Raw genomic sequence first — 71,680 nt, forward strand, 5'->3', positions numbered from 1 at the left:
TGTCTATCTCTCTCCAAAGTTATCATCATGTATGGGCTATGCAAAAAGAAGAAATAAAAGATGCATACCCAAAGAAGGTATGCCACATGCCCACAAGGCATATAAAAAAAAGATGCATACCCAACGAAGGTATGCCACATGCCCATAAGGCATGTCAAAAAAAAGAAAGAAAAAGAAAATATAGCCCATACCAATATATATATATAGACACACACACACAAGGGAGAGAGAATTCATATAAAGGAGTTTCATCCACCATCCACCAAAAATATCCACGCACTTGCACATCTTGATCAAGGCTTATGACTTGTTTCTCCTTTGGATCCGGTCTTTGACTTAGCGAAATATGAGAAGCAAGTTTGCCTTGACATCCTCCATACCTACAGATCCACCAAAAAGAGCCATTTGAAGTAGGATGGAAAAGAAAGGCACATAAAAAGGCCTTGGTGAGGAATGAGACACATTTGAGCGATCCGAGAGATCACCCGAGGAACTTACAAAATCTCTTTTCAAAAATTATATAAAAACTTCGGATTGACGGTTGAACAAAGGAGTGGTAAGTGGTACTCTACAAGCCGTTCTGACCCTCAACCGCCAAAGATGAGGATGATGCTATAAGCTCCACAGGAGTAAGGTAAAAGATGCGAACAAGGCCAACTTATTCAGAATAAAGGTAAGAACACTCAGTTGTGCCTTGGGCATAAGTCAGGAATGCGACATTGTAGAAACTCCTAATCAATAACCTAAGTCTAAAACTTTGCTCGGGACGAGCAAAGGGCTTGCTTGGGGGAGTTGTTGACGGTGCTTAAGTGCCATTTTCACCCATCAACTATACTCAATAATAAAGGAAAACTACATGCCTTACTCACATATTTGTATCGCTAACCTCGCTCCACAGTTGTTTTCGAGTTTTGTACATTTTAGATGAGCAAGAGCAGAATAAGACGAAAACACGCAGTAGACGCCATACAACTACGCAGAATATCGCATCCAGCGTCACCCACTTACAAAGAGGGCCCATCTGGCAGAGCAAACGGGCGCACCACGCATAATGCATACAAGGAAAGATATCAGGGCCCACATGTCAGCCTGCCAGCGAAGGATAAGGACGAGAGGCGGCCAGGTGGAGTCGGCCGAACCTGGCTGGCCTCCCGTCCAGGTGCATTTCGAGGAGGAGTCGCCCCCAAGTTTCCTGATCACCTTCCATACGTGCATTTGGCGTTAACTGACCTCTACTAGTATAAATAGGGCCCCCTCTCACCCTTCTCAACACACACACACACACACACACACACACACACACACACACACTTCATTCCATTCCCTCCAAGAAGGCTCTCCTCTCTCTTGCTCTCTTACCTAGGTAGTGGAGCTAGGCTAGTTCTCTTTAGCGAGCAAGTTGTCCTTGGGGTCGTTGAGCAATCCTCGGCTCCTGGTATGGCTTTGTATCCGACTTGTCAGACTTCTATTCATAATATAGAGTTTTGCCATGGTTGCTTTACTATCTTGATAGTTTATCAATCGATGCTTAGTTCGTTCATAAGTTATGCTACGGTCTTGGTTAGGCCAGATGATCCGGGTACGGATAGAGGTTCGTTGTGATTTCGGGCTTGCTCTAGTGTTTTACTCGTCCATCTGAAGGGTGGGAGACCTGGGGGCGCTAGAGTAGTGACTTCATACACGAGCGTGGTGCTCGGGTATGCGGGATCCTTCGGATATGACCATGCTCCACGGTGTGATTGGGGTAGATGGCAGGTGGTGACAGCCCTGTCCGTCCGGCGTAACAACTGTGTTGCGTTTAGCGTACTCCTCGACGTTCGGGTTTGGTGTAGGAGCTCATGCAAAGAGGTAACGGAACTGTACATTCTCCAGTGCGGGACCTTCTCCGCGCTATCCCATTTTCCTGGCACCTGCAGTCCTAACCATGATCTAACATGACCCCAGCTTTGGATAGAAGCACTAGGACACCTAACCTAGCCTAAGCTCCAGCTGACTTAATCACTACTACAGAAGAGGCCTTTGTTCCAGGCCATTTGTCCTGGCAACCTTTGGGCCCGGGATAATAGCTGGCTTTTGTGCCGGGTCCAACGGCTAGCCGGGCCAGGGGGGGGGGGACAGGGGCCTTTTGTCCCAGTTGGAGACACCAACCGGGACAAAAGGGTGGCCTTTTATCTCGGTTGGTGGCTCCAACAGGAACAAAAGGCCCGCGCAGCCTTTTGTCCCAGTTGGAGCCACGCGCAGCCTTTTGTCCCGGTTGGAGCCACCAACCGGGATAAAAGACCCCCCTTTTGCCCCGGTTGGTGTCTCCAACCGGGACAAAACTCCTTGGCCCTCTTATCCCCTTCCCTCTCCCCCCGCCCGAGCCATTCAGCTCATTTGTTCTTGCTGTTCTTGGCTCGGGAGAGGGGAGTTCTTGCTCATTTCTTCACCATATTTGTGAAGATCTTTGATTCCCCCGTTCATCCATCGGCGCTAAAGGTTTGGGGCTTCTTTTTCTCTTCTTTCTTGGCTTGTATAGCTCATTTCATACTTTATAAATAGAGAAAATGTGTAGCTAGCTCATTTCTTGGACATTTAGATTGCATATATAGGCGTGATTTTTTTTAGATTTAGATGAGTATGTGGATAGTAAAAATTTTTAGAATGAGTGTAGACACTTCATGTGATGTACTTGTATATATAACCATATTGTGGATAGTTGATTTTTGTATTCATGAATGAATTAATGAAATGAGTATATTAGAATTTTTTGTATTATGAATGGATTATTTTGACACTCTAGTGATGTATTCGTTCATGCTCACACTGAAACCATCTAGAAGCTTAAAAAATCTTTATTTCCAAATAAGTATACGTCGTTAATCATTAGTATTTTTTATATGATTTCATTGTTATTTGCAAGAGTTATTAATCTGATCATTGTAATTGTAATAGTAAATAATATTTGCATTGTAATGGTAAGAATTTATAATTTTGTGAAAATAAAGGTATTTTCCAGTAAAATATGGCTTCAGCAGCTGGAGGGAGTGGCGCCGGTGGGGGTGATTGTTGTCCTTCTGGAGAGAAGGGCACAACTGGAGTAGGTCGTCGGTCCAAGAAACGTAGTGCTTTTCATAGGACAGCGCTCCATTATTTGGAATAAAGGTATTATATATTCATGTAAATATCTGATAATTTCTTCTCTCTTAAAGTGTATGAGGCAAGAACAAGGCACTAATTTATGCGCATGCTATGTATGCGAGAACATCTATGGTCTGGTAGGTCCTCCAAGGGCCTGAACAGATTGGGAGGAGGAAGTAAATAAAAAACTTGTTAATGTTTGAACTCGTATTTTAATTAGTCAAAATTAATTATCCCCTTTTTCCATAGGTCGAGGAGATGCACGATAAAATCATACCAGAGGAAAAGATTATGGCGATTCAAGAACAATTGTCCAGATTTATTGTTGAGCAAATCCTCGATCCAAAAGGCGAATTCTACTATGATGGACAATCTAACATTGACAATCACAGCAAATATGATAATATACGCGTATATATGTAATTAAGAACAAATATACCTATGTAAATATATATGTGTGTGTATGTATTATATTTCTATTTATGAGTATGTATGTATTATATATATAAGCACTATAATATATATATATATATATGTGTGTGTGTATATATATTTATATAATATTGGTCCTAGACATTTTCATATGTAAAGGAAATATGTGTATACATATATATATATATATATAAGTGAATTAATTTATATATGAAAACTATCTATGACAAATATTATATAAGTAACTATATATATGTATATATTAGCGGAGATCATGCACACTGAATTCCAATACATAAGTTTAATTGAAATGCAAAAGTATAATTGAAATAGAAAAAGAATTGAGAAAAAGAAAATAGGAAAAAAAAGGGACGGGACAAAAAGGGTGCGCCAGCCACGTGGCGCTGGCATCACCTTTTGTCCCGGTTGCCAGACCCGGTTGGGAAACTGGGACAACAAGGGTTTCCCAACCGTGACAAATTAGCGTTTCTGTAGTAGTGAATGTAGGATAGAGTAGACCTTGTTTTGTCGTTTCTCTCTTTTATTCCTTCCTCTTGGAGTGTGGATATGTGCTGTGTCGCATTACCCTTGCTTATTCTTTATCTGGACTTACCCCTGTTAGAGTATTGCCTATTGCTTGAGGCACAATGTCATGGTTAATGTTGAGTACAATACCTTTGCCGCTGCCGTCCTTTGGGACACAAATAAATGACGATGCCCTTACTCTCCGGATGAAATGTTACAATGGTATATCCGTGCGCTTGCGGATCCATCTGTAATCGTATTGATTATACCACGAGAGTGGCACCCCTTGGGTGCAGTTGCTAGGATGGGTTCGGTGCCCTCATTTCTAGTGATTGCACTAAGGACCGCCAACAGGCATTTCTGGCGCTATCGCTAAGGATTAACCATTCCTAGTGATTGCGCTAAGAAATACCAACAGAGTGCATGCGAGACATAGAACTCTCCGCCTGCAGCACCACAGCAGCTTCAATAAGAGCTTGCGCTTCGTGGCGCAGATTGCGACCCTCGGGCATAGAGGGTTCGGGCATCGCTCGGAGTAGATAAGCCGCAGCGGCGAGCTTTTGGCTGGGCCTATTCAGGTCCAGCGGGTTGTCAATGTTGTCGTCGGCCAGGATCTGCTCCCGGGTGACACATCTCGGCGCTCAAGCATCCGCACCGCGCCCGGTGCGTTCTTGCTCGAGAGCGACGCGTAGCCTCTGAGTCTGCCGACATTCCTCCTCGAGCTTGGCCTCAAGCTCTTGGAGTCGCGCCAACTACGCCTACCTCACCACCGAGCTCGCCGAGGCGGCTGGCCTGGGTGCTACAGGTACCTCCGCTGGGTTTGCCAGTGGGTTTGCCGCGTCGTTGTTGTCGTCGCTCGGCTCGTCATCGATCTGACCATCTGCTAGCTCGACGATGAAGCACTCCCGAGTAGGATCGTAATCCCCCTCGCTGGAGTCGTCGGAGCAGGTGAGGCAGTAGTCCGCCGCCGCCTGAAACGACAAGAAAGCGTCGAGGTTGCGGACTCCGAAGTAGTCCCACTCCGAGGCCGCACAATTTTCCACGAAGAAGTACGCCTTGTCCGCAGTGTCGGGGTAGGCGTCATCAGGTGATGATGCGATGAGGTTGCGGATCGAGATGAGGTGGTGACCCGGCAGATCCTCGTACGCGCTCAGTTTGGTGCTGACCGACGAAGCGTAGACCGCAGCGGAAGTGCGCAGCTCGAAGGGAAAGGGTGACGGCGTAGCCGCACCCTCCTTGGGAGGCACTGTTGCTGCAGGTGGTTGTGAAACGGTGACGTCCTCCACCACGACGCCAGGCTGCGACACGCCTACCTCGACCCGTATGGGGGAGCTGAGGCGAGCCGCCCTGCGCCGCTCCATGCGTGCTGGCCCGAACGCATCCTGAGCTGGGGCAGTGGAGTCGGAGTGTCGGCGTTAGCCCCGGGTGGGAGGAGGTCCATGTCGTAACCGTTGCCGGTCGTGACGATCTCAAGGCTCCCAAACCGGAGCACCGTGCCTGCCGGGAGCAGACGTGGCCCGTCTGCCATCTAGGAAATGAGAGGGAATGAAAGACAAATGTCACGTAGCGATCCCCTACCTGACGCGCCAACTGTCGGTGTCCAGACCTCGCGGCCTGGTGCCAACTAGTAATCGATGCTGCGTGTCTCTAACCCTAGATGGTTGATGCAAGAGGTAACACAGTAACACAAGGGTTTATCTTGGTTCCGGCCACAGGGCAGTACGTCCAGGAAGGGTGTGCGAGTGCACTGTATTATCTTGCACCGGAGTGCTTGTAGTAGGGGGTACAAGCGAGGCGAGAGAGGGAGGGAAGCTCCCAGGTCTCTGCTAGACGATTGAGGCAAGTGCCAATATTGAGCTCCGGAGAGCGTGTGTGTGTGTTGCGAGTTGAGTGGCGATGAGAGAGCCGATCCCTTGGGAAGGAGCCCGCCTCCTCCTTTTATAGACATAAGGAGGGGCGGAGTACATGCACGGAAAATCTCTGGAGTCGTCGTCTTGTCTCCGAATTGTGGGAGAACAGTGTCCGGTTGCTGTAGAAAGTACACTGTGGAGCACTAGAGGGTATGGCGCTGGGCGTGGCAGTCGTCATGGGAGCCCTTTAGCATTGCGGGGATCGCGCCAGTGTCCTGCGGCTCCAATGGATGGAGTGGTGGTCGCTGTAGAGAGTACCGTCCTCCGCGCTTCACCTGGCGGAGCGCCGAGGGTTCTGCTGACGGTGGTCTTGCGCTGGTCACGATTCGTACACCATCAAAGGGTTGCGCCCATACTCGCCGAGGGTCCTGCGGTGGAGGAAGGTACGGGGAGTTGGCAGCATAGTGGCGGGAACAACATCAGGCATGTCTGCACAGGGTGTCGCAGGTTCCCACAGGGTCGGAATAGCGCCGGGGATGGCGGCACAGTGACCGGAGTTGGCGGATAGGACTCCGGTCACACGCGCTGTGTGGCATGGCAGCCAGACGCCGCCTGGCTCCCGCGCTTTGCGGTGGAGCAGTTGGCATTAAATGCATCTGTCAGTCGGGTGGGTGAGCAGATGGGTTGCTAGTTCCATCTGCCAAGGGGTGGCCTCGAGCGAGGCGGAGCTTTCCCTGAGCCGGGGCCTCGCGGAGGGCTCGGCCGAGGGGGTCTCGAGCGAGGCGGAGTTTGCCTGCTCTCCGAGGGTAGGTCCGCAACCCTCGAGCGAGGTGAAAATGTAGTGCTCCGCTGGAGACCTCGGCGGGGAGGCCTCGAGCGAGGCGGAGATCATCCCACGGGTTCTAGGGGACCTCAGTTGGGCCGTACCGTGGAACAGGGCTGTGAGCCAAGCATGTATTGGGCCTCTGGGAGGATCCGGGTGCTGTAGGAGATCTGCAGATGCCCCATGGCATCCGGGTGCAGAGCGACGACGGAGTTGTCATCATTATTGGCTTCTTCCTTTCCAGTATCGCCGTCGAGTAGTCTTTCTTCCCCTTCAGATCGGTGAAGGACTATTAGCCTTGGTTCGGTGTGACTGTAGAGTCTGACAAGGTGGTAGGCATTGTGGGCCCGATTGCCTGATTGTATTTTGCGTTTTTTAGGGCGGTTTAGCCTCTAGATTAGGGTGCCCTTAATTATGGTACCCGACACCGAGGCCTCAACGCCAGCCCATTGATGGACCGGTGGTTGGCCCCGGCCACCCCCGTGTCGGGATCCTCGAACATCGAGGGGTCTGCGCCGTCGGACAAAGAGTCGTTGTCTGGCTCCGGCGTGGACTCGAGCGAGGGTAGCGGCGAGAGGCCCTCCCTCTCCCGCGTCCTATTCGTGTTCTCGTGCTCCTCCTTCCTCCTCCTCTTCCTCTCGCGGCTCTGCTTTTCTGCGTCCATCTGTGTCTTCTGCGCCGCTGTGTGCTGGCGGTTCGCGGCGCGGGTCTCGGGGAGCGGGGGGTTCGAGACGTACCCGCTCCGGGTCAGCCCCTGCGAGCGCGACTAAGATTAGTGTTGGCGCTCCTTAAGTATCCATATTATCCCCTGTTTAACTTTGATAATGGCATTAATTTAATATCAAAATCACTAACCATCCTAACCTCGGCCCAATTATTGGTCGTTTTCACATTTGCACATATATTTTGGAGGTACTTCATTTTTGCAGGTTTTTGACCAATTTTGGAGCATGAAATGGCGAGGCCCACGATCACGCGATGACACGAAGAAAGACGAAGGCCAAAGCCCGAACAAAGGATCGAAGGCCATGATGATTAGAGGCCCGTTCATGCACATCCACCCTCCAATGAAGCCCAAAGGACAAAGCCCACAAGATAAGATCAAGATACTTCGGGGCTAAGCAAAGCAAAGAGATATTTAAGGAAAGATTTTCCATCCTATCCTTTTCCTCGAAGAAATCTCGAAGATAACGACGTCTAATGTGGTGCAATCGTGAAAGACATAAACTCTAGAAGATTCCAGGAGACTTGGGGAGAAAGATGAACACGAGACGGCGAAGGAAAGAGCCAGGCCGGCTGGCCTAGGCCCATTGGGCCGGCCGGCCCAGACCTTTTTTAGGTCGGTTCGACCTCCCCTTTGACCGAGGGTTTCCTGAGGCTATTTAAAGACCCCTCCCCAAGGTTCACGCGGAGATCAATTCGGGAGACGACGCCAAGGAGCAGAGAAGATAGAGGGACACCTCTCGGAGAGCCGAGGGTCGTGCTAGTTGTCTAGGGTTCGCCCTAGCCGACGTGGGAACCTTGCAAGGAAGACCACGTCGGAGTTCTGGAGCTAGGATCATCAAGATCAAGGTAGGGCCCCGGTTGTGATCTTGTGATGTACAATCATTCATGGTGAAGTTATTTGTGATTCCGAATGTTTAGCGATCATGTTCTCTCTTTCAATTTCGTTCTTTTCTTTGGGTTTGCTTCATCCTAGATCTATTATCGAGATAGATCGCTTAGCATGATCTTGTAGTCATGGTGGCTAGAGGTTCATGGCGGAACTACCAAAGGGGGTTCGACTTGCTTCAGGGTATCTCATTGAAAGGGGTGGCGTCGTGACAGGCCGTTGCCACTTAGTAGGTTGGGTATCGAGGGATCGGATTAGATATTTTGGGTTTAAAGAGGCTTTTCATTGAGATTCACATCTATCTTACTTCACATTATCTAGCTGGAACTACAACATATGCATGATCTAGGTGATCTAGATTGGTTATCTCTAACTTTCTCTTGCTACCTCCGGTGTTTGTCGTGTTTTTAGTAGATTAGATTCGTTTTCACCATCTCAACACAAAGGAATCTCTATGCTAGTAGATTGTTTCTTGTCTCTTTGGTTCCGTGGATTGATAAACCTTGGGGGAATACTCTAAGGGAAAAGCTACACGAAACCGTGCGCTTGCGGTATATAAATCGGGGGCGTTAAGAAGCGTCAACAATTAGAAAGGGAAAAGGGGGCGACGCAAACCGTCGATAATCGAAACAATCCTTACCAGCTGGACGTACCCCGCCTCGGGGCACATCTTGATCGACCAGAGGTCTGCGGGGTTGGATGGGAACGCCGCCACCGTGCGCTTCGCCCTCTGGGTGGTGACATCGTGGGAGAGAAGCTCCTCCATCATCCGTGAACCCTCGAATGCGGCCTGGGGCGTCAGCTGGTAGATGGGGAGCCTCCTCTCCATGAGGGGGAGCACCCTCTATCGGTGGAAGTTGGCGATGACGGTGGCCGCCGTCAGCCCCTTGCCCGCCATGCGCTGCAGCGCCTTGGTGAACACCTTGAGCTTGGCCTGGCGCTCGGCGGGCGACACCCCGTACGACCAGAAATCCGGCTTCTCCACCAGGATCTTGCCGGTGTATACCGGGAGCCATCCGTCGTCGTTGCGCAGATAGAACCACGCCTTGTCCCAGTCACGATTGTTCGTCGTCATCATGCTGGAGATGTACATGTCCTTCCTCTTCTCCATCATGTGGAGCGTGAAGCCGCCGGCGCGAACGGACCTCCTCAGCCCTCGCTGGACGGAGTCGGTGTGGAGCTCCCCCCGGAACATGTGTCACCACAAGTCCCAGTGCAAGTTCACCCCCAGGTAGCCTTCACAGACGGCGACGAAGACCGCCGCCTGCGAGATGGCGTTGGGGGAGAAGTTGTGCAGCTCCACCCCGTAGTGGTGGCAGAGCGCGCGAAAGAACCTGCCAGCGGGGACGCCGAATCCCTGCTCGTGCAGCCGTGCCAGGCTAACGATGTAGCCGCTCGGGGGCTTCGGCTCCATCTCTGCCGATGCCAGAGCAATCCACACCGGGCGCGCCGAGTCAGTGTTCGGCGGCAGAACCCTGGTGGCTACCAGCGACTCCAGGAGCGCCTTGTCGGCGGTGGACTTGCCACACGGCACGGGATCGGCCAGCTGCGCCATCACGTCGACGAAAAGGAGGATGGGGAAGGGGATCGAACGAAGGGCAAGGTGCGCTCGTTTCTTCTTCCTCTTCTCACTTCTCAGCTCTGAGCTCTGATGCAGGGCGGCGACAAAGGAGGCGGAGGAGGCAAAGGCAAAGGCAAGGTAATCCAGACGGGCACCCCCCACGCCTCACTTTATAACCACTGCGCCGGGCGGATTCGCCGCAGCCACGGCGAATCGATCGCATTAAATGCGGTAGATTTCGCAGTCGTTGACAGCTGAGTCCCACACCCGTGGAAGCCCGCGCGCACGCGCAGTACCTACCACAGTGTGGTAACCGAATCGGTAAGGGGCACTGTAGCGCCGTCCCATCAACCGGCTGCCGCCCACGCCGCTCCGTCTCCCCGAGACTGTCGCCTGACCGGCGGACGACCCTCGCACGACCTACGACTCTGCCCCGCGCGCAGACTGTGATGGAATATTCCCTCCGGGGGTTCCTTACTAACAAAGGAACGTTATTCTGAGGCCCTACTGATCAAGGGTTCGAAGGCTGGCCCGCCGAGGGTTCGACAGATGCCCCAGATCAACAGAGTCAGGGACAGCATGGACGTGCATATACAAGCCTAGCCTCGAACGTGAGTTTGGGACGTCCTACGCTGTGTTCTAGGCCATCCGAGGGTGCCTTGCAAGAGGGATCCCATCGAGGGAGAGCATCGAGCCCTCGGACCCCTTCTAATGGGTCCGAGCCCTGCCAAACGAACCTTTGCGAGCGCTTTATGAGACGTGTCCCCGGACCACGAGCCAACCCTTATCGAACGGGGCACAAACGTCCACTTGAACCACCCACTAACAGCTCACCGAAGCATCCACGACTCGCGGCCCGGGCAAGGGTAGCGTGGCTTGCTTCACCCCTCCTCCCTACGAAAGGGCGACGAGGGTCGTAACGCTAAGCCGAGTGTACTCCCTGATCGCCTTCACATGGGCTAGGGCTCGGGGGCTCCTCGCACATCACGGCGAAGGCCACATTCTCGAATAAAATTGGCTACCACCTGATTGTGAAATCCCCCGTGTCAAACAAGCCTCCCTGCTCGCTCAATGAGCCATTCGATTTGGTCCAAAGAGGGCAAGGGCCGCCATACCAGCTGAAAGGAATGCCGAAACTGGCTGAAACGAATGCTAAATGGCTGTGTCGCCCAATCGACCACACAAACGCGACACTCATAGCCCTTGGACGAGTGCTTGCACTCCTCCAAGGCCTCAGGGGCTACACCCGCGGGTGAGCTGACGCGCCCCCACAGAGGATACTTCACACATTAAAGGGACTAAATCCCAACAGTCAGAATCCGAGTCACTACTTCGAGGGATCAAGCCTCTGCAGGACTGATACTCACTCCCACAAAGGCGCGGGGGCTACTGTCGGTTACAACAATATGGGGCACCCTAACTTAGGGGTAAAAACACCCTCAAAAGCGCAAAACGCAATTCAGCAACCAGCGATCCTGGAGAGGAAGAAGTCGCTGAGCCGGCTGATGATCGACAAAGTCAAGGCGAGCTGTCTTCCACCGATCCGAAGGGGAAGAAGTATTACTCGATGCCTAAATCCCCTCAAGGTTCCAAAGAGGCCCAATACACACTCAGCCCACGGCCCAACTCCAAAGTGCGGCCCATCCAAGGTCCCCTCGCAACCCGCAGAGTAATCTCCACCTCGTCCGAAGCCTCCCCGCCGAGGCCTCCGGCAACGCGCTACATCTCCGCCTCGTTCGAGACCCCCCACAGCCGAGCCCTCCGCGGGGCCTTGACGATGGGGGAAACTCTGCCTCGGCGAGGCTACCCCTCGACAGACGGAGACTGCACCCACCCGCTCGACGGACAGGCGCATTTATTGCCAACTACTCCACCGCATGGCGCGGGAGTCAGACGGTGTCAGCTGCAACTTCGCAAGCGGACATGACCGGAGTCCTGTCCGCTAACTCCGGCCACTGTGCCACCATTCCGGGCACTGTGCGGACCTGCGGCGTGCTGTGCGGACATGCCTGACGCTGCTCCCGCCACTGTGCTGCCAACTCCTTGCACTTCCTCTTCTGCAGGACCCTCGGCGAGCATGGGAACAACCCTCGGACACTGTACGGCCCTTGACCAGAGCAAGACTGCCGTCAGCAGGATCCTCTGCGCTCCACCGGGGACGGACGCGGAGGACAGCACGCTCTACAAAAGTCTCCACGCCGCCCACTGGCGCCACAGGACGCCGGCGCATTCGCCGCTGTGACATCCCAGAGTTTTAAAATGCTAAATAAGAAATATTAAATGTGATATTATGAATAATCAACTAAGAAGATGGAATCGAATACATTTATGTGTGCATGCATGTGTATGTATGTAGATGCATAGGTCAGAAACCGTAAATAATTTTTAAACTAATGTAAGTATACATATGAAAACGAATAGGCGTCTCTCTAAAATCATGTTAAATCAAAGTCTAGTTGAAGTCAAAGAGAGAAAATAAAATTTTGAACATAAAATGACAGGTCCTTTGAACCGTAGTGTTCAAAGATTTAATTTATCTGTAAAATTTCAAACTAATCTGCTTTGAAAATACTTTCTAAAATATAGCTCAAATGAATTTTTGTCCAAAACCAAAGTTGTAGGTTTTCAAAATACGAACAACTTTCGTGTTCAAAGTTTTTCGAGTTGCTACACAAAAGTGGGAGAAAAATTTGAATTTCAAAGTATATTGGATATTTTCAAATGCACTCAAGTTTCAATTTTTATCTTTCAAACGAAGTCTCAAATGAAAAAGTGACTAAAACGAAAGTTGTAGATCTCGAAATTTTAAGCAAGTTTGGTATTCAAAAGTTTTTCATTTGAAGCCATGAAGAAGGAGAAAAGCTGAGTTTACGAACTGGACTTTGGAACTTCGCGTTATTTACAGAACTGCCCTCGCCATCATCTCCTTCCCTGTCGCAACGCCGTCGCCTCGCCGTCTCGTCGCCGGCACCACCACGCGTCGCCTCGTCGAACCATATCGTCGCCGCTTAACCATCCAACGAAGCCAAGTTCGTTTTCTCCTCTCCGTTTCGCCTCTTCCAGAGCCGAGCCCATCCTTCCCTTGCTCAGGCTCGTCGCCGCCACCGCGAGCCATGGCCGCCGTCGCCCTGCTCCCGTGGAGCCTCCTCCTGCGCCCCTTCTTCCCCAAAACCGACCCTCTAGCGAGCTTCGTTGGCCCTCACTGGTCCTCCCAAGCCCGCTCACCGCCGCCCAGGGCCTCCGGAACGCCGCCGCCGCCGCCATCAGCGCCGCCGCCCCCTAGCTCACCGTGGAGCTCACCCCTCCACCCTTTCCCGCGCCAAACGGACCCCGTAGCAAGCTCCCTTGACCTCTGCTGGTGCTCCCCGACCTGCTCGCCGCCGCCCAGGCCCGCCGGGAACGCCGCCGCCGCGGACCAGTCCACCGCCGGCCGCCCCTCTCCGCGGCGAGGCCACCACAGGCCACCATCTCGAGCCCCAAGCCCCTCCAAAGGTAGCTCTTGTGCCCCTCTCGCTTTTCCCCAGTGGGGCCCCCACCGCCGGAGCCTCTCCTCGCCGGGAAAAGCTGCGTCCTACCTCCTCTGTTCCTTCCCCGTCCAAGGACCCGCGCTGAGAAGAAACAGAAGTCCAAGGGGCCAAGCGCAAAAACGCCATGAACTCAAAACAGCGAACTTTGAAAATACCTAGAAAATCGTAGAAAAATCAGAAAAATACAAATCCAAATGTTTTGGAATCCTTGCAACAAGACCTACAACTTTTGTTACATCCAGTTTTGCATTTGACCAATAATTTTATCTCTATATTAAATATTAGTTTTATACACCTTTGTATGTATCTCAAGTTCTACTCACTATATTTAGATGATTTTTGGACAGTGTGCTACACCCTAGATGGATAGTTTACTGTAAAAATTTGAGGACATTTTGACAACTCTAGCTATAGGTTTCATTAGATCTTGGTTTATGCCTAGTTTAAATAGTTTTATTGCTCCAAGTTGTTCTACTGTGTTTCATGAGTTGAAACTTTTATAGTACCTTTGTGTTGGTTCCTTATTACTATAGAAAAAGTTTGAGAATTTTTAGTTAAGCTCAACTTGACCAAATAAGTTTTGGTAAGGAGAAATACATTAAATCATGAAAAATAGTCTCTGTAACTGGAAAAAAAATCTGATATTTCTTTTACTGGAGCTTTTAGTTGGGTACATATTCATTCAAGTAAATAATGAACCTCTAAAACATACTAGAACTAGCTGTACAAATTAATCTTGTTCCCTGCAGTTATATTTTGTTGTTTTTTTTTCCATGTCTTGTGTACTTATGGTCTGGGTCTAGAAATTTTGCAGTAAGCTCATTCTAAGATACATAACGCTCGGTTAAAGTTTAATTACCAGTGCTTGCATGTTTTGACATGTAAAATTTATCCCTGTTCGACTAGTGTTTGTTGAGACACTTGTATTGCACGACTTAGCAAGATTTTGAAAGTCACCCCTAGTTCCTTTATGAACTAAATGGTATTAAATTACTACTCTATAAATGATTGCCCAGTATTTGTTAATTAAGAAGTATCGCGTCCAAACTCACTTTAGGTGGACTACAACTTTATCGTGAAGGAAAAAAAATAATAACATCTATATTGTTGAGCAACTCGGGGCTTTGCATTCATACATATGAATTGCCGCATTTCTTTTAGGTACGATAAAAGAACCGCGTGAATGACGTGATATTGGAGCCGAGCCAGAAGACGGTGAATGGTGGATACGTCTAGAAGATGGACGGATGGATCCCGATACACAAGACCGAAGGAAGCGGCTCACTGAGAAGTTATTCTCTAACTAACACTGACCTAGTGTTAATCCCAGGCAAACCCCGGAGCATGTCCTACTATTGTAAACTTATGCAACTTATTATTGTTTCTATCTATTTGTGCATCTAAGTTACAGGAGATGATTGGAACATTAGTTGCATGATCCTAGGTACCTATGCTTGAACACTAGTATGTGAAGGTCGCTAGTTGGCTATGCTAAGTGTTCGTTAGAAGTCGAGTGATTTCCTGTCACTCGCGAGAATTATAGGAGTTGGTTGTTTAATACCTGCTGCAACTATAAGGCTTACGGGCGGGGCTGTGGTACTTGTGATGCCCCGTCTGTTTAGTGAAATTTTGATAAGGCCGCAGTGTGTGGTAGTGGTGGTTAAGCGTTTGAACGTACTAGACACATGCCGAGAATATGGTAATCGGTAAGCTTAAGTACCTGATTGGACCGGCAAGTGGACTTTACTTTCACCTTCTTTGAACGTCGTTTCTCATGCGCGCACATGCGGGTGCAGAGTCGTCGTACTCTGTAGTCGAGGACGGTGACCCTGATCCACAATCCGGAAAGAAAGGGGAAATGTTGCACGTGTGACTCTGTGAGTAACCACGTGACGTGTGTTTAGGTCTGCCTTGCAAGGTTAACAAATTCGATTCGAATCGTCCGCTTCTCACGGTTTGGGACTGCTTAACCCTTCTGCTACATAGAGTAAGAAGTGAAAGATGATGATGATGAATATGGTTGGTTGAATGTTGAAAGATAATTGTTTCCCACCATGTATGCTATTGGATAGATGCTCACCTAGAATGGTTAATTGAACTAGAACCTGAAAGCTAAAATATAAAATTAAGGATCTACTCTTTACTGCTTTTCGGCAAACAAACCCTCAAGCCAAAAGCCTTGCATGTCTAGATAAAGGGCTAAGTATACCCTTAGTCGGGTAAGCCTTGCTGAGTATTAGTATACTCAGCCTTGCTTGTGGCTTTGTTTTTCAGGTGGTACATCTGAGGATGTGGCTGACGTCATGTACGGGCTTCATCATGACGTCTTGTTTCGTCGCTAGACTATCGTTCGTTTTCCGTCAAACTTAAACTCTGTTATACTTTTATGAATTCAAACTTGGTTTGTAATAATAATTCAATTTCATACTCTATGCTGTAAAATTTGTGGAATGTTGCATTCTCTGGACTACTTTGTCGATCCTGTTCAAGTGGTTTAATCGGGATTTTACCCGACAGCACTGCCGGATTACTCCGTTTTAAGTGCGTGTTAACCCTGATTGTTGTTTTGATGATGGTTAGCGCGCTTAAGCCGGATTAATTTGGGCGGGGCTGCCACAGCTGGTATCAGAGCCGAACAAAGCGTGCACAGAGTTAGTGACGAGTTTTTGAAGGATTTTATTAAAATCTTGACCGTAACAATTGCGTTTGCAAAATACGTTGGTTCGTTAAGGATGGTGCTTAGTTCGTAAAGCCCTAGTGAAACTATGGGAAGTTACTAGGTTGCTATCTAACTTATGTCATTATATATCTGACTTCCAGCACTTTACTTTCCGTCAGACCTTACTTTTGTGCACAATCAACCCTTAAATTCTGTAATGACGCACCTACGCTCAGGTAAGAAGGTAAGGATCCTCAGTCAGCTGAGAGAGTCTGACCTTCCTGTCGGTGATGCGAGCCGAACGCTGTCCTCAAGCAGTGGCTTACTTGAGGTACTGCCAATATACCAACTATCAGTTGACTATATTGGGAGTAAAGTATACTCAGTCAGCTGAGGGAGTCTGACCTTCCCGTCGGTGATGCGAACCGAACGCTGTGCTCAAGCAGTGGCCTACTTGAGCTGCTGCCAATATACCGACCATCAGTCGATTATATTGGGAGTAAAGGAACTCGTGAATACGCCATCTCGGTGGCGTATGTTAACGTTGGCCATACGGCAGAAATTGTATGGCTGCCGTTTCTATAGTGAACGGTAATGTATGGGTGAATATGTGGGCAACTGCATATGCGTTACCCATGTGGCGTAGGACACATGGGGGCCGTTCGTGAGTGCTGACACGAAGGGTCCAGTCGTGAATATTTATATATACCTATTTATGCTGTTCATTTCCTGCAGGTACGCTAACCCCGATTTCGATAGGTTAAGAACGAATAGAATTCGGTTAAATATATATAGGGAGAGACGTAATTTGTGCCAAGCCACCGGTGCTAACCCCGTAAGTCCAAAGCTATTTGGCAGTTGTTTTATTTTGTGAGGACGTATAGAGCATGCATGCATCATGGCATATCATGGTTTGGTTGATTGCCTTTCTTGTTTTGTTGTTTTATTAAAATATGTTGCTCTTACCTGAATGTCTCCTTAGGTTTTCTGTTATAGTAATGCGACCGACGTAATATGCTAGTTCAATTTTGAGTTGAGAAGGTCCTTTTGTAAGCTAGTAGCTTCAGGTCTTGCGTGAACCTTACCGTTGATCTTAACCTGTCAATCGATCCAACCCTTGATCAATGCTTTGAATCTATTCCTATCAAAACCATTATTCCTTTTTCCTTCATGGTTCCCTGGCTAAGCCATGATGTTTGTTAACAAAACCCCATCAATAATCATTCTATTCCTCTTGGTGTTATGCCTGATCTTGTTGGCTACCTTGATTCCAACATTAAAAAAAAAACTGTACCTTCATTCTTGCTCAGTTAATTTTTGGATAAATTAAAAAGATTCATGATAATAATAACTTTTGGAAATACAGTTCTTGATGCAACAATCATACATCACATCATTTCATGTCAATGGTCAATGCACGGTATTGCATCGTCATCGGGAATCCGTAGATTGCTTAACAAGAATGCATCCGAGTATAACATCGTGGGTTGTCTTTAGTTCCCTCTAACCTATCTTGCCGTTGCTGGCACTATTGGGTTGCTGCTCTTGATTTCTCGTGTGGTGATGTTTAGTCACGTGACCTTGATGCCGCGACGGAACCTAGACTCTCGTGTGCTCTGCTGCCACATGATTGAGCTACTAGGAGCGCGCTGGTGTCTAGGTATGTGTGACGTAACTCACTGCAATTCCATTCTATGCAACCTCACTAGTGTCCTAACTTCTGATCTTTACTCAAGCGTACAGAGCTAACGAGTTTTAGTAGAGGGAAAATGGGTACGGTACGCGCATTGCACTGTCTGCATCATTGGTCCAGCATCATGGCCAATGCATCATGAGTTTGAACATTTGCATAGTGACATTTTATGGGCATAAAAATCATATTTTGTGACTAGCTAAATCTTGAGCAAGGATGTTCCAAACAATCCTCTAGACCAATCTTCAGTATTATCCTTCCTTGATATCCATAAATCTTGTAATAACTCTCATCGACATTTGCAAATGATCCACGCCGACGGATATTCTTATCTCGGCCCAGCGAGAGCTTGACCACCTTGCCTCATCGTCGCTGATTGTCCTTTCACACTTTCCTTCTGAACTTGAAAATCTTGTATGGCGAGTTTGTACCAATTAGTTGAAGGGCCGTGCAAGAGTCCAAAATGGATGTCTTCTTGAAAACGTCGTCGTCATGAAGAGGTGGTAGACTTGTTGAAAATGCCGTGATGATCAAAGCTACCTATGTCATTGCTGTTAGAACGAGAGGGTATACAATACCTGAAGTCAGACCTGTTACCATTTGGACAACAATCAAGAAAGATGTGTATTTCTCAATCAGCCACCCTATTTTCTTAATCCTTCGTGAAGCGTTCAACTCTTATCTGCATGGGAACATACCGTTAAGATTAACCTTCTCTAGTGTAACCTATCCCTTCTGACTTTGATGGGTATTAGGTTTCTCTTCCCTTGAAAGTCTTTCGTTCGGAATCTCGGGACGAGATTCTTTTTAAGGGGGTAGGCTGTGACATCCCAGAGTTTTAAAATGCTAAATAAGAAATATTAAATGTGATATTATGAATAATCAACTAAGAAGATGGAATCGAATACATTTATGTGTGCATGCATGTGTATGTATGTAGATGCATAGGTCAGAAACCGTAAATAATTTTTAAACTAATGTAAGTATACATATGAAAACGAATAGGCGTCTCTCTAAAATCATGTTAAATCAAAGTCTAGTTGAAGTCAAAGAGAGAAAATAAAATTTTGAACATAAAATGACAGGTCCTTTGAACCGTAGTGTTCAAAGATTTAATTTATCTGTAAAATTTCAAACTAATCTGCTTTGAAAATACTTTCTAAAATATAGCTCAAATGAATTTTTGTCCAAAACCAAAGTTGTAGGTTTTCAAAATACGAACAACTTTCGTGTTCAAAGTTTTTCGAGTTGCTACACAAAAGTGGGAGAAAAATTTGAATTTCAAAGTATATTGGATATTTTCAAATGCACTCAAGTTTCAATTTTTATCTTTCAAACGAAGTCTCAAATGAAAAAGTGACTAAAACGAAAGTTGTAGATCTCGAAATTTTAAGCAAGTTTGGTATTCAAAAGTTTTTCATTTGAAGCCATGAAGAAGGAGAAAAGCTGAGTTTACGAACTGGACTTTGGAACTTCGCGTTATTTACAGAACTGCCCTCGCCATCATCTCCTTCCCTGTCGCAACGCCGTCGCCTCGCCGTCTCGTCGCCGGCACCACCACGCGTCGCCTCGTCGAACCATATCGTCGCCGCTTAACCATCCAACGAAGCCAAGTTCGTTTTCTCCTCTCCGTTTCGCCTCTTCCAGAGCCGAGCCCATCCTTCCCTTGCTCAGGCTCGTCGCCGCCACCGCGAGCCATGGCCGCCGTCGCCCTGCTCCCGTGGAGCCTCCTCCTGCGCCCCTTCTTCCCCAAAACCGACCCTCTAGCGAGCTTCGTTGGCCCTCACTGGTCCTCCCAAGCCCGCTCACCGCCGCCCAGGGCCTCCGGAACGCCGCCGCCGCCGCCATCAGCGCCGCCGCCCCCTAGCTCACCGTGGAGCTCACCCCTCCACCCTTTCCCGCGCCAAACGGACCCCGTAGCAAGCTCCCTTGACCTCTGCTGGTGCTCCCCGACCTGCTCGCCGCCGCCCAGGCCCGCCGGGAACGCCGCCGCCGCGGACCAGTCCACCGCCGGCCGCCCCTCTCCGCGGCGAGGCCACCACAGGCCACCATCTCGAGCCCCAAGCCCCTCCAAAGGTAGCTCTTGTGCCCCTCTCGCTTTTCCCCAGTGGGGCCCCCACCGCCGGAGCCTCTCCTCGCCGGGAAAAGCTGCGTCCTACCTCCTCTGTTCCTTCCCCGTCCAAGGACCCGCGCTGAGAAGAAACAGAAGTCCAAGGGGCCAAGCGCAAAAACGCCATGAACTCAAAACAGCGAACTTTGAAAATACCTAGAAAATCGTAGAAAAATCAGAAAAATACAAATCCAAATGTTTTGGAATCCTTGCAACAAGACCTACAACTTTTGTTACATCCAGTTTTGCATTTGACCAATAATTTTATCTCTATATTAAATATTAGTTTTATACACCTTTGTATGTATCTCAAGTTCTACTCACTATATTTAGATGATTTTTGGACAGTGTGCTACACCCTAGATGGATAGTTTACTGTAAAAATTTGAGGACATTTTGACAACTCTAGCTATAGGTTTCATTAGATCTTGGTTTATGCCTAGTTTAAATAGTTTTATTGCTCCAAGTTGTTCTACTGTGTTTCATGAGTTGAAACTTTTATAGTACCTTTGTGTTGGTTCCTTATTACTATAGAAAAAGTTTGAGAATTTTTAGTTAAGCTCAACTTGACCAAATAAGTTTTGGTAAGGAGAAATACATTAAATCATGAAAAATAGTCTCTGTAACTGGAAAAAAAATCTGATATTTCTTTTACTGGAGCTTTTAGTTGGGTACATATTCATTCAAGTAAATTATGAACCTCTAAAACATACTAGAACTAGCTGTACAAATTAATCTTGTTCCCTGCAGTTATATTTTGTTGTTTTTTTTCCATGTCTTGTGTACTTATGGTCTGGGTCTAGAAATTTTGCAGTAAGCTCATTCTAAGATACATAACGCTCGGTTAAAGTTTAATTACCAGTGCTTGCATGTTTTGACATGTAAAATTTATCCCTGTTCGACTAGTGTTTGTTGAGACACTTGTATTGCACGACTTAGCAAGATTTTGAAAGTCACCCCTAGTTCCTTTATGAACTAAATGGTATTAAATTACTACTCTATAAATGATTGCCCAGTATTTGTTAATTAAGAAGTATCGCGTCCAAACTCACTTTAGGTGGACTACAACTTTATCGTGAAGGAAAAAAAAATAATAACATCTACATTGTTGAGCAACTCGGGGCTTTGCATTCATACATATGAATTGCCGCATTTCTTTTAGGTACGATAAAAGAACCGCGTGAATGACGTGATATTGGAGCCGAGCCAGAAGACGGTGAATGGTGGATACGTCTAGAAGATGGACGGATGGATCCCGATACACAAGACCGAAGGAAGCGGCTCACTGAGCAGTTATTCTCTAACTAACACTGACCTAGTGTTAATCCCAGGCAAGCCCCGGAGCATGTCCTACTATTGTAAACTTATGCAACTTATTATTGTTTCTATCTATTTGTGCATCTAAGTTACAGGAGATGATTGGAACATTAGTTGCATGATCCTAGGTACCTATGCTTGAACACTAGTATGTGAAGGTCGCTAGTTGGCTATGCTAAGTGTTCGGTAGAAGTCGAGTGATTTCCTGTCACTCGCGAGAATTATAGGAGTTGGTTGTTTAATACCTGCTGCAACTATAAGGCTTACGGGCGGGGCTGTGGTACTTGTGATGCCCCGTCTGTTTAGTGAAATTTTGATAAGGCCGCAGTGTGTGGTAGTGGTGGTTAAGCGTTTGAACGTACTAGACACATGCCGAGAATATGGTAATCGGTAAGCTTAAGTACCTGATTGGACCGGCAAGTGGACTTTACTTTCACCTTCTTTGAACGTCGTTTCTCATGCGCGCACATGCGGGTGCAGAGTCGTCGTACTCTGTAGTCGAGGACGGTGACCCTGATCCACAACCCGGAAAGAAAGGGGAAATGTTGCACGTGTGACTCTGTGAGTAACCACGTGACGTGTGTTTAGGTCTGCCTTGCAAGGTTAACAAATTCGATTCGAATCGTCCGCTTCTCACGGTTTGGGACTGCTTAACCCTTCTGCTACATAGAGTAAGAAGTGAAAGATGATGATGATGAATATGGTTGGTTGAATGTTGAAAGATAATTGTTTCCCACCATGTATGCTATTGGATAGATGCTCACCTAGAATGGTTAATTGAACTAGAACCTGAAAGCTAAAATATAAAATTAAGGATCTACTCTTTACTGCTTTTCGGCAAACAAACCCTCAAGCCAAAAGCCTTGCATGTCTAGATAAAGGGCTAAGTATACCCTTAGTCGGGTAAGCCTTGCTGAGTATTAGTATACTCAGCCTTGCTTGTGGCTTTGTTTTTCAGGTGGTACATCTGAGGATGTGGCTGACGTCATGTACGGGCTTCATCATGACGTCTTGTTTCGTCGCTAGACTATCGTTCGTTTTCCGTCAAACTTAAACTCTGTTATACTTTTATGAATTCAAACTTGGTTTGTAATAATAATTCAATTTCATACTCTATGCTGTAAAATTTGTGGAATGTTGCATTCTCTGGACTACTTTGTCGATCCTGTTCAAGTGGTTTAATCGGGATTTTACCCGACAGCACTGCCGGATTACTCCGTTTTAAGTGCGTGTTAACCCTGATTGTTGTTTTGATGATGGTTAGCGCGCTTAAGCCGGATTAATTTGGGCGGGGCTGCCACAGCCGCATGGCTAAAAGGCTTATAAGAATGACGACCACGCCCGACGCCATGCCCCACAGTGCTCGGCAACAGCAACTACCCATTGTTCTCCCCCGATTCGGGGAGAAGATGACGCAATCGGAGACTTTCCATGCATGTACCCCCGCCCCCCTTGAGCCTATAAAAGTAGGGGGCGGGCCTCTTCTCAGAACTCCACGGGCAGAACACACAAGAACTCTCGCTCCCACATACCCGCACTCACTTGAGCTCAATATTGGCATTCGCCTCAATCAACTCTAGCACATACAGAAACTTGGGAGCTTCTCTCCCTCTCTCGCCAAGCTTGTAATCCCCTACTACAAGCACTCCGGTGCAAGATAATATAGTGCTTGCACACCCTGCTGGACGTACGGCCCCGTGGCCGGAACCAGAATAAATCTTGTGTCTTCGTATTATCTCTTGCATCAACTGTCTAGAGACAGGGACACGCATCATCATCACTAGGTAGTGCTAGGCCGCGAGGTCTGGACACCGACACTATTGGACCCACATACTTCTCTCACATGTTTTTGGATTACATGAAATAGATCAGCTATTTGCTTGTCGCTAGTGATTACTCCCCCTTCTATTTTTTTTATTGCCATATCAGATCTAGCTGGCTAAATAGCAGCTATTGCGGACCCCCTCGCTGGAAACGGAGAAAGAACAATTTGTATTCCAGGTCAGAACTAGAAATCACAGCGCCGCCAGACGCCCGACTCCAGACTCCCGAACCGCTGGCCGCTGGTGTTTTGGTGTCGGCCGCTGCTTGGGCGCGCTGCTCGCCCAGTCGCCGACTCCCGCCGCCTGTCGCGGGGCCCGTGCCACCACGTGACTGCACCCTAACATACCCGCACTCACTTGAGCTCAATATTGGCATTCGCCTCAATCAACTCTCGCTCCCACATACCCGCACTCAGTTGAGCTCAATATTGGCATTCGCTTCAATCAACTCTAGCACATACTGAAACTTGGGAGCTTCTCTCCCTCTCTCGCCAAGCTTGTAATCCCCTACTACAAGCACCCCGGTGCAAGATAATACAGTGCTCGCACACCCGGCTGGACGTACGGCCCCGTGGCCGGAACCAGAATAAATCTTGTCTTTGTATTATCTCTTGCATCAACTATCTAGAGACAGGGACACGCATCATCATCACTAGTTAGTGCTAGGCCGCGAGGTCTGGACACTGACACTATTGAACCCACATCCTTCTCTCAAATATTTTTGGATTACATAAAATAGATCAGCTATTTGTTTGTCGCTAGTAATTACTCCCCCTTCTACTTTTTTATTGCCATATCACATCTAGCTGGTTAAATAGCAGCTATTGCGGACCCCCTCGCTGGAAACAGAGAAAGAACAATTTGTATTCCAGGTCAGAACTAGAAATCACAGCGCCGCCAGACGCCCGACTCCAGTCTCCCGAACCGCCGGCCGCTGGTGTTTTGGTGTCGGCCGCTGCTTGGGCGCGCTGCTCGCCCAGTCGCCGACTCCCGCCGCCTGTCGCGGGGCCCGTGCCACCACGTGGCCGCACCCTGACACCGGCGCAGCGGCGCACCTCGGCGTCTCCACTGCTGCACGCCAGCCGGCAGCCACCTGCCCGGCCGCCGGCCACCCCGAGTACTCGTGTTTGGTACTGCTGGTCCGTACTTCTTTCTCTCTCGATCTATTCCATGATTCCATTCAGTACTGATTCTATTTGTATTGTTTCTGAATTCAGACATTGAGTGATTAGTTGAATAATTTTTTTTCTCGAACATGCAGGAGAGCTGCGTATCAATATATTAAGAAGAATAAAGGGGAAAAGAGCCCCAAAGAGTTACAGGAAAATGGGCCTGTAACTCGCCCAAAAAAACACTAGTTAACTATTACAAGAAAAAGAAACAGGCTAGACCAAACAACCAAGACCCGTATCACCTAGGTGACAGCAGCTGCTGGGGCGAGGAGATGAGAGATTCCTCGAGCTCCAGCAATAGACCATTGTCTCGCCTCCTCTTTGATTGATGCAGCAACATATGCTAGATTAGGAGAAATTCCATCGAACACACAACGATTGCGATGATTCCACAAGGACCATGAAACCAGGGTGATAATGGAATTGAGGCCTTTATGATTTTGCCCAGTAACCCTGCTGCTCGCAGCAGCCCACCATTCCACAAAGGACATGTCCACAACATGTGGTGCCAGTGTTTCCAGGCCAATGTCTTGTAAGACAGTGAACCAGATTTGCCGACTGAATACACAAGTTACTAAAAGATGATCAATTGTTTCCTCTGCTTGAGCACAAAGGGAGCAGGAGGCCGGGTGGTCTAGTCCCTTTCTTGCCAATCTGTCAGCTGTCCAGCATTTCTTGTGGGCCACTGTCCAAAGGAAGAATTTGCATTTGCTAGGAGCCCAGGTTTTCCAGATTCTTTCCCAAGGTTCAAAATGAATAGATCCAATGAAGAGTGCTTCATATGCAGACTTTGTAGTTGAATAATGCAAATAGATTAGTTGAATAATTGGTGCATCCATTTGCAACTTTGGAAAGAGTATTTTCTATATTGAATCTAGTGAAGAGTCAAATGAGAAATCCCATGGGTGATGAGTCACTGAATGATTGAATCTGTGTTACAAGACTTATACAAGTCAAATACAGCATCTAATACATATTATCCAAATTAATGGATTATAAACATTGGAGCATTACTTATCTCTGTCTTAGAAGGTGAGAACCTGATTTGATCTGATATAGTTTTGGAAATACATGATCTGATATAGTTTTGATTGGTCATATAAGGTTACTGGCTAGCTGAATAGAGATTTCCTACGTGCTACTATAAGTTTCAAACGGTCAGCTTATTAGCTGGGTTCACTTAGCAAAAATGTAGCTCTCAGCCTTAAACCACCATGCATCATATACTAGAAAGTTTGCTGATAGAACAAGAAAGGCGTTGCTAGTACTGTTCATTGAAGTGCAATCAGCTATGTTCTTGCTTTGTGCATTTGAGGCTTCAAGCAAATTGAGGGGAGCAAATGCACTTAACTTACACTATGTATTTTAACTTGCATGCCAACTTGTCTTCGTGATGGTATCTGTCGTATCTAGGGTTTCTTTCATTTTATTCTTTCCATCAGCTTTGCATAATTCACATAGATGACCACATGCTATCCACACAATTATTTCTTTCAATTTCTTATGACTTTGGGTCTTAACTAAAAACCAGCATGCTTGTATTGGATTTTGCTTGTAGCTGTAGTGAAATTTTGGTCAAATATGTTATGAGTTGTTATGTAAAAGGACGACATGTTAATCTATCTCAACTTTTACCAAATATACATAAAAGAATTAATATTATTTATGATACCAAATAATTATAATTAGACATACCATTAACTATATTTTCATAATATACCTATTTGGAGTCAAAAACATTAATAATATTTTTATAAACTTAGTAAAACTTAATATAGTTTGACTCAATCCAAAGTGAGAATTGCATTCTTTTTGGGACGGAGGTAATATATGTGTAATATGTGGTAGTTTTGTTCACTGAATTTTGGCCCTAGTCTTGACCAATTCCTTGGTCATCCCTGAATTTGAGCGCATAAGTTTATTTCTACTAGGAAGGAAGAATGCAATGTGCAAACTGGAAAACAAGAACATTCTGCTATGTCTATTTCTTTCCTTTAAATGGAGAAATGCGACGAGTAAACTGAAAAAACAACATGTTGCTATGGCTGTTCCTTTACCTTACATGGAGAAATGCGTTGAGTAATAAACTGAAAAGAAAAAAACAGCAACATATTGCTATGGCTGTTTCTTCCCTTTACATGGAGAGACTGGGAAATGGGGAATTGGAGAAAATATTACTGGCTGGCAAAGTCTTTGATTTGAAGAAGGAAAGTGGAAGGGAAATGGGGAACATGGATCCAAAACTCTTCTTTTTTCAATCTGCATTTATTTTTAGAAATGAGCATGAAGGATGTTTCATATAAGTTTGGAACTGAACCGGAAATTCATTCAAAATTTCACAGGTTGATATGAGTTGTTAATTTGAGGCTGTACAGTTCCATCAGCAATGGTTTATTGTACTCACTGTGCTGATTACTGCCCCTCCATAAAGGACCCCGACAAAGGATACATGTGAGATCTCCTTGTTCTTTCTATACTATTCTAGTGGGATACTATACTATGCAAAACTAGTCAGTATGATTCCTATGAACATGGCCTTATTTACTGCCTTGTTAATGATTGTCCATTAGATTTTACAAAGCAATTGGTGCTCTTGTGCTTGTTTGTTGATACATTAACTGACATATTTGATTATCAGATGTTGTGGTACATGTGGAAAGGTTCTTGATCAGGAAATATATACTGATGAGCCTAATTTTGTTAAAGATAGCACGGGGCAGGTTGGTTTTGCCTCCATGCCTTGTAATAATTTGTTTTTTTCTTTTTGTTTACCAATTGCTCCATTGATATGTTTTGGGGCTATACAGAGCCGCTTGGCTGGAAGTATTCTGACAAGCATTGAGTCTGGATATTCAATGTCCCATCAAAGAACCTTAGGAAAAGGTATGAATTTTTGGGCACTTACTTATTTTACTTTTTGTGCTACTCTGTGAACTAATTTTTATACTTAATTTTACAGGGAAGGATGAGATTAGTCAGATTGTCAATAACTTACATATCAGCGGTGGAGATACTATCATTTCGAAGGCTTTTCAGTACTATGAGGTCTATATTTCTATTACCAGTCATTAGTCATGTAGTTTAAATGGAATCCAGTATCATGATTTTGATGTTTCTTCTTTTTGAAGTGCAGCTAGCTCTTGACCGTAATTTTACAAGGGGTCGTAGAACAACACATGTTGCAGCTGCTTGCCTTTACATTGCCTGCCGGTATGTTACCACCTAATTATAGGCTCGCTTATTGGAACTTCAGAAGCATTTGTTGTCTACTCTGCTAACTACTGATTAGATATGGCTATTTTTGATATGACTAGTAGTACATAATGTTATATTTTCTTCCCCTTTTGTATTAGGAAAAGCTCCTACACATTTTACTTACTATTATATTCACTAGAAAAGTAAAGATGTAACTTTCAGAAGCTTCATCTCGGCGTCCATTAGGATTACAACATTTTAAATGCCTAAACTATAACATAAGTAAGCTCTTCCATGCCACATAAATGCATGTCAAACTCAAACCCATTCAAGACGCTATGTTAATATGTGCTGCATTCCCCCAAGTAAACAAAACGTATATCTTCCCCACATAAACAATGAGCTCCCATTCTGGAACCAACACCTTTACTTCCAGAGTGAGCGCCTCGCTGTGTGGACCGAGCTCCACAACATCAATGTCAGTTGTTGCTGCCGGAAACGAGGTCCTCATTGTTTGGAACATGCTGCTGCCTCTAGGAACAAGTTCCATGTCGAGGGATTGTGGAACCAGCAAGCTGTGTAGTCCATCGAGAGTACAGGGAAGAATGGAAGTCTGTTTCTAAGAGAAGAATAGGGAAAAGATGAGGGAAGGATCAGACACACTGTAAGGAACTTGCCTTGCTTTGCTAGGCAAAGCTAGCCTCTCCCAGCCATGCTAGGCGATGCTAGTGAAGGTTCCAAGCAGACCTTATTTCGTCCAAAAGGTCATATGTGTCATTGATTATTGCTGAATTCCCAATTTAATTTATTATGTCTTTCTTAATGCTCCAATATGTCTTTCTTAATCCTCAAAATACTGCTTTCACCATCATGTTTTTGGTGGTATCTTTTGCAAAGTCTATTCTGGCTTGACTTCCTTTTATTCCTTCTTTTTTTTGGCTTCAGCAAGCTATATTGTTTTTTTTGAACTGTACAGCAGGGGAGACCCCCACTGTAGTAGTATATTAAAATTAATAAAAATAAGTAAAAAGCTGTACAAAGCATGGGGATGGCATGATCCCCATTAAAAAAAACCCAACTTCAGATGCTACACATGGTAGCTACTGTACAGAATTGACCCAATTTAGAAAGTCCTCTCTACTGTTATCTTTTAATCTGTGAGATTGTAACTTGGCCTCCTCAATGAAGTGGAAGGTCCATGAGTTGATGGATGGCCTGATGCCCTCAAATATTAAAGCATTCCTCTGTTTCCATATATTCCAGCAAGCTATAATAAAAATCTCCATGAAGAAACTGTTGTTGTTTAATTCTTGAGCTGTCTTCATCATTCTGAAGAATGGAAGGTTCTGATTCCATTGCATGCCAATCTTGCCCCAGCAAGCTCTACCAAAGTTGCAGTTGAAGAACAAGTGAAATGCTGTTTCTTCAATGTTTTCATTACACATTACACAACTATAATTTCCTCCATTGTATGAAAACTCCTTCTTCTCAATAGGTTCTTTGTGTTTAATCTGTCCATTAAAAGAAGCCAACAAAAGACTCTCAACTTGTTGCTGCATTTGGACTTCCATATCCAGAGAAAAGGGTCTGGTGGCTTGATGTTTCTAAATTGAAAGTTATAGAACTGCTTGGAGGAATATTTGTTGGAACCCCATATGTAGTGCCAAGTGTCTTGTCGATCTACTGATACTTGTATTCCCTGGATGATGCTTTGAAGTTCTTCAAACTCTTGGTAGGCTTCCATTGATAATGGTGTGTAGAATTGCTCTTCTATAGTGTTGGTTTGTAGGAATTGTGCCACTGATATATTCTGGTTTTTTGCAAAGCTAAAGAGCCTTGGAAGTGAGTCCTTTAGGAGCCTGTTATTCCAAACATCTAACCAGAAAAGAACACTTTTTTCATCTCCCACCGTACATGTAGCCACACCTCTGAATTGGTCACATAGCTTCAACAGATCTTTCCACCAAAATGAACCAACCTCCCCGGCTGCATGAGGAATTGTACCATCTGCATAATAGGTACTCCATATGAGTTTGACCCATGGAATGTCCCTTTTATTGTAGAATTTATCTAAATGTTTTAAGAGCAAGGCTGTATTTTGGCTTCTTAAGTTTATGACTCCAAGTCCCCCCTTCGCCTTTGGTCGATGTACCTTTTTCCATGCCACCAGAGGTTTCTTTCTATCATTTACATTAGTACCTCTCCATAGGCAGTCCCTTCTTGCTCTATCCATATTTTCTACTACTCCTAATGGGATCTTCAAGGTGCACATTGTGTATGTAGGAAGTGCTGAGAATACTGATTTTGTGAGTTCAACCTTGCCAGCAAGTCCTAGGAATGTGGCTGTAGCAGTTAGCCTTCTCTCCATTTGATTCATAAGGGGGGCGAAATCGTTTATTCTGGGCTTTGTGGTTCCAAGTGGTAAACCCAAATAAGTGAAGGGAAGGGATCCAAGTTGACAACCAAAAACTCTAGCGAGACTAGATGCTTTCTCTTGGCTGAGGTTTAGAGGCACCAAACAAGATTTCTGGTAATTTACTCTGAGGCCAGTTGATTGTGAGAAACCCTCAAGAATTTCTTTCAAGCAGAATAGTTCTCTTTCCAAGGCTTTCATTACCATGATAGTATCATCCGCGTACTGAATAATAGGGAAGTCATTGGAAGCTGAGCATGGTATTGGAAGACTGAAAATCCCTTGGGAGTGAGCTTTGTTCACAATATATTGGAGCAATTCAGCAGCAATGACAAATAGGAGAGGTGATAAGGGATCTCCCTGCCTGACCCCCCCCTTTTGCATTGAAATTCTTTCCCAGGAGTTCCATTTAAGAGGATAGCCGAGGTGCCTGTGTCCAAGATTCTTTTAACCCAGTTGCACCAGGTAGATGTGAAACCGAGGTGATGCAGCATGCACAAGATGGTGATGTGCTCAATAGTGTCAAAAGCCTTCTCAAAATCCAGCTTAAGAATGATAATTTCTTGTTTGGAGTATTGGCATTGGTGAATGTACTCAAATGACCAGGCAAGACAATCCTGTATTGTCCTATTTTTTATGAATCCATATTGATTTTGATGGACTAGAGGAATAATAACTCTTTGTAGCCGATCAGACATGATCTTGGTCAATAGCTTCAAAACTGAGTTTAGGAGGGAGATGGGCCTGAAATCATTGACAGAGCTTGGATTATTACATTTAGGAATTAGGGTGATGAATGAGCTGTTGATGGCCTTCAGATCAAGATTTCCAGCAAAGAATTCATTGCAAAGATCATATATGTCCTCTTTAATTATGTGCCAACACTTCTTGAAGAAAAGGCCATTGAAGCCATCCGGTCCTGGAGATTTATCTGTAGGCATTTGAGCTATTGTTTTGTCAATTTCCTCCCTTGTAACTGGTTCAGATAAGTGATCAAGATTGTTGTGTCTGTGTATCAGGTTCTCTAGATCAATTTGCAGAATAGGATTAGTGGTCATTCCCATTCTCTTTTTGTAGGCCTCCAATAGCAGTGCAGCTTTTTCAAAGTGTTCAGTAATTTGTCTTCCATCCTCAGTCTCTAAACTAGTTATTGTATTGTGCCTGTATCTCTCAGTTGCTGCTGCATGAAAAATTTTTGTACTTTCATCCCCAAACTTTGTCCATCTCACTGTATATCTCTTTTTCCAATATTCCTTCTGATATTTGAGCAGTGTGAGGATATGCCTTCTTAGAATGATTCTGAAGTTTCTCTCTTGAATAAACAAGGGCCTTTGTTCCTCTAGTTTGTCTAAGATCAGTAGGACAGAGTTGCATTCTTTGATTAAGTTTGAAAGTTGTGCCATCCCTTTGGTCCATCTTTTAATGGCTCTTCTCAATAGTTTGAATTTTGCAGTAATTCTGGTTGCAGCATTACTACCTCTAACCTCAGAATTCCATACACTCTGAACTAGATCTATGAAACCTGGAATGTCCATCCAAAAAATTTCAAATCTGAAAATCTTTGCTTTTGGGATTTCTGTGCCAATTTGTACTTGACATGGTATATGGTCAGAAATTGGCTTTGCAAGGGGGTGCATGAGGGTGCTAGGATAAGAACTTATCCAATTAGCCGAGGTAAAGCACCAGTCCAGTTGCTCAAGAAGTGGATCTTCTTGCATATTACTCCATGTGTATTTTCTGCCCTTTAAAGGAATTTCTTGTATGCCAAGGTTGCTTATTATGGAATTGAAGAGGAAGATGTCATTCATATTACCCCCAGGTTTGTTTCTGTCACTTAAGTCTCTGTAGAAGTTGAAATCCCCAATAAGCATCCAATTCTCATTCTCAGCTATGGATAAATCATTTAGCCAATTTACAAAGTTGATTCTCTCATCTCCTTGGCATGGGCCATAGACTGCAGTGAGTTTCCAGGAGCTGTTGTCATATTTTGAGGTAAACTTGACTGTTACAGCATAATTGAGACAGTGTATAACTTCTCCCTTAAATATACTACTGTTCCATCCCATTAATATTCCTCCTGATGCTCCAATAGATGGTGCATATGCAAATTTATCGAACCTTTTTGGTGCTAGCTTCTTGATGAAAGAGTGATCAAAAGTTTCCTTTTTTGTTTCTTGTATGCAATACACAGAACATGTGCTTTCCTCAATTTTGGCCTTGACAGCTTCACATTTGCCATCTCCATTAAGTCCTCTAACGTTCCAGTTTAGTACATTCCAGCTTCTCTTATGATTTGTATTATCCATTCAGATTCATTTGGGAGTAATTGTAATAGGAATGACTCCAAGAGTCACTTCTCACATTTGCACGCTGGACACACTCATTCATCAGACTGCAGGAATATTGATGATATATTTTGAGGTCATCACAGTTTTTGCATAGTCTCCATGCCCAACATTTGCACTGTAACCATCTGATTCTGATGCTATCCCATCCCAGCATTGAGAAGGTAATTCCACCAAGAAAATGGAGTATGTGAATAATTAAACTCGAGTTCGCAAAAGAAGGCCACACAAGACACCATTCAGGTTTAGGCTGCCACCACAATATCCAGCAATCACAGATACGAAATTTAACCCAAGATAAGCTTAAAAATAGACAACATGGAACTAGTACAGGGCATTCCCTGAGAGGAAGCTTCTTCTTAAGTCTTCTATCCATTGATCACAGGGTTGTTGCTTGATGCCCTTCCTTCTGCACCAGTTTCATCTTGATTGGCCTTCTGGAGGAGCTCTGCCGTCACATCCGAAGGAGAGAGGCCGCATCTATTGATAGCCACATTTTGAATTTCAATTATAGGGATCTCAGGGAAAATACCCTCTGTTTTTTCAAGAGTGCCTAAGCCAGGGAATTCAATTTCTTGATCAAGTGCAGGGAGGAGTAGTTTACCAGTCAGCTGGGAATGGCTGGCAACCTCCTTGGGGCCTTTCTTTCTTCTTTTCAGAGTTTCTCCATTGATAGCATCTGGAGCTTTGCTGCCTTTGTGTTTGTTATGAATTCTCTCACTCCTCAGGTTTTCAGTGTTGATAGGAGTTTTGTTCTTTACTTGGCTTCTCAGCACTCTGACACTCTTTTCCACTAATTTTCTTTTTCTTGCTTCTTTATTTCCCTCAACAGCAAGATGTGATGTACCAGTGGCATTTTCTTTTTGAATGAGTTCTTTGTTTGCTGGCCGCTTCCTTCTAGTATACACCTTCAGTTTTCCACTTTCCTTTCCTTTTATGAGGGATCTCTTACCAGCTTCGCAGCCAAGCATTGCTACTGTTTCTAGTGTCTTCACTTCAGGGGTGATAATTTGAATACTCTCTATCCCAAGGCCAGAGAAATTGATTATAATTCCATCTAAAGGAATTGTGATGCTACTGGTGCTTCTACTGGTGCCACAACCTTGAATTTGCTGAGCATGCTGCATAACAACTCTCTTGAGGTTTGACAAGATCATGTTTATTCTCTGCTCATTGCTTTCCATTTCCATGCCATGTGCTGCCAATTCAGTAGTGTTCTTGTTTTGAGATGCTAGCTGTTCTATTTTATCTTCATCTGACTCTTTAGTATTCTTATCGACAGGCATTTCCTACTGCTGCATTGACTCCAACTCACTGTTTTGAGCTTGATTTGGGGAAGCTTCTTGGAGTTGAGCATTTTCAGCAAGTGGATTCTGCTGCATTTCCTCACCAGGTACTATCTGCCGCATCACGTCAGTAGCTTGGCGTGCTTCATTGGCCAACATAGGAGCTTGAATTTCAGCATCATCAATTTCTTGATTAATAGGGATCAAAGGAGCTTCAACTGCGGCATCATTATTTTATGGAATAAGAGGAATCACAACTTGTTCAGGACCAGCAACAGGAACGAAAAGAGGCTGATCAGCTTGGTTGACTGAGCTAACATTGGAGCCTTGGTTTTGGTCATCCTGATCATCTCCGATTGGCCATTCCCCAAAGCCTTGCTGGTTCATCTGATTTTCTGCCAATTCAGCCACTTGTTCAGGTTCTCCAGGGGCTACAGGTCCTTCATGAGGGTGAGGGTTACCATTGTTTGGAGGGGGTGGGATTTCCTCATCGGGCATCATATCTGCAAATTCATTGTTGAGGATATACACAGGCACAGTCCAAGATCTCCCCTCTCCATCTATAGTTCTACCAGCTTTCAGTTTCAGGCTACGAGGTATTTCTAGTAGATCCTCAAATAGTACTTTCACCAATACCCTTGACAAACTGTAATCTGTAGCATGCCAATGAACAACCTGAGCAAAAGGGCTACATGCTTTATCTATATATTGTTTTTCCTTGTAATCCAGGGGGTATCCCAGAAGTAAAATCCAACCAATCCTATTGAAAGGTGACCTCTTACAGTTCATGGCAGCATCATGATTAACAAAAGTTACAGTATGAGGGCCGACCTGGTGCGGGCTAGTATGGACCAGAATATCACGCTCACAAGAGTTTCTGAACTTGTAGATGCCGACACCATGTGGATGAATGCTATATGTTGCGATCTCCTTTCTCATTACCGTAGTCACGTAGTGGCTGATCTCGTGGAGCAAGGCCAGTCTTTGCGCCGGGGTCAGCACATCTTCAGTGGTGGCAATCGCGTACTCCTCATGACGCTTGACCGCCGGAACTCCCAAGCAGACAGTGGTTCGGACTCGACGTCCTGGTCCGCCATCCTCCTCCACCATCCCCACTGGGATGTAGGGAGCAGGGTTGATAGCAAAGTTCATGTCGACCCTCCTTTCTCCTTCGCTAAGGGTGCTTGTGAAAGGAGAGAAGTGCTCTAGAGGTTGGTGGACTGGGGATGAAACTGGAGTGCTGATGATTTCTGGCTGGGAGGGAGGAATGACGCTCCTAATAGCCGAGCTTTCGCAGAAAAATGAGGAGGCGTTGCTTGCGTTAAAGCTGTTCGCCGCATGCACCTCGAAGCTTGGAGTAGGCCGTTCCGGATTAATGGGCTTGGGAGCCCAAGAGCGGGAGAGGCTAAATTTACGTTGGCGGCACTCTCGTGCCCGGTGCCCATAGTTAAAGCAAAAAAAGCATCTGATTTCTTCTCTACAGTCTCTGACAAAGTGACCCAGGCCCAAGCATTTGAAACAAGCAACGTTACCTCGGTCACTGACGCGGCAACCTTTCCATCTATTGGCGGACAGAGGTGGCTGGGTCGGCGTGTGCGCCTCGCTGCTGGAGCCGCTGCCGTCCACCCGATCAATGCGAAGATCTCGCCGAAGCTTGCTGTAGACCCTGTAAACCGGGATTTGAACTGCTTCGTCTACCTTCAGCCTCCGGATTGCTTCAGCGCCATGGATGACGTTTTGACTGTCTCCATCTTCAATGGAGCTTCCGGCAAACTGGTCTGCTTGATTCTCTTGCCCCACGGGCTCTGCTTGAGGATCTTCAACTTGGACTTGATAGGAGAAGCTTCCAAATTGGATTGTCCATGTTGGACGTGACGATGGATTTGTCTCCTCCAGCTCAGGTGGCCTTGAAAGCTTGACAGGGGAATCTTGAGCGATTTTGTTGCTGAAACTGACTCTTTTTCCGTATTTTTTTCCCTTCTTGCGTGTTACCTTGGTCCAACCTGCTTCTTCTTCTCTATTCCAGCGCTTCAATTCTCCAATCCATCTAGCTCCGCCATCTCTCCAGAGATGGAAATACACATCAAAATGTTCTGTAATGACTCTCTTGAGATCACAAACCTTGAAACCCACTTGCTTGCATGAGACCACGAATCTGAAATGCCTATCTTGAATGTAAGTGACATGGAAGCCAGCGGGCGCTCCACCGAGGCAAGCATGCAGCGCGAGACTAACTGAGTCCTCAGTCAGCCGGAAGGTGTATCTCCGGAAAACCGCTAGCAGAGAGAAGGATCCCGCCGGAGACGAGGATGGATGATGCACCGGAGCACCCAGATCCGCAAGAACCATGTTTTGGAAGTTTTTGCCACGGCTGAAGTCCCAGCTCTCCACGAGTTCCGCCAGTTGCTGATCATGCTCCAGCTCAACCAACTTGGTCAGCGGAGCCATGGCGAGGGGTCGCTCAGGAGGAAAAACCGCCCCAGGAGCCACGGGTCATCGATAAGAAGATGAGAGCATTTCGTGCTTTCCAAATGTGCCAAAGATTAAGCAGAATCATGTTGATGTGGACCTGATCAGGAAGAGCACTGACACCGAACAGCCAGGGTGTCCGAGGAGTAAGCCCAGCAGTGTCAATGAGCAAGCGGTCCCATACAGCCCGAGCTCTGGGGCAACGAAGGAAGAGGTGATCGTCCGTTTCTAGTTCATTGGCGCAGTGCTCGCACATGGAATCCTCCAGGGCACGGATGCCACGGTAGTGGAGGTGAGCTCTGGTGTTCAGTCGGCTATAGTAGAGCAGCCAGCCGAAGAACTTGACCTTGACTGGAAGCTTGGTGTTCCAAATCCGCATTGCGTCGGGTTCGTTGGCGTCGTCAGAGTGGAGGATAGAGTATGCTCCACTTGAGGTGAAAGGAGCGTTAACTGGGTGAATCATCAAGCGCCGGTCAGCCGAGCCAGTGACAGTGACTTCGGCAATACAGTCAGTTAGAATCTGGAATTCAGCAGCGGCAGCGTTCGTCAGGCGAGCGCGTAGGTTGCCACGCAGGGAGGTCTGGAGAATCTCACGGACTGTAACATGGGGAGCAATAGAGTGTGAGAAGAGGGAAGGGAAGGTGTCAGAGAGTGGAGCGCCCATAATCCAAGTGTCAAGCCAAAAGGCAGTGCTATTGCCGTCACCAAGCCCCAAGTGTCAAGCCAAAAGGCAGTGCTGTTGCCGTCACCAAGCCTGACCATTGTCTGTTGTTGGAAAAGATTCAGACAATGGGAAACAAGTTTGCCAATATTAGAGTCAGAGGAGTAGGAGAGGAGTGCAGCGCCATATTGATCGTGAAGCCAAGTTTTCCAAGGGAGAGTGATGGGGTCATGGAGCCGGCTGGTAAACTTCATGAGTAGGCATTTGTTTTGGTCTTCAATCCGTTTGATCCCTAACCCTCCAGCCTCTTTAGCCTTGCAGGCTTGGTCCCAGGCGATGAGACATTGAGCTCCATTGCAGGTGTCCTCACCGGTCCAGAGGAAGGCCCGACGCTTTGATTCAAGAATCTCGCAAAGTTTCTTGGGGAGGGCAAGCGATGACATGTAGTATACCAGGAGACTGTTGAGGACAGCGCGCACTAGAGTTAGACGGCCACCAGTGCTTAATAATCTGGCCTTCCAGCCAGCGAGGTAGCGATTGAAGATGTTGATGAGTGGTTGGTAGTCTGCTAGACGGAGTTTGTAGGGGGAGAGGGGCAAGCCGAGGTATGTTTGGGGGAAACATGCCCGAGGGCAGCCAAGGATGGCAGCCATGGTAGCAGCAGTAGAGTCATCCACGTTCATAGGCACGAAGGTGGATTTGTGGAAGTTAATCTCCAGACCGGTTGCCAAAGCAAAGTCATCCAGAATCCTTTTGAGCCGAACCATGGCAGCAGCTGTCCCTTCGGTGAATATCAAGGTGTCGTCAGCGTATTGTAGAACTGGGCAAGGCAGAGCGCTATTCAGAGGGTGGGACAAGGAGTCGACAACGTGTGCCTTCTTGATCAAGCTTTGCAAAACATCGGCCACAATAATGAACAAGTATGGAGAGATCGGATCGCCCTGCCGGAGCCCGCATTTGCAGTTAATCCACCGTCCTGGAACGCCGTTCAGGAGCACAGATGTTTTTTCCGGTGTGCAAAATAGTGCTAACCCAACGGCGCCAGCGAGCATCGAACCCTCGGGCACAAAGAATCAAGTCTAAGCTGCGCCAATCCACAGAATCAAACGCCTTCTTGAAGTCAAGTTTCAGAACCGCCGTCGGCACTCGTCGTTTGTGGCAGCAGTTCAGGATGTTAGCCGCGAATACAAAGTTTTCAGAGATGCACCTGCCATGGATAAAGCCGGTTTGGTTCATATCAATGAGCTCAGTGATCACCGGCTTGACCCTGTTGGTCATGACTTTGGTCAGAAGCTTCATAGGGCAGTTTTGAAGCGAGATAGGTCGGAAGTTCTGAGGGGAAAGGACACCTTTTTTGGGGAGGAGCACAAGATGAGCGCGGTTCATGCCATCAATGTCGAGATCTCCGGAATGAAAAGCGGAGAAAAACCGCAGGACCTCCTGGTCAAGAGACTGCCAGAAGTTGATGTAAAACGAGGGGCCGAACCCATCGGGGCCGGGGCTGGCATTCTTATCCATGGAGAAGAGGGCGTCGGCAACCTCTTGTTTGGTGAAGGGAGCCGAGAGTGCCTCCCTGTGCACCGAGGGAGCAGGGTAAAGGTCAGATAGGCTGAAATTCCAATCTGTCACGCTGTGGCTGCCGAGGAGATCGGTGTAGAAGGAGCTGAGGATGTCGCACTTCGCGGAGTGCGCTGTGTAGGTTTGGCCATCGTGTTCGAGGCTAGCGATCAGGTTTCGGCGTCTCCGACCAGATGCAGCAGCATGAAAGAACTTGGAGTTCTCGTCCCATTCTACCGCGACCCGGACCGAGAAACGCTGTCGCCAGTAGGCGAGTTTTTCTGAATTGATATCTTGAAGCCCTTGGATGGCGAGACGCCTAAGTGTGGCTTCACCGTTGTGGAGAGGGCGTGTCTCCTCGAGCAGGTCGAGGGCACAGACGAGCAGCTTGACATCGATCTCGCGCTGTGCAAGAGGAAGGCGGCGTTTGGACCACGAGCGACAGCGCGCCCGGCAAGGTTTGAGACGTTTGGTGAGGCTGCACAAGGGGAGCGCGGCCTGATGGTCCCTGATGCATTGCTCCATCATGTTCTTAAACGAGGGGTTCAGGAGCCAAGAATTCTCAAATCTGAAACAATGAGCCCGAGGAATGGTGGTAGAGACCGAGACGAGGAGAGGCACGTGGTCGGAGGTATATCTGGTGAGCGTGGCCATGGTCGTGTTCGGGAAGAGGGCATCCCAAGATACAGAGATGAAGCAACGATCTAGACGCACGAGAGTGGGGACAACACGTTTATTACTCCAAGTGTACGCCCGATCGACCAGTGGTAGTTCAATCAACGCAAGTCTCTGGATGAGTTCATTGAATCGATTTGCTTCGGCAAGGTCAAAATGGTCGGAGTTTTTGTCCTGCGTGTCCCTGACCATGTTGAAGTCGCCGACAAGCATCCAGGGGGTAGTGATCCCAGCACAAAGGTCATCGAGCTCAGCAAGGAATAGATGTTTTTCTGCATGGTGAGCTGGGGCATAGACATTGGTGATCGTGGTGCAGAGTGACGTCCAGAGACAAAGTGTGGGCAGTGCGCCACGATCTATTGACAGTTATCGAGCCAGCATCCCACGCGCAGAGCATACCACCAGAAGCGCCGACTGAGTTAGCAGCGACATGGGTGCTAAGACGAGAAGGGAGGAAGGAGTTGCGCTTCACCACTGAAGGAGCAGTGGGGAGCTTGGCTTCTTGCAGGAAGGAAAGAGACGGTCGAGAAGTAACCAGCTCGGCAAGCACATCCCGGCAGCGTTCATCCTGGCCAAGTCCACGAACGTTCCAAGATAAAAGGGAGAGCTTGAGGTTATTCATGTAAACGAAGGTGCACCACAGCAAAACAACAACAGCACGAACAGAACTGAACACATGTTACGAACGTGAGCAACAACAAGTTACACCGGCTTGCTCTACGCCGGGACACAAACCACAACCGACAACTACGGGTAAAGGGCAAACACAAATTACACCGGCTGAGCCCAAGCCGGGACCCCAACAACAACCAAAGCCGAACGCAGTCGGCACTAAGACAACAACATAAACACAACAACCAGGAGAGGCAGCTACTGCGAGAGGAGCCGGCACCTAGGCTCCCTCGAGAGGTTGGATAGGCCGCAGGCCCTGCCGAGGCAGAGAAGGTGGCGGCGAGTGACGCGTGGAGGCGGTGGGTGCTGCAAGACCTCAGCTCCTCGATCGCCTCCTTCAGGCGAGCAGAAGCACGGGAGAGGTCGAGCTTCGCAGCCTGGACGCGCGTTGCCTTCAACGTCGCATCCTCGTAGAATGGGTGCTCCTTGGCCGCCAACCTCCGGCTGCAGCGGATCCTGGACGCGCTGTCCACCGCGCGTTTGCGGCGAACGCGACGGCGTCGAGCAGAGACCTCGTGCTCCTCGACGATGAGGTCATGGAGGGAGGGCGCCTGCTGGAACGTGGGGCCCGGCAACTCCACACCCCCGGCGCCGTCCCCCTCAGTGTCGTTGGAGGGAGGACTAGGCAGGCGGGGGGGGGGGGGGGGGGAGGTCGCGCACCACGATCCGAGGGAGCCCAGCCAGAGCAGCGGTGCGCGCCATGGCGTTGACGGCACCGGTTGCCAGGGCCCCCAGCGGGAACCCCGGGCCCAGCAGGGAACCGAGGGTCAGGCACGGAGAGTGGCGGCGGCCTCCAGGAGTGGACCCCATCCTGGCGTGGCAGGAGGATGGGGGCCCACCAGTCCCAAAGGGCCCCGAGCGTGGAGAGCGAGTCGTGGCAGGACTCCAGGCGCGCGGCGTGCCAGGAGCACCACCCCCACCAGAGTTGGAGAAGTCGTGGTCGTGGGGGGGGGGGGGGGGGGGGGTGGAGCACCAGGCGGGTGTTCCCAGCAGTTGACCACCCGAAGCGTCGCGATCCCGGCCAGCCCCCCGTTGTGGTTGCGCACGATCATGTACTGGAGGACAGGCCGGTCGGCATCCACCAGGACGACCACACGGACCGCCGAGTAATTGGCGATCCCACCGCCAAGCAGCTCATCAACAACAACAAGACAGCTCTGATCAATGTAGCAAACCTGGCCGAGGGCCGAGAAGGCCGTGTCGATCCGCTCCGGAGCCCAGTGCTCAGGCGGGAAGTTGGTGACCGCGAGCTCGACGCGCCGGCGGTAGTGGCAGATGAAGCGGAACTCGGCGTCCTCGTGGCGGACGAGGCGCAGGATGCGGCCACCCATCTCGATGGAGCCAAGCTGGAGAGTAGCCTCACGGACGCACCGAAAGCACTGGGTGATGGGTGGAGGCAAAGAGCGAGTGCGTTTGAGCGTGGCCCGGCGAGGTCCATTTAAGGACGGGGCAGGCGGGGAGAGAAGCACCTCAAAGATAGGTTCGTGCGCTAGCCTGAGCGCAGGGGGATGGCGTCGCCATGAAGTCCTCCCGAGGTTGACACTCGTTCGGCGGGGGAGGTGACGGGCCATGGCTCGCAGATTTCAAGCGCGGCGTGGGCTGAGGTGACCCGACGAGCGGCGGCATTGAACTCACACAGCCAGCAGGAGTTCGAGGACAAGAACTCCGGCCATCCATGGAGTCAGACTGAGGTGGGATTGTGTGAGGGCCCACGTTATCCCTGGAGTCCGAGGGTTAGAGTTAGATTTGGCTTTTTGAGACTCATCTAACCCTAAAGTATCCAAACAGGAGGATTAGATTGGGGTTAGATACCCACCCTAAAAAATTATCCCCTCCAAGGGGTGCGGTGCTTATTGGGGTTAGATTGGGTTGGGCGCCATCTTCCCTCCCTCTCTCTCCCCTTCCAAATGATTCGTGCCTTTATTGTCCATCTAACCCTTCCATCCAAACATCTCTTTGGTTAAAGTTAGTTTATGGTTAGTCATGAGTTGGATACTAACTCTAACTCATAACTTAGAGTATCCAAACAGGGCCATGGTGTAATGCATAGGTATCAACCTTAGCAGGCAATAACAACACATCCCCTATCAAAAATACATTGCTTGCTTCTTTTGTCATTCTTAATGCATGTTAAGCAACTTGTTCTCAAAAAGTTCTCTTAAGATGTGTGTATGCCTATATGTTCATGCCCCTTTGTTAGATTGAAGAATTTCTGGCGACAGCTGATGAATGTAATCAAGAGCCTGTTCAAAAATGTTCACTCAAGCCTGGAGAAGTTCTTTGCAAGCACAAGGATAAAGATTTTGAGCATTTTGCTCATGGACTTTGTGAAAAATGCTACAACAAGGTAATCACATCTACTATGTATAGTCATTGACTTGCAGATTTCATTGGCTTTTGACACTTTGTTTGATTGTCCAGTTCACTAAACTGTCAGGTGGACTAGAAGGTGGTTGTGACCCTCCAGCATTCCAACGAGCTGAAAAGCTAAGACTTGAAGCTGCTAAAAGGACTGAAGATGCTGCTGCAGCTAAGGAGGCAGCGCTGGAAGAATCTCTTTGTGACACACAGAATTCTGATGTTGAGAATACCTTAACTCCTAGTAAGGTAATACCTGTACAGAGGAAGGCTAATGGCATGGACTTTTTTCCCTGGGTGGTGGTGATTGGTGTGTGCTCTTACGTGGGCATGGGCGGGCGCGGGGGGTGGGGGGTTTACAAGTATGCCTATATAAGAACATAAATTTAGTTCGCAATGAAACTGTTTATTCTTATATTTAGTTTCCTTCTTATTTTGTTGTCTGCATAACAGAGATTTTACATACCCACGTGCAATGTTTCCAAATTGATTGTTATAATCATCTTTGGTAAGTCTTAACTCTTCAAGTAAACAAACATTGTAGTTAAATAAGGCAGTATGTTAAATACACTTTTTAACTATTTGACATTATTTTTGCAACTTCACCAATTCCCCAACTTTTCCACCTTATAGTTTGTTTAAGAGTAAAATGCACTGGGGGTCCTTAAACTAGTTGACCTGTTCTGTTTAGGTCCATAAACTCCGAAAGTGCATTTCTGGGTCCCTAAACTTTTTAAGTCGTTCACCGCAGGTCCATACGCATCCATGTGGGCAGCTAGCGCTGATGTGGCACGCTGACTAGGTGCTCACTCTCTTTCTCTCTCTCTCTCTCTCTCCCCGTTCTCCCCTTGCACCACGCCTCTGCTTGCGCGCACGCCGCCGCCGCGGCCACTGGGGAGAGGGATGGCGCGGAAGAAGGAGGGCCGGCCCCGCGTGCGTGTTCGTGCCGCGGCCAGCCTCACGCCGCCCTGCCGCGCACCGCCATCCGCCGGCCTGGGGAGCTCCGAGCTCCACGCGCCGCCGCCGTGTGCCGACCGCGCAGGCCGGCCCCGCCGCCGCCGTGGCGCAGGCAGATCTGCGGGTCGTGGCCGTGGAGCAGCGCTAGGGCCGGCAGCGCGGGAGGGAGCTCCACCCGGACAGAGGAGGGAGGAGAGTCGCAGATCCGCGCGAAGCTGGCCGCCGGCGATCTTGGGAAGGGAGGAAGGATGCGCCGCTGCGGGGAGTGGCGCCGCCGCGAGGAAGGATCTGGGCGCCGCCATGGGAGAGGGGATCGGGGGAGCAGAGGGCCGCCCGGCCCTGCTCGCCACCGCTGTCGGAGAAGAGGAACGCCCGCGCCACCATCGGAGGCACGGCGCCGGAGATGAGGCAGGGACGGCGGAGGCCGCTCGAAGTCGACGCGAGAGCTGCCCTCGCGTCCTTCGCCCACGCACCGCCGCCCTCCTCCGCCTCCCTTGCGCGCCTTCATCGGGCCTCCTGGAGAAGACCGAGGAGGAGCCGCCTCCTCTGTTCCGCGCGTACTCCATCGCCGCGGCCTCCACTGGCGGGAGGGTGGCGGCGCCGTCGCCGTCGCCAAGAGGCCGCGAGGCCGCCGCACCATCTCACTGTCGTCGCCGCTCCCACGAACCCCGCGGCGCCGGTGACCAGCACGGACAGGCCCCTATCACGCCGAGAAGCCGCGAGGCCACCGCAGCTTCGCGCGCTCTGCTTGCTCCGGTGCTGGCCGCCGCGGCTGCGCGCGGCCCTACCGCGTCCGCGGCCGCTCCGCCCTGCCGGCGCGCGCGCAAGCGCCGGGGAGGAGGCTTGCGGCGGGGAGGCGAGCCGCCGCCGCCATGGGAGGACGGGCGCGCATCCGGCCACCCCGTCCGCGCCGGCGAAGGGATCACAATGCGCTGGAGGACGGCGGAGCAGGGAGGGGCCGACGCGGGTGGGGGGAGAGAGAGAGGAGGGAGGGAGGAGAGAGAGTGGGGAGGGAGAGAGAGCGAGTTCGGGCAGGAGGGCCCCTCCGCCGCCAGCCTCGCCTCGCCGGGGCTCCAGCCCCTCCGCCCGCGGTGCAGGGGGAGAATGGGGAGAGAGAGAAAGAGAGAGAGCGCATAGTCAGTGCCTAGTCAGTGTGCCACATCAGCGCTAGCTGCCCACATGGATGCGTATGGACCTGCGGTGAACGACTTAAAAAGTTTAGGGACCCAGAAATGCACTTTCGGAGTTTATGGACCTAAACAGAACATGTCAACTAGTTTAAGGACCCCCAATACATTTTACTCTTTGTTTAATGTCTGTTAACTTCATTCATAATTCGTATCCAATTTCACCTGCATTATATAGTATAGACGGTACTTCAGGATTGTAATTTGGATGATCGGAGTAAGGCTTCGATAATTGGTTTTGGATTTTTCCATGCTTCTGGTGCTCGAAGTAAACTAGCTGCAGATGTTTAGTGTGACAAATTGTCTACAAGTTCTTGATTTGTCTAACATATTACATAATATGTTATCTGCTGCTCCTGAACTGTATTTTAGGCTACAATAAAAGGAAACTTGTTCAGTTTGAAAGTTGATGACCTCTCTAAATTTTATGTCCACGTAGTGCATATTATTTGTTCAAATTTCAGTGCCATAGCCATGTGCTTATAGACCTGTTTCAAGACATCAGTACCAATGTCATATCTAGGCATATGAATGGGTGGAGGACTGGACGGCAGAAGGCATTGTGCCAGCAGAAGGGATCTAAGGTGATAGCCATGGACTGGATTAGGAACGTTGTGTCTTTGCAAGTTAGGATAGTATCAATGGATATAGGTTAGTCTCATAAGTTAATATCCTTGTTCAGCACTCCCTCTATTCCAAATTATAGGTCATTTTGACTTTTCTATATACATAGTTTTTACAATGTACCTGTCGATAGGTTTTTACAATGTACCTGTCGACAGGCACATCTAGGTGCATAAAAAACTCGGCCTACGGGGGGAAGAAACCCCCGAGCATTGAATAAGAGAAGACCTCTCAAGCAGGCTGAGAAAACCTATGATACGCGGATACTTCGCAAAACTCACGTACCGGTATCGGATACCGTATCGGATACCCGTACTCCACGGATACTCCCGGATACGTATCCCGTAAGTATCGGACTATTTAGATATTTTCAAATAATAAAAATAAATCGGATACTCATGGGATACCTGTGGATACCTGTCCGATACCTTCAAACCCTAACAACACCACTCAATCGCTTCGTATAAAGGTCCTCCGTTCAGCTGTGCCACCCTCTCATCCCCACTCGCGCAGCCGCAGGCCCGCAGCAGCCTCGCACGGCTCCCTTACTGTCACCGCCGCTCGGCCACCCGCCCACGCCTCCTCCTGCTCCTTCCCCGCTGCTCATCGCTCCCTTGCCGTCACCGCCGCCCGGCCACCCGCCCATGCCTCCTCCTCCTGCTCCTTCCCTATCGCTCGTCGCTCCCTTGCCGTCACCTCCGCCCGCCCACCCGTCCGTGCCTCCTACTGCTCCAGCGGCTGCGCGGCCTGTCCAGACAGAGGCCCGCACATCTGTTAAAGCACTATTTAGGGTGGTGCTGCGCTGCTGGAGCTCGCCGCTGGCGGGCCGCCACGGCCGCCGGAGCGTGCCTCTGGACGGCCCGCGCGGCCGCTAGAGAGGGAGAGGATGAGCTGCGGCCTCCGTAGAGGGAGAGTAGGAGCCGCAGCCGCTGGAGTTGGCCGCTACACAGAGAGAGTGTGTGTGCCGGAGGTTGGGGAAGAAGACGATCGACATCCATTCGTGGAACAGACGAACAGACGAACAGGTAAGATAAGGTTGGTTCTTTTTTCCTTTGCCCCTTCCCTTTTCTAATAATTATAGAACATATGAATATATGAGTTTATGACGTATTATAGTCCCTGGAACTTCTATTTTCTCACATTCTAGTTGGGAGGCATGTGCGGATGAGGGCCACCATTGCTTGCCATCAGCAGCACTCAGTGGTGGTCAGGGTTGGCATGCAGCCCTAAATTCCATTCAAGCCCTATTCTGCCTAGTGCCTACTTCTGTCGGCAATGTAAAAATAAATTTTATAGCACTAAAAAGATTTAATTTGAAAGGGTTACTCAGTGGGTGAAATCCTAGGTGGACACGTGAAAACAACCCCATGAAACATATCTAGAAGTTTTGAACAATTCCTAAAAAAAGTTACTATATGAAGGAGAGGCTAGAAGCTGATGTTCTATAATCATACAAATTATCAAGATCAAACTCAATTTCTTTCATGAATATATGAAATTTCGAGACAATGAAGGAAAGCCTACAATCAGGATAAATAATGATTGCAATGAATTTGTCTTTTCTTAAATCTTTTGTCGATTTCACGTGTCACCAAATAAATGAAGTTTTGTCTGGAAAATTTACATGGCTTTGTATGATCATGCCCTCTGAACACCAGACTTTTCTGGGAACTTTTTAAAACTTGTAAAGCATAAATGGTAAAAGATTCATTCTGTTGGGTTCTGCCCAGTGCATGATTTCTACTCTTTACCTAGGTAAAAGTTTCATTCTGTTGGGTTCTCGGTTTCTTAGTCACCCAAGCAGAAAGCATAAATGGTAACTCAAACGAAGGTTAGACGTAGTGCAAAGAGACAGAACTTCGCCTTCGTCGGAGAGCGTGTCCAGTACATGTTCGTTGGGGGAATTTATACCCCCAACCTTTATTACATCATGACTAAAATACCCCTTGGATGCCCGGAATATTCGTCGAATATTCCGGGCAAAGGGTCCTTTCTCGTAGATAAGAGTGTACAATTTGACTACCTACACCGAACCGTAACCCTTACGCTACCTCGAAGCTCTGAGGTAGCTTCAGGTGACCTTCGGGAGCCACTGCTAACCTTCGGATCTTCACCACCACCTTTGGGCGTCGCGGCTGACCTTCGGATCTTCACCACCACCTTTGGGCGTCGTGGCTGACCTTTGGATCTTCACCACCGCCTTCAAGCGTCGTGGCTGACCTTCGGGTCTTTACCGCCACCTTCGGGCGTCGTGGGTGACCTTCGGGTCTTTACCACCACCTTCAGGAGTCATAGCTAACCTTCGGCTACCTTTGTGACCTCCGGGTTCTTTTACCTTCGGGGTGCTTCCGTCCTTCGGGGTAGCGATCCCCAACACATTCGGCACCACAGGGTAACTTTGAACCATTTAGACCAAAGCAACAATACTGTTTGTGAAAAAAAGAATGTTTGGTCACTATAATCATCAAATGGTCCAAAATCTCTTTTTGTTGCTGAATGTTGGGATGTGGGGCATCGTTACATGTTTCTATTACCTTTTCTTTTACAACTTGTTATGTGCTTATTTCCTCCCTTTTTCTGTTCTCTGGAACATCACTTCAAACAGGGTATAAGCGGAGATAAATCTTCAGAAGTTGCATCTGAGGAACGCACAAATGACTCTATACTGTTCAAAGACCCTGAAGGAGGAGGTTTGTTACTTCCTGAACCATCACTTAGCAATACTTACAGTTTTCCTGTTTTAAATCCTTGTTTAGCTGATTTTGTTCTGAAAGCTGTATGCTACTTGCATGCTTAGGTGAAAATTGTGAAGGTGATGCTGATCCTGAAAACCTTTCTGATATTGATGATGTAGAGGTACTTTCTCAATGAGTTCTTTTTATCTTACTTTTCAGGATTTATTTATGGCAATAGTAGTTAGATGTGGGGTGATGACCAAGCAAGCTTCTGCAATTTGATGAAATGCTCCAAATTTTGTAGGTTGATTGGTACCTTCACAATGAGGAAGAAACACAATATAAAAAGATTATCTGGGAGGAAATGAACAAAGAGTACCTTGAGGTAAACGGTGACGCGATCAATGTGACACATTTTCTCATCTTGGACCAGAGGATGCTACTGCCTACTATTTGGTTTTACAGGAACAAGCAGCAAAGGAAGCTTTGGCAGCTGAGTTGGCAGCTAGAGGTGTTGTTGTGGAAGAGGGAAAAAAGAAAGTAAGAAACACTTTTGTGCAATTAAACTTCCCTGTACACTACACATTTGCTTACCATTTTATGCTGGGTGGTACAATCATTGGTGGATGTTTCGAACATAGAAACGAAGACATAATGAAGACACCAAGAGCTCAAAACCTGCTGAAACACCAGCAGAAGCAACATACAACATGCTAAAAAGAAAGGTAGGTCACTTGGGATGTCACATACACATGAAATAATTGTCCTATGTGCACAACTTTGAACTACTCCCTCCGTCCCAAAATAAATACAATTCTAGGACTGAGCACGCAAATCAATAGTAGGTGTAACATTACAAAAATACCCTTTGTCTTTTGTGATGAGTGAACGAGGTGTTAGTTGTCTTTTCTGAGAACCTTCCGGAAATTGGCTTGTCTTTTGTGGTAGGTGGGTCAAAGTTAACATTACCCTTTGTCTTTTGTGATGAGTGAACGAGGTATTAGTTGTCTTTTCTGAGAATCTTCTGGAAATTGACTTGTCTTTTGTGGTAGGTGGGTCAAAGTTAACATTTTTTGTGGGACAAATTTTGAATTCTAAAATTGTATTTATTTTGGGATGGAGGGAGTACGATTGTAAACTAGCTAAAGTTTAATATTTAATGTCCCTTCTCACAGGGACTTGGTTCAAAGGTTAGTGAGGGAGCTGTTGGCGAATTATACAAGGTATGCCTGTTATTTATGTTTATATTATAAGATATTATTCCCATGTAGAATTAATAGATTATACCCTGCTGTGAGTTGAATGTTTTGGAAAACTAAATGAACTAACAGCATTGACTATATTGCCCATTATACTACATTTTTATGACAATGGTGATCAATTCTGCAAGCAGACTAAAGATGACAATGGCAGCGCACATAAGAAAGAAGAGATGGATTTCGACGCACAGTATGGGCAGGACAATGCTGATGGTGAAACATTCGATCATGGTTACTACAGCTATGATGGTTATGACGACGATGGGATTTCGAGTAGCAGCATTTGCAGAACGGCGTGCTGATCAGCATGACCTTTTGGGACAAACTAGAAGTTAATCCAGAAGAGATGGGGCAAAAGAATCTTCATCTATACACTATAATACTTTAGTTTATTTTTTGAAGGGAGTTTTGATCGGATCAACAATTTGTCTATTATGTTGCTTACGATGGTCAACGTAGTTCTGTTTGTATAATGTGTGAAAATAGGTTCAGCCAGGTTGTAATTGTAACTAACTGCACCATTGCATTGTTCAGTATCTGTAAGTTATGTGTGACCAAGGCATCGTATATCAGGGCGCATTTAGTTCCCCCGCCAAAAAAATTTGGATGTCAAATCAGCACTTTGACCGAATGTCGGGAGGACTTTTCGGACACTAATTAAAAAACTAATTTCAAAACTCACTTGGAAATCACGAGACGAATCTTTTGAGGCCTTTGACCGCGTCATTAGCACATGTGGGTTACTGTAGCACTTATGGTTAATCATGCACTAATTAGACTTAAAAGATTCGTCTCGTCATGTACATCCAAACTGTGTAATTAGTTTTGTTATTTAATTACATTTAGTGCTTCATACATGTGTTTAAAGGGGAGGTGAAAATTTTTGGGTGAAAATTTTTGGGAACTAAACGCGCCCTCAATCCTACATGAACGAAATTTTTTGAAAATGTTTTGTCATCTGGATTAGATCTACTGTGCATCTACGTTGGATCTGCGACAGGGTGTAAACTCATAAAAACCGAGTTGGGATCTGCGGCAGGGTGTAAACTCAAAAACCGAATTGGAGAATGTTTCCACTAAAAATTAGTAATATTTTTTTATCACCTCAACTGTTTCTTATCCATTCAATTTGTCCTGACGCATCGACGTGTGCGATCTAGGTACTGTGCTGTCGCAGAAGACTGCGGCCACTACTGCACAGGTCCACGTGTTCGTTAGTCAACGGAAGAAAAAGTAATGTACGGTAATGATTGAAATTCAGTGATGTAGCTAGAATTTTTGCGTGAGGTACGATGAACCAAAATTTTGTTTACCTCGTCGCAAAATATAAGCATTTGTTGACTTCTACTGATCATGTTTGACCATTCGTCTTATTCAAAAATTAAAAAAAATAAAAACAATTAAGATATACTTCAAATATATACGATGATAAAACATATCATAAAAAAATAAATAATGTTTTCACATTTTTTTTTGAATAAAACGAATGGCCAAACATGATCAGCAAAAATCAACAAATACTTATATTTTGGGACAGAGGTACTAAATAGTATAATAAATCTTAAATTATAATATAAATAGTTTTAAACAGTGTAATAATAGTTTAGAATATAAACAACACAAGCTTAAATAATAAATAGCTAAATCAATTGAACTCAATACGTGAGTAATCAACAATGCAATATATCCCTAACTTCTACTAGATACATCTACAAGTAGAGATTTGGGGAAACATGCACGGGACAAGCAGATGGTAGAGTTGCTCACCACTTCACCAGCAGGCAGCAAAGTTGAAGCAGGCCACCGGCCAGGATGCCATGGACGGGGCGCGGGCGGCCGAACTAGTAGCGGAGCCAGGTTTTGCTGTCCGTAGGTCTGGCCGTTTGCCCGTCTGGAGTCAGGATGCGTCAGGACAAGGCCGCAACAGCACTGCCGCCCAGCCGTCAAGGAGCGCTGACGGTGAGTGAGTGAGTACCGCTGGTAAGATTCGTGGGAAACCCGTTTAGAGATTCGGCTCTAGGCCAGGTGGGTGACACAGGAGCCTTTGCCCGAGAAGTTCCTTGTCTTCCTTTACATGTTCGTATCCTACCCTATTTATAATACTTCTCGTCCATGGTGAACTCGATGTTTGGATGTTGGAATTTGGTAGGTTCATGACCCATTAAGGAGAATTCCAAAGCAATATATGGCTGGTTGGTTAGTCCCATACTGCTAGTACAAGCAAGTAGACACAAATTTAAATATTGCAGTATTTTCCATGCGTTGAATGGAGCAGCCAAGAGACGGGGTGTGTAAGGCTTTGCTAAACACACACCAACGCACACGCGCGCGTATCCGCGTCTTTTCGCGTGTTTATCCGCGTGACTTGTGACTGTAATTCAGCCAATATTTTGCCACTTGCGTCTCTCACATTTGAACCGCTGTGCATTGATTAGGCGCTAATCAATGGCCGGTTAATTCCATAATACCTAGTAAATTGTCATGACCATCCTTAATACGCTTTAATGTCTTTTATGGGCGTCATCAAAGAGAAAACGGCTACTTGAGGGCAGCCGCGCCTATATAAGTGGACTAAAAATATTTAGAAAAATCTCTCTCAATTTCCTGCCATTCTATCGAGCTGCTGGATCTCGCCGGCCCTTTCCTTGGCGTGCACTGAGGAGAAGAGTGAGCGGTATCTCCGAACCCTTCCGTCGTGAAGCCTGCACGAGGGACGGCAAGCGTCCCCTCATGAGAGGTGACTTAAATGCGATACAAATATCAGTCCCAGGAGGCTGATAACACATTTATTACATCAGATGGTACATCACCGTACAACTCTACGCGGAAGTGGGCAGTGAAGCGCCACTATCGCGAGAACAACCACTACAACCGACACGAGAACGTGAAGCACGAAGAAGTCATCAGAGTCTTGCGCCATACGGAGCTCCTGCAGGTGACCCTATCCACAGGCAAGGTTGGGTGCAGAACGGAACCCCTAATCAACGTCCTCGGGAACAAAGTCTGGATCTTCCTCTGTAAAAATTAAGCAAGGGGTGAGTACAAACGTACTCAGCAAGTCCAACCACACCCACGGAGGGGGTATAAACAGAATACATGCACACGATAGATCAAGGATAAGGCTAGAGTTTTATTTACGAAAAGCTAATTTTTATGCATGAGTTTATTTGATAGAAAAGGGTTTTTCCAAAGTAATTATCTTGTACTGAGTACACGTAGGGTTGATCCACACAGGATCCCAGTTTATAAGTTGCTGCCGGACTCCACGTCCGCAATAGCACACGGCACAGCTACCGGACACTTTCCAAAACAACTCACGCCAACCCATCCATTCTCAGAAGAAACACTAGTTGTGTGACCAAACCATAACTCGCCCAGTATCGTGGGCACGGCTATTCGCATAGATTTTATACTCTGCAGAGGTGTACAACTTTACACACAAGCGGGGTACCACAGCACGATCACCTTAGTGTCAGTGCAGATCCCAACAAAGCCATTACCCACCTTAGCTAGACCTGACTAGCCAACATGGGATCCACCAAGGGGCCATTGACCTATATAAGAGGTTTAACCGGGGCATAAGTCACACAGAGCTTATCCCTTCTTCTTAGTCACCCGTTGCTCTTAGCTCTCCTGATGGCTATCAGACTAACTAGTGGGATTTATGCTAAGCCGTTGCCACATACAACGATCGAGTGGTTTGCACGATAGTTGAGTTAGGCAAGATGACACATCAACTCGGTCCTTAATTGTGACAAGATGGATATCTCCCAACACTGCTCAACCACACAGGTACGAGCACACCTTTTGGCAATTCACACAGAAGTGCCATCCATCTCATCTTTCCTTTGGTTTCCAAAAATTCCACATTTTCCCTTCCCACACACTCACACCTTTTCCTTTTTTAAAATAAGTTGTACTTTGTTTAAGGTCCTAAGCGTTCTAGCAGCAATTAATGTCCAAATAGAACAGATCACATTCAGACATTAATCTAGGTGGTCAAGGAATAGTTATAACAAATAAAGGGGTGGCTATCCAACCATATTTTCAGCAATCAAAGCACATGCAGTTTTGTAAAACAGGCCAATAGGTTGCATTTATAAAACTGGGACAAAACATGCATCAAAGGATGAGATTGAACTTGCCGTTCTCAAAGCCTTCCGGGAAGTCCTAATCGAGGTACTGTCCTTCGGGTTCGGGGTCATGGTACTGGTGCTCGCACGCTTGCTCGCGGTACTACTCGTCGACGGGTTCTCCCTCGTTCACACCGTGATCAACGACGCACACAACAAGCACACAATAAAGAAAAAGAAATAAAAATTTTATCGTTGAGCTCGAATCGGAAACAATTAAGATATAGAGATGGGAGTAATATTTTTGGGCAGTTTTATAATGACACGGCCGAAACTATATTAGAAATGGCGTGGTAAAGTTTCAAATCAATCGGGGAATGTTTGGTGCATGAAATGGTAGATTAAAGGAGTGGTTAGGGCTAAACCGGGGTTTAGGGGCATCTTTGTAATTATTCTCGGGAGGGAAAGAGCTTGGTTGTAATTTCTAGAAATATCCGGGGGTATACCAGAAAGGGCAGGGGTCTATTTATAAATATGTTACATGGTGGAAGGGTTTGTTTTGGAATATAATAAAGGAAAGGGTTTCTTTTGCAAAAAGATCTAGAGAGAGTGGGAGGACTTTTAATTAAAAAGGAAGGAAAGGAGGGGACTAAGGGTAAAACAACCCTTCTCCTTCCTCCTCTTTCCCGTGAAACAGGGGAGGGGTGCAGGGTCGCCGGCGGTGCCCGGGCTGGCGGCCTTGGGGCACGACGGCGGCCGTGGGGAGGGGGAAAGGGAGAGGTGGCCACGGTGGTTCGTTTCCCCCATCTAATTTGGGTGGAGGCAGCCTGTGGAGGCGTGGCCACAGTGGTGGGCAGCAGCGGCGGCCGTCGTGGCGGCGCTGCAAGGTTCGGCGGCGGTCGGGCCTAGGGGAAAAGGGATAGGGAGGTAAGGAGGTTCTTTTCCCCTCCTTGCCTCGGGCAGGGGCGGCGCGAGGAGGCAGCTCCGCGGTGGCTGGCGGAGGCGGGCGGCAATGGCAGTGGCAGCGGCGCTGGGGAGCTGGAGGGAAGGGCTGGAGGTGGCAGGTGGGTTGTGGAGCTCGAGGGTGCGGCGAAGGGCCTCTTTATAAGCGAGAAAAGGCGGTGGAGCGGGTAGTGCGTGGTGGAGGCCGGCGAGCATCCCGGGCGGTCATTAATGGTGCTCGGCGTCGTGGAGCGGCGGCACGGGTGGCGAGGCCGGCACAGGACGATGAGACGGCTGGGGCAGGGCCGAGCGGTGCGCCGGGCACTGCAGGCGCGTGGAACGCGTGGGTGCAGTGTGCGCGTGCGGCGCGTGCGAGCACAGGAGCGGTCGGTGGCAATGGCGGGGCGACGTGCGGCGGCCGTGCGAGCTCCACTGCAGCTGCTCGGGCATACGCACGCGTCGAGGCGGCAAGGGAGCACAACGCGCAGCGGGGATGGGACAGGCGAGCAGGGCACTGGGGAGGGGAGGCCAGCGTCATGCTCTGCTCGGCGCCGTGCCGCGAGTGCGGGTAAAGGAGAGAAGGAAGGAGGAGGGAGGGAAAAAGAAAAAGAAAAAGGGGAAAGAAAACAAATAAGAGAGAGAGAGACGCGTTGGGATTCACGGCGGTGGTCGGTCACGCGCGTACTGCGACGTCCGGTCGGACGCGACGCACGCGGAACGAGGAGAATAGAGAGGTGAGATGGTGATCGGTGCGGGTGTCGGGACGGCGGGTCGCTGGAAAGGATTTCGAAGGATTAGGGCTCATACGGAAAAAGGGGTTTTGGAAAGATTTGAGCTCAACAATAGAAGGAAATTTTGAAAATTATTTCTAGCGCGTGATTTATCTTGGTAAATTTTTTGAGATGTTACAAACCTACCCCACTTAAAATGAATCTCGTCCTTGAGATTCGGCTGGCTTCTAAAGAGGTGGGGAAACTCCTTCTTTAGAGCATCTTCGCATTCCCACGTAGCTTTTTCTACCCCATGTCTGCTCCATTGCACTCTGCAAATCCGTACTTCTGAGTTCCTCGTCCTTTTGGTGACGGTGTCCAGAATTTTGACCGGGATCTCCTGGTATCGTAGATCTGGCTGCAAATCTATTGCCTCCACTGGCACGTGTTCTGTCTCGGGTACCCTCAAACACCTTCTTAGTTGTGAGGCATGGAACACCGGGTGTATGTCTGACATCCCTTCTGGTAGTTGTAGTCGGTAGGCTACCTTTCCTACTTTCTTTAGCACTTGGTACGGTCCAATGTACCGAGGGGCTAACTTTCCGTGTACTTGAAACCTTCGGGTCCCCCGAATAGGTGAAACCTTAAGGTAGACGAACTCTCCCAGGTTGAAGCTTATTTCTCGTCTCTTCTTGTCTGTGTAGCTCTTCTGTCGAGACTGGGCGGCCTTCAGCTTTTCTCTAATCTCGGCCACTCTTTCTTCCGCTTCCTTTATGAGTGCGGGTCCAACTAGGGCATGTTCTCCAACTTCTGACCACATCAGAGGAGTTCGGCATTTTCTCCCATAAAGAGCTTCGAATGGTGACATGCCCAAGCTTGCTTGATAACCGTTGTTGTATGAAAATTCCGCATAGGGCAAACTCTGCTCCCAATCCTTGCCATAGGTAAGGACACATGCTCTCAACATATCCTCCATAATCTGATTTACCCTTTCTGTTTGGCCATCCATTTGTGGGTGATAGGCGGAGCTGAAATCCAATTTGGTGCCCATGGCTTTATGCAAGCTTTTCCAAAACCTAGAGGTGAATTGGGTCCCTCTATCTGAAATAATTCTGCTAGGCACACCATGCAATTTTACTATGTTTTCCACATAAAGCTTAGCTAGCTTTTCTCCACCGTAATTGGTCCGCACGGGTATCAAATGAGCCGCTTTAGTGAGTCGGTCCACTATTACCCATATGGAGTAATGTCCTTTCTGTGTTTTGGCCAAACCCACTACAAAATCCATTCCTATCTCATCCTATTTCCAAACCGGGATGGGTAGGGGTTACAACAATTATGCTGGCTTCTGATGTTCGGCCTTGATCCTTTGACAAGTATCACAATGGGCGACAAACCGTGCAATATCCGCCTTCATTCCCTTCCACCAATATTTTTGTTTTAAATCCATATACATCTTGGTGGATCCTGGGTGGATGGAGTAGGCCGAGTAATGGGCCTCATCCATAATTATCTGCCGGAAGTCTCCTTCCTTGGGCACACAAATCCTATTTTTATACCATAAGATTCCCTCATTATCCACTCTAAAGTCTCGTGCCTTATTTTCTCAAGTATGCATTCGGATTTTCATCAAGTCTTTGTCCGAACTTTGGGCCTTTCTGATTTTATCCTCCAGAGTGGGTTGAATGCTCATCTTGCGAATGGAACCTCTGAAAGCATCTAGGCACCTAATTCGAGTTTTGGTAATTAATGACAACGATTTGTAGATTAACAATTTCATTCGAGATAATGAGCATAGGTTGATCCATGGATGAAAAGGATTTGGTTGTGAACGTGTGGAGTTTGGAGATGATATGCAAAGCTCGGGCTCAAGGCAAAGGTATAAAATAGGGCTTTTGCATTTTACCGGTCACAAGGTGTTTAGTGGTTGAAAAGTGATCAGATTTGTTGGACAGATAGCCATACTATCAAGAGGGGTCGTGTACTCATGCTTGACGGGTCTTTAGTGCCATTTTGCTCAAAATATCTAGATACATGCATGAGGGCTACCGACGTTTTGAAAAGATTTGAAAAAGATCATGTTTGAGAGCTGACTGCACAAGTGCGGACAGTCCGCCCCTGTGGCGCGGACGGTCCGCACCCGTACCAGAGAACCTGTTGAACTCGAGTGGGAATTTAAATTGGCTGGCGGACAGTCCGGCCCAGGTGGGCGGACGGTCCACCACTCTAACTCAAAATGTACCAGAGATGGTGTTTTCTCTGGTTGGGGTGATGATCTGTGCGGCGGACGGTCCGCCCCTGGGGCTCGAACGGTCCACCGGCTATTTGACAGATTGTTCCAGAGACGTTTTTGTCTCTGTTAGGTTTCAAGATTGAACGGCGGACGGTCCGCCCCTGGGACGCGGATGGTCCGCCGGCTAATTTCAAAGTTCTACCAGAGACGATGTTCGTCTCTGGTGGTGTAGAACACATAAGTGCGGACGGTCCGCCCCTAGGGCGCGGACGGTCTGCCAGGGCTCCAACGGCTAGTTCTGACACATAATCATTGCACTCTGACTCATTGCATACTTGACACTATAGAGCTAAGTGTAAGGATCACCGGGGTGTCCGACCCTAGAGGGGGAGGGGGTGAATAGGGTCGCTAATCGCTTTCTATCCTAGGGCTCAATCTATTTGCATAAGACAAACCTAACACGTCCTACACATACTAGTTATGACTAAGGTTTATCTATGCTACTCTCTACTTACCCCTAAAAGACTTGCAACCTATAGCCAATCCTAATCAAACTAACTAGGAAAGTAAATGCACGCAAGATAGAGTAAATGCGGAAACTTAATACGGTAAGTAAAGAGGTAAGGGAGAGAATATGCAAACTCCCGTGAAGACACCAAGACACACGATTTAATGTGGTTCGGTTGGGACACCAAGTCCCTCCCTACGTCCACGGCCACTTGTCCAACACGAACAAGTGTGATGCCGAGTCTCTCCACTTGATCACCGTCTTGCGTTCGCCACCAAGGCTCCCGGCAAGCAAAGGCTAAGTGACCCCAAGTCACCAAGACAAGGCCACCGCCACCGTCTCTCTCGAAGCATCACCCACGGCACCGTCTTCACTATCGGAGCTTCTCACCAAGAGGGGTCTCCTTCCCCGCACAAAGTGTCGTTGCCTCTCCACACCAAGTCGGAGGGTCACACGACGAGTACACAAGATGCTTGCCATAGCAAGGCTTCTCTCAAGGGAGCTCTCGCAAGAACTGATCCCTATTACAAGCACTAAGCACTCTCACAAGTGTGCTTAAGCCTCTATGATGTACAATGATGCTCTATGGTGGTTGGAGGTGTTCTTCAAGTGTAGTAGGCTGCAGCAACTCCAGCACACACAAATGAGGCGTGGGGTGGCATATATATAGCCCAACCATTCAAACTAGCCGTTGGGAAAAGGCTGACGAAATCCCTTAACGCCGGTTGATCCGACGCTCAGTTTTTGTCATCACCGGTTTAACTGGTGAGTGTATTTTCCCAGCAACTTAGCCGTTACTGCTCCAACGGCTACTTGATCAATTGCACCGACGCTCTTGAAATCATCGTCGGTTTAACTGGTGAGTGTAAGCTCAGAAACCCCTCGAAAAATGGAGTCTCTGGACAACTGCACCGACGCTCACTTTGCCTTGATCGTCGGTTTAACTGGTGCCTATAAAACTCCTGCTGCCTCTTCGTCCTCCAAGTTCATTGCACCGATGAGTACAATTTGCTCATCATCGGTTTAACCGGTGATAGCAAATTGTCTTCGTCTTGATTTTTTCGACTTGGATTTCTTCACGGTCTCTTCAATTCTTGTCCCTTGGACCGAAGAGGTTAGCGGAACCACAGTAGGGGCGGCCCTTCGGGCCTAGCTACGCATATCTTCTCTTTGTCATCACTTGAACCTAAAAGCCTGAGAATGGACATCTTAACAATCATATTAGTCCAAGTGTTGTGTTGTCTATATCAATCACCAAAACATTATATTGAAATATGGCATGAGAGGCCATTTTCGCTACACTAAGACATCCCTCTCTCACACACACTTGCTTAGAGATTGCATTCTTGAGAGTGTGAGAGCATCCTAGTGCATTGCATCAAGAGTTTGAGCTTTATGGCACTAGGGAAACTTCAAGCAAGCGTCATCGACTTGTTACTCTTGGGAGTTGCCGCTCCCTAGACGGCTTGGAGAAGAGGATTTCGTGGAGCTCCTCCAAGGAGATTGTTGAGGAGCCCCGATTTCGGTTGTGAGAGGTTTTGTGCTCACCTCACCGGAGTGGTGAAGAGCAACTCTAGTGGAATCGAGGTGTGGAGCAGTTCCTTGATTCAAGCCGGCTCAAGATCAAGAGAGTTCTTGATAGAGCAGCGGTTGACTCTTGGAATCTACCTCAACGTGGATTAGGGGTGACCGGCAAGTCATCGATACCACGGGATAAATTCGTGTGTCTATTTCGGTTACATCTCTTGCTCATCTTGTTTAGTTAATTTACTTTGAGAAATTTACTTTACTAGATCTTGATTTGTAACTTATCACCCTAAGTTGCAAACCCAACTAATTAAATTTCTCTAGTGTTGTTGGTTTTAGATTTTAAACCGCCTATTCACCCCCCTCTAGTCGGTGTTCTTGATCCCACAAGTGGTACCAGAGCTAAGTACTCCATTAATTGTGGATTTAACCATCTTGGAGTAGAACAATGACTAGTGATAATGGGATTCATATTGGAAAGCCACCGTTTTTTATGGAAATAATTATGATTATTGGAAGATTAGAATGTCGGCTCATCTCAAGGCCATGAGTAGAAAGCTATGGAGAGTTGTAAGTGATGGATATGTCATTTTAGACTCAAAGAATTTGACACCCCTAGATGAGGAAAATGAGATACTAAATGATTAAGGGGTAAATGTGTTATTTAGTGCTCTTGATGTAAGTGAGTTCAATAGAGTCAAGAGCCTCACAAATGCAAATGACATATGGAAGAAGCTCATGTAAATTTATGAGGGCACATCAAGTGTAAAGGAGGCAAAGCTATATGTGCTCAATTGTAAATTTAGTGAATTTGCAATGAAGAAGGATGAGAGTGTAGCCGAGATGTTCAATCGGCTAAATGATATTGTGAACGAGCTCAAGAGGCTTGGATTTGAGGTACCGGATGCGGATTTCAACCATAAGTTCCTTAGATATCTCCCGGAAAGATATGACACAATTGTGACCTTGCTTGTGAGGTCAAATGTGAAGACCGCAACTCCCACACAAATATTGGGAGAAGTTCTCACCCATGACATGTTCAAGAAATCTCAAGATGAAGCTCATGGAGGAGACATTTGTAACACCCTGGGTGTCAGTACAGTAATTAAAAAGGTGTCTGCACAGTAATTGTGTAGGTTTGCTATGCATCATGTGCGTGATTTGCTTAAAAAAGATCTTTTTGTAATTATAAAAGGCTATATGTGTAATTATGATTTTATGCAGGGTCCTTTCTTTAGTTAATTCTGAATATAGCTTTTGTGGAGGGTGTTTTTGCAAAAATTCAGTGCATTTAATGCATGGCAGCAAAATTTACTTTTAAGTCTATGTTTGAAGTGAATTTGCTTCGAAAAAGACAAAATTCCTAGAATTCAAAATCCCTTCAATGTTTTTAATTTTAGCTCTTGAATCTTTGGTCAAATAAATTTTTGCACAACATCAAAGTTGTAGATCTTAAAAAGTTGAACAACTTTCATGTTGGGCACTTTTCCATTTGAGCTTTGGTTTAAAAGTTATTGCTTGTTTACAGAGTGGTCCCTGGAATTTTTGGAAATTGCAAAACTGCCCTTTTCTTCCACCTCCACCCCCCTGCTCTGTTTGTCGCCGCCGTCCACCGACAGCGCCGCCGCCGGCGTCGTGGAGAGGCTTCCCGGCCATTATTTCGCCTCGCGCTGGCACCCACGTGTCGCGCCGCTCCTCCTCCCCCCGCCTGTTGCCTCGCGCTGGAGCATTCCCGGCCGAGCCACGCACCCCGCCGCTTCCAGAGCCGCCCAGGCGGCCGCCACCTCGCCGTCGCCGTGGACAGCCTCGGGCAGCGCCCGCCGCACTCTTCTAGCGAGCGCCCGAGCCCTACAAAACCCCCAGAATGCGATTCCTCTCTCTCTTTTGCTTCCCTCTCGCTCCCACGCCTCGGAACGCCGCCGCCGCACCACCCCGAACCCCGGCGAGCTAACCTCCGCCACGGAGCCGCCACCACAGACCCGCTCCACCCCAATAGCCCCCACCATTAGCCGCGCCTGGCCCTCGCGCAACTCCCCGACTGCTTCCCCTCACCCGAACCTCACCGGAGCACCCTCGCCGTCGCTTGCCTCCGCCGCCGAGCCACCCTGCTCCGTCGAGCTGCCGCCTCCGAGCCCCTCCCCGCAACCCTAGACCACCCAGAGGTGCGCCTTGAAGCCGTGAAGCTCACGCACCCCTCCACCCTCGCCGCCGGTGAGCCCCGCGCCGGGAAACCGCCGGTCAAACCCGCGCTCCCCCTCTGACCCGACCCGAGGACCTCGGGTTTGAAATTCCAGAGAACCCGGGGAGTTATTTGAATAGACAGAGACTCAGATGAATAGTGCCTTTAGGGACTTGTTTGTAATAGTTTGCTGTGATCTTTGAAATTCAATATCAATTCGTAGAAAATTCGTAAAATAGCAAATCTTGATGTTTTGGAATCCTCTTGAAGAGCTCTATGCAGTAGAACCATAATATGTTAGGCTTTAGTTACAAGTTTTTTCTGTAGTTTTGGATTTGTGTTACTAGTGCATAATTATGGGTTGATGTTATCTTTTTCTTATCTGCTGTATAAAGCCATGTCTTGCAGTGAAACTTTTATGGTAGTTTACTTATGTGACACTTGCTTTGCTATAAAAATTTCATGATCAGTTATCTTGTGTAGCTATTTATTTGATTTAATCCTTGTTTAATAGACTTTATTTATGATAAATAGTTTTTGTTCTTGATAAATCCTGAAAATATTCCTGAGTGTTCATCTGGAGTATCTTAGCTTGTCCAGTAAGTTTGAGCACCAGTTCATGACTAGAACAGGAGCTAAAAATGGTTATTTCTAAACTGATGTCTGTTATGTTATTTTTCTCATAATTATTTATGTGTATATAAAATCATGAAAAATTCACAGTAACTATTTCATTTCTGTATAGATCTCCTGTTAAATTTTTAGGTTCTTCTTTGTTCTATTTTGACCTGTATAATTCAAGCTTGTGCTAGGTGTTGTCTGAATGATTGAATTGTTGTGATTAAATGGCTACATGTCTTGGCATGATTTTTACAGGGTAGCTTAATCTGTTCACATTCTGATTAGGGTAAGTTTTGCTAAATTTATTACTGTTTGTACTTTGATTTATTTATTTGTTCGCAAACATGGAATTAATTGCTATAGGAATCAACCACCACTCCTTTTATGAAGTTAGTCAACTTCTTTTGTGCTGTTGATCATGATGCCTTGTGTAGTTAAATTTGGTATTTAACTACTCTATAAACGATTGCCCATGTGTGTATTTATAATGTTGTTCTTGCATTACATATAGACACGACTGCCTTATCGGACGGGACGTACGAGCTGATCCCGGAGTCTGACGGAGGTGATATTGAAGCTCAAGTAAACACTGCTGAACTAACTGAAGCCCCGAACCAAAGTTCGGAAGAGCCTAGGGCTGAAATAGTTAGCAACTACCGAGAAGGCAAGCCCCGGGCACAACCTATATTTCAATTTATTATCTTTTACTGTTATTACTTGCTTATGCATTTACAGTTCTTAGGATTTGAATTGAAACCCTAGCTGCATTATCCTAGGAACCTATGTACTGAACACTAGACCTAAGTTCGACTACTTGCTAAGCTTATAGGACCGGTAAAAGTCGAGTGATTGCCTGTCACTCGCGAGCTTTTTAGGCATTGCTTGTTTACTTCTGTTATCAATATAAGGACGATGGACGGGGTTGTGATCGATATCATGACTTTATGTGAGACCCCGTCTGTGTTGATGAACTTGCTAAGGTCGCGGTGTGTGGTAGCGGTGGTTAAGTCTTTGAAAGTACTAGCCACATGCCGTCAATATGGTACGCAGCAAGCCTAGTAGCCGATTGGACCGGGGAGTGGATATACCTGACACTCTTTCTTAGGGATAGGTTTTATTTTTATGTTGCGCAACACTGCGACTTCAAGGGACAAGGGTGGACCTCGTAGAAGGGTGGACCTTGGAGCCCTGTAGTCAGGGAGAGTGTTCCTATCCACAAGCCGGAAAGAAAGGTCAACGGTTGTTTGGGAATGACCCGATGGTGTTCCAGACGTGTGTGCTAGGTTTATCCTTGCAAGGTTGAATTTCGATTCAGAATCGTCCGCCTCTCACGATGAAATGAGACTGCTTGATCCCTTTGCCACACAGAGTAATAAGAGCAACAATATTATTTATCAATCTTGATGTTTGCTTAGTTTTCTACCATGGTTGAATAGTAGTTGCTTACATAGAATGGTTAATCAACTAGAATCTTAAAAGCTAAAACTTGAAAGTAAGGACATACTCTTTATTGCTTTTCAGCAAAAGGAAAACCAGAGCCTCACAAAACCTTGCATAGTCTAGCTAAAGTGGGATACTTATACCCGTTGACGGTTAAGTCTTGCTGAGTATTAGAATACTCAGCCTTGCTGTTGAACTTTGTTTCAGGTATGAGTTTTGATGATCAGATCGCTAGCTTGACCTACCCTTGCTCGTTGCCTCCTGGCTGGTCCGTAGAGTGGGATACGTCTGCGACCGGCAATGACTGTGACGAGTGATACCATGCTTGGGCTAGCCTGGTGTCCTTTTTGCGACGTGTTGTAGCCGTCCTGTTTTATCTTCCGCTATTTTAAACTCTGAACTTATAGTTGTGGCTTGTATAACTGCTTTTCTACGTTTGGTCTTGTATTAATGCTTTAGAACCGGTTTGTAATAACTTTTATGCCTGTGATGTAAAAATTGTGGTTGTAATATCTCTGGACTCGCCTTCGTGCGGGGTATGCTTGTTCGATCCGAGAACCGGTGGTTGTATCGGGACGTTACCCGACAGACCAAGAATTGTTCCGTTTGAAGTGCGTTTGAGCTGATGTTGCCTTTATGGTAATGGCCTGCGCACTTGAGCCGGGATAATTTAGGCGGTTCTGCCACAGCATTGATATGAAAAAGAAAAGTGTGGCTTTCAAAGCTCAAGATAGCAAAAATGAAGAAGAAAGTGGGTGCCAAGAAGAAGAATCGGATGAGGAAATGGCTCTTTTTGTTAAGAGATTCAATAGAATGATGAGCAAGAAGAACTTCGGCAAGAGAGGTCAATCATCAAAAAAAAATCATTTTGTGGATAAGACTTGCTTCTAATGTGGTGAAGTGGGTCACATCATTGTCAATTGTCCAAACAAGAAAGATGACAAGAACAAGAAGGGCAAGAAAAATGATGAGAAGAAGAAGAATGGCTAAGCTTATTTTGTTGAATGGGATTCCGATGCAAGCTCCGATGATGATGATGATGATGATGATGACAAGCCATCCAAGGGAGTTGCCGGGATCGCCATCAAGGAGGCTCCATCACTCTTCTCCACACCACATTGTCTTATGGCAAAGGGTGGTGCAAAGGTATTACAAGATGATGATGAACTTGAAGAATTTTCATATGATGATCTTGTAGACATGCTCAATGATGCCGGTCAACTTGTGATAAAGGAAAAGGCAAAGTTGAAGGACTTGGAGTTGAATTGTGGTTCACTCCAAGCTTCCTATGAGGAGCTAAAGACCTCTCATGAGAATCTCAAAGAAACTCATGAGAAGCTTAAGGAAGCTCACAACACCTTGCCTGATCACAAGGACAAGGCTAAGTTGAGCATGGGGGCTAGTAGTGAAACTTGCAAATCTTGTCATATATCCAGCTCTACTAACTCCTCATGTAGCACAAGTGAAAAATCTTCTTGTGATGAGTCACTTATCTTGGAGAATGAGAAATTAAATAAGGAGGTGATTTGTTTGACCAATGATTTGAGCAAGTGCTATGATAGTAGAGCCAAATTCAATCATTGTTGGTCAAGTCAAAAGTTCACCTTGAATAGGCAAGGCCTTGGTTATATCCCAAAGAAAGACAAGAAGACCTTTTATGAAACCAAGACCGTGTTTGTCAAGAAATATGGACGGCCATATTGTGAGAAGTGCAAAAAGTTGGGCCATAATGAGAAGAATTGCACCAACAACAAAGCCGAATCCTTTGATTCTAGCTATGTTCTAATGAAAGATTCTAAGGGTTGTGTTAGTGCTAAATATGTTGGGTTGCCTATATATGGTGCTAAAAAGAATGCCATTTGGGTGCCTAAAACCTTGGTCACTAACATCCAAGGACCCAAGAAAATTTGGGTATCTAAAAGAGTTACTTCTCTTTTTGTAGGTGAATTATAAGTCCAAAGGAAGACATTGGGTGCTTGATAGTGGATGCACTCAACACAAGACCGGAGATCCAATGATGTTTTCCTCTCTAGATGAGAATGTGGTTGGCTATAGTGACATCATCTTTAGTGACAATAGCCGGGGGAAAGTCAAAGGAGTTAGTACAATTCCTATCTCAAGTGATCATTCTCTTTCAAAAGTATTGTTGGTTGATTCTCTCAAGTTTAGTCTTTTAGCGGTCACTCAACTTTGTGATTTTGGATATAAGTGTAGTTTCACTAAATATGATATTGTAGTGACTACCTTGGATGGAAAAGATCACATCTTTACGGGATTTAGACATGATGATGTATATTTTGTGGATTTTGCTACTAAAGAGGCAAACTTGTCTACTTGCTTGTTCACTCAATCATCTTTGGGTTGATTATGGCATAGAAGACTTGGTCATGTTGGCATGAAACAACTCAACCGACTCATAAAACATGATTTAGTAGTTGGCTTGAAGAATGTGAAGTTTGAAAAAGATAAGTTATGTAGTGCATGTCAAGCCGGAAAGCAAGTTGCAAATGCTCATCCCACTAAGAGTGTCATGTCAACCGAGAGACCATTGGAATTATTGCATATGGATTTATTTGGTCCAACAACATATAGAAGCATTGGTGGGAATTGCTATTGTCTTGTGGTAGTGGATGATTACTCAAGATATACATGGGTTTTCTTTCTTCATGACAAGGCCGATACATATGACATATTCATGAAATTCATGACAAGGGCCGAAAATGATTTTGAGCTCAAGGTGAAAAAAGTGAGGAGTGACAATAGAAGTGAGTTTAGAAACACAAGAGTTGAGGAATGGTGTGATGAGAAAGGAATCAAGCATGAATTCTCAACCAAGTACACACCGGAACAAAATGGTCTTGTTGAGAGGAAAAATAGAACCATGATTGATATGGCAAGATCAATGCTCTCCGAGTACAATGTTTCGGATAGTTTTTGGGCCGAAGCAATCAACACGGCTTGTCATGCTTCTAATAGATTGTATTGCCATAGATTTCACAACGAGACCCCATATGAATTGCTTATTGGAAGAAAGCCAAATATATCTTATTTTAGAGTGTTTGTGTGCAAGTGCTATATTCTCAAGAAGGGAACTCGGTTATCAAAGCTCCAAAGTAAATGTGATGAGGGTTTTCTTCTTGGATATTCATCTTGTAGCAAGGCTAATCGGGTCTATAACAAAACTCATAGTATTGTTGAAGAAGCATATGATGTTGAGTTTGATGAAACCAACGGGTCTCAAAATGAACAAGAAAATCTTGATGATGTGAGAAGTGATGGCTTGAGAAATGCAATGAAAAATATGTTAATTGATGATGTTAGACCAAGAGAAGAAGATGAAGATGAAGATGAAGATGGTTCCTCTATCTCTATTAGAGTTCATCCTTCAACTTCCATCTCAAATGATCAAGCACAACCAATTATACAAGATTTAAGCAATGATGATTCTCAAGTACAAGATCAAGTGGGTTGATCTAGTGTACCTTCTCCATCAACTCAAGAGCCCATTGCTCCACAAAGAATTCATCATGTTCTTGCAAAAGATCACCCGGTGGATCAAATCATGGGTGATATTAGTAAGGGTGTCCAAACTCGATCTCGCATTGCTTTATTTTTTGAACATTATTCTTTTGTATCTTTTCTTGAACCTAACCATGTAAATGAAGCATTGAGAGATCCGGATTGGGTGAATGCTATGCATGAAGAATTAAATAATTTCACCCGGAATCAAGTTTGAGATTTAGTTGAGAGGCCCAAGAATTATAATGTCATTGGCACTAAATGGATCTTTAGAAACAAGCAAAATGAAGATGGAATGGTTGTGAGAAACAAGGCAAGATTGGTAGCTCAAGGCTTCACTCAAGTTGAAGATTTGGATTTTGGTGAAACATTTGCTCCCGTTGCTAGATTAGAAGCTATTAGAATTTTATTAGCTTATGCTTGCTCTCACAACATAAAACTTTTTCAAATGGATGTGAAAAGTGCTTTCTTGAATGGCAAGATTAGTGAACTTGTTTTTGTTGAGCAACTTCCCGGTTTTGAAGATCCCAAGAAGCCTAATCATGTATACAAGTACCGTAGGTATTTTATGCTTTTCCACGAAACTTGACAATATGAACGAGTGTGATGCTCTAGAATCAAATAATACTGTTGCCAGAGTTGAACTGACTAGGAACTCACCTAGTACCACTCCTTGTGCCCCTTGAGCCTCCTGCGCGTTGATGTGGTTGACGCGGGCTCGTCCATAAGGCTGTTGATTGTTGTTGTTACCCTTGTTGTTGCTGCCGACGGGGACACGGTTGGCTCCGGATACAGGTGGCCTGGGCCCATTCACCGAGTTGGAGAAGACTGATGCAGCAGGCTTGTTCTTGGCATATGGGCAGTTGGCAATATAATGTCCTGTCTCACGGCAGTTGAAACATGCTCTAACATTATTGTTGGTGGTGGTGACTTGGCTGGCATTGCTCTGTGGTGCTTTCATGGTGTTCTGGCTCCTGAACTATGTGTTGGGGGCCTGGGAGCCTGTCACTAGTGACTGGCTCCTGTACTTCATTGGGTCCTGAGATCTTGGTGCCGTATAGCTAGAGTTCCTTGGTTTTTGGAAGCGGTCCTACTGGCGGGCCTTGCTTTCCAGGAACTTACGCTTATTTTCCCTCCTTTCTTCGGCTTTGGCCCTTTCTGTGAGGATGGCCATGTTCATCAGAGTATTGAAGTCTGGGTATATCTGAGGGGTAAACGAGGTCCAGAGTTATGGGCTCAATCCATTCTTGAACATGTCCTACTTTTTTTCATCCCTGTCCACTTCCTCTGGTGCATAGCGGGAAAGTTTCATGAACTGGTAGGTGTATTCTTTCACAGACATGCTCCCTTACTGCAGTGCGCGGAACTCATCTGTCTTGCGTTTCATGGTGGCTGTGGGGATATGGTAGCGGTGGAACTCTTTCACAAATTCGTTCCAAGTGATGGTGGTGGCATCTTCGGCAGCGGCACAGTAATTCTCCCACCAAGCCAAGACAGTTCCAATGAGTTGGTGAGCTGCCAGAAGAACTTTGTCTTGGTCTTGGCATTCAAATGGCTCGAGCTTCCTCTGGATCAAACGCAGCTAGTCATCTGCCTCCAAGAGGTTGCTGGATCCGGCAAAAGTGGGTGGCTTGGTTCTCAGGAAAGCTGTCAGGTTTTCATTCATGGTCTGTTCTCGTGCCCGCTTGTTGATGAGGGCATTGGCCAGGGCTTCCAGTATGAGGGTCTAATTACTTATCGCCTGTGCCAGGTCCCCGAAAGGTGGAGGTGGTGGCAGTAGCACTTCTCCTTGGTTTCCTCCTCCATTCTGGCTCATTTCCTGTTCGTTCTGAAGAGGGTCCTGTCCGTTAGGCTGTCCTCCCGCGCCAGCGGCTACAGGGGACCGATTGCGGAAGGCTCTCGAACCGCTTCAGGAAGTCATATGTAGATTGGGCAGAGTCTTTGTGAGATTGGGATTAGGATTAAGTGATGTTTAAGTTGTTTAGTTCGTATTTTTAAAAAGACAGAATCCACTTTCTGCCGAAAGGCACACAATTAACAAGCACACATATTAGCAAACAACAAGCACAAACAACTTCATTACTGCAAGTGGGGGGGTACACATTGGGACAAGGCCAAACTCATACTACACGTCCGGATACAAAGGTCACAATTAAGGGTACAACTTAAGCCAGAAGGACTAGGGGGCTTCTTCTAGGGTGACTTCGGGACAAACTACTGGCGGGGCGAGCCTTCTTCTGGGGCGGGGTGTGCTTCCAGGGCAACAAGTAGTCCTTGCTCACCGTCTTCTAGGTTCCCATTTTCCAAGGGTTGTCCAGTAGCTTCTCCTTCAACGGCAGCAGTAGACCCTTCAGGGTTCTCGGGTGGGGCTTGTGGGGTTCCCAAAAGTGGTCCCCATCCTATGACGGGCGTTCCAAGTAGGACATGGTTTTTTCCAATTGCCAGGACTGGCGTTTCACTTCTGGTCCATTCTTGCATACGTCGATCCCGTGCCTGCCTGAGGCTCTCCTGGGCAACCGCTTCACTACTGACCGCGGCTGCGGCTCTCGCCTCGGCTTGGGCCGCTCGGATCTGTTGCAGTCTTACCGCGAGCTCTGCTTGCTCAGCCCGATGGGTCTGCTCCTCAGGATGCTGGCTTGCTCGTCAAAGAGCTAATCCAAGGAGACTAGGTAGGTAGCCACTTGGTACAGGGGGTCCACTTCATGGCGGCGTCGTTCCAGGCTTCTCATACGAGCCTCCCAAACTGGGGTTCTGATGACCGGAGGGAAGAACCTCATTGGTGTGGGGGCTAAGTGTCCTTCAAAAATATGGCACAGATAACGGAGCACCTTCCTGACGGCCAAGGGATAGGTGTCTTGGTGCCTAAACCCCGTGGCGGTCACTCGCCATGGCTGGATGTCGGGGTAGCGGTCACTTCTGGCAATGACTAGGATCACCCTGCAGCGGAGGGTACAATGGTGCTTGTACTCCCTGTTGTAGTACCTTGGGCGTTCCGTAACGCCAAGGCTCTCCAGGGCATTGATCAAAAGGCTGGGGAAGCCAGGTGCAACTTGACAAAGGCCCTGGGTCCATCCTTCCTCAGCCATCTGAAAAACAAAGATAAGGTGAACAAGCTTTGCACAAATACTTGATATATGGTACTTATTATTGCAACATGGTGGGGTACAGTTTCCAAAGATACACGATTATTAGGATAGGGGTTCTAGCTTAGGTGTGCTACTCTCCTATCATGGGGACTCTTCCTCGATCTGGATAGGGCGCTTCTTTGGTGGAAGACACTACTCCAACACATCATCTTCGGTCGGAGTACCCTTATCCCAATGGGTTTATTCGGGTTCTTCTTCTAACCATCCACCTACTCCTCTGTGAGCCTCGTGGTTTTGCCATTAGGCTTGGAGAGTGGCTAGGGAATTCTTGGCTCGTACGGCTCTTATCCGTTGTTCCTTCATTTCTTGGATTGCCTTTTCTGCCCTGCGGATTTGGTGCTTCAGTTGTGCCGCCTGTTCGCGGTAGAGTTCATCCAAGCCGGTGAGGTAGATGGATAGGTGGGAGACCGTATCTTCTAGGTCTTCTTCTTCTCTCCCAAGTCCTCTCATCCGGGCAATCCATGAGCGTCCTCTTCCTTCTGCAGGCGAGAAAAATCTCATAGGAGTCCACTGAAGATGATGTTTGTAAACCACACGCAGACGTCGCAGGGCTTTTCGGGCGGCCTTTCGGTAGGTGTCTGGGAAGTGAAACCCAGTGGTGGAGATGAACCAGGGTTGCACATCAGGGTAGCGGGTGCTTTTTCCCACGAAGATCATCATGTCGCACTGAAGGGTGCCCCTGGAGTCGTACTCCCGGTAGACATACTCCGGTGGGTCCACAACTCCGGCGCGTTTCAGGCTGAGTAGCAATAACTTAGGAAGGCTGGGCTCTGTGTGGCAGATTCTGCCACTCCATCCATTGTCAGCCATCTGGAATAGGGCAAGAATCAGCGGTGAGTGTTTGGGTGAAAAAAGGGTTAAGCAAGGAAAAGTCCTAATGCGGAAGGGCTTGACAAAGGAGGTCACGATCCTAGGGTCACATCCTAGGGCCAACCTATGGCTCTAATACCACCTAAAGCATCCCCTCATGAGAGGTGACTTAAATGTGATACAAATATCAGTCCCAGGAGGCTGATAACACATTTATTACATCAGATGGTACATCACCGTACAACTCTACAGGGAAGTGGGCAGTGAAGCGCCACTATTGCGAGAACAACCACTACAACCCACACGAGAACGTGAAGCACGAAGAAGTCATCAGAGTCTTGCGCCATACGGAGCTCCTGCAGGTGACCCTATCCACAGGCAAGGTTGGGTGCAGAACGGAACTCCTACTCAACGTCCTCGGGAACAAAGTCTGGATCTTCCTCTGTAAAAATTAAGTAACAGGTGAGTACAAACGTACTCAGCAAGTCCAACCACACCCACGGAGGGGGTATAAACAAAATACATGCACAGGATAGATCAAGGATAAGGCTAGGGTTTTATTTGTGAAAAGCTAATTTTTATGCATACATTTATTTGATAGAAAAGGGTTTTTCCAAAGCAATTATATTGTACTGAGTACACGTAGGGTTGATCCACACAGGATCCCAGTTTATAAGTTGCTACCGGACTCCCCGTCCGCAGTAGCACACGGCACAGCTGCCGGACACTTTCCAAAACAACTCACTCTAACCCATCCATTCCCAGAAGAAACACTAGTTGTGTGACCAAACCATAACTCGCCCAGTACCTTGGGCACGGCTATTCGAATATATTTTATACTCTGCAGAGGTGTGCAACTTTACCCATGTAACACCCTAATTTAATTTTCCTAGTTAATAATAAATTTAATTGGCTTTAATTAAATTTCTAAGGTTTATTGTGTTTAGACTTTCATTTAATCTAATTTTGATCCTCAAGTAATTAAAATTTATCATAGGGTTAAAATGTTTGTGCATTCATGCTGGTGCATAGTTTTATTTGATTGAGTGTGGTTTGAATTCAAATTCAAATTCAAATTTGAATTCAAATAAGTTTAGTTTGGTTTGAATTAGAAATAGAAAAGGAAAAGACAAGAAGAAGACCCAAACCCAGTTTCCAACCTAGTCAACCCAGCCCAGCCCGCTCCCCTTTTTCCTCTTTCCCCGGACGGCCCAACAAGCAGCCCAGCTGGCCCAACCACGCGGGCCCAACTCACTTCCTTTCCCCCCTCCGCGCGGCCTGTGAGCAGCCATACCCTCCCCCTTCGGCCCGCTCCCACGCGCGCCCAGCCAGCTCCCGAACGGCCCGTTCAAACCGCCGCGGCCCAGCTCTCCCTCCGCGCGCACAGCCGGCTGCGTCACGCGCTCGCCCCGCAG

At 47.0% G+C, this 71,680-nt stretch overlaps 2 protein-coding genes across 4 annotated transcripts; both read left to right on the forward strand.

The window, feature by feature from the left end:
- The first annotated feature begins 23,971 nt into the window (after nucleotides 1-23,971).
- On the forward strand, nucleotides 23,972-34,249 carry LOC120689494 (transcription factor IIIB 90 kDa subunit-like). Of its 3 annotated transcripts, XR_005681225.1 has the most exons (9): nucleotides 25,294-26,675; nucleotides 26,863-26,944; nucleotides 27,032-27,107; nucleotides 27,184-27,269; nucleotides 27,358-27,434; nucleotides 27,957-31,506; nucleotides 31,602-33,319; nucleotides 33,460-33,570; nucleotides 33,664-34,249. XR_005681225.1 is itself a non-coding variant. In XM_039971771.1 (7 exons), the coding sequence occupies exons 2-7, from the start codon at nucleotides 26,611-26,613 to the stop codon at nucleotides 28,000-28,002; spliced, it is 432 nt and encodes a 143-aa protein (XP_039827705.1). In that variant the 5' UTR covers nucleotides 23,972-24,191; nucleotides 26,567-26,610; the 3' UTR covers nucleotides 28,003-28,492. The 3 variants fall into 3 exon arrangements, 1 of the variants encoding a protein (XP_039827705.1); XR_005681224.1 differs by having other exon boundaries at nucleotides 25,295-26,675; nucleotides 27,957-33,319; XM_039971771.1 differs by lacking the exons at nucleotides 31,602-33,319; nucleotides 33,460-33,570; nucleotides 33,664-34,249 and adding an exon at nucleotides 23,972-24,191 and having other exon boundaries at nucleotides 26,567-26,675; nucleotides 27,957-28,492.
- Nucleotides 34,250-41,020: 6,771 nt separating this feature from the next.
- Nucleotides 41,021-49,129, forward strand: LOC120687290 (transcription factor IIIB 90 kDa subunit-like; the record flags this gene model as incomplete). Its single annotated transcript, XM_039969275.1, has 10 exons — nucleotides 41,021-41,188; nucleotides 41,698-41,844; nucleotides 41,919-42,104; nucleotides 47,229-47,313; nucleotides 47,421-47,479; nucleotides 47,603-47,683; nucleotides 47,764-47,838; nucleotides 47,940-48,023; nucleotides 48,474-48,521; nucleotides 48,692-49,129. Coding segments are annotated over 10 exons (1,101 nt in total), but the record flags the coding sequence as incomplete, so codon positions are not given.
- Between the last annotated feature and the right edge of the window lie 22,551 nt (nucleotides 49,130-71,680).

This window comes from Panicum virgatum, chromosome 9N, assembly GCF_016808335.1.
Source record: "Panicum virgatum strain AP13 chromosome 9N, P.virgatum_v5, whole genome shotgun sequence".
Taxonomy (NCBI): domain Eukaryota; kingdom Viridiplantae; phylum Streptophyta; class Magnoliopsida; order Poales; family Poaceae; genus Panicum; species Panicum virgatum.

Coding starts and splice junctions, on each gene's coding strand:
- LOC120689494 (XM_039971771.1), top strand. CDS start 26,611: ATGGTTTATTGTACTCACTGTGCTGATTACTGCCCCTCCATAAAGGAC. Junction 26,676..26,862: donor GACCCCGACAAAGGATACAT/GTGAGATCTCCT, acceptor TTTGATTATCAG/ATGTTGTGGTACATGTGGAA. Junction 26,945..27,031: donor TTAAAGATAGCACGGGGCAG/GTTGGTTTTGCC, acceptor GGGGCTATACAG/AGCCGCTTGGCTGGAAGTAT.